The 72,089-nt window shown below is 37.4% G+C and overlaps 3 protein-coding genes across 3 annotated transcripts; 1 reads left to right on the top strand and 2 right to left on the bottom strand.

Moving 5' to 3' along the window:
* The first annotated feature begins 6,735 nt into the window (after positions 1-6,735).
* LOC140169348 (uncharacterized) lies at positions 6,736-14,604 on the top strand. Its single transcript, XM_072192603.1, has 2 exons — positions 6,736-6,827; positions 12,820-14,604. Exon 2 carries the CDS (start codon positions 12,862-12,864, stop codon positions 14,602-14,604), a length of 1,743 nt encoding a protein of 580 aa, XP_072048704.1. The 5' UTR covers positions 6,736-6,827; positions 12,820-12,861.
* An 8,854-nt stretch (positions 14,605-23,458) lies between these two features.
* LOC140169942 (uncharacterized) lies at positions 23,459-39,158 on the bottom strand. The gene is made up of 4 exons (XM_072193253.1): positions 38,962-39,158; positions 28,097-28,263; positions 25,547-25,718; positions 23,459-24,151 (listed from the first exon to the last, which is right to left on the bottom strand). Exons 2-4 carry the CDS (start codon positions 28,238-28,240, stop codon positions 23,601-23,603), a joined length of 867 nt encoding a protein of 288 aa, XP_072049354.1. The 5' UTR covers positions 28,241-28,263; positions 38,962-39,158; the 3' UTR covers positions 23,459-23,600.
* Positions 39,159-47,887: 8,729 nt separating this feature from the next.
* LOC140169944 (uncharacterized) lies at positions 47,888-63,511 on the bottom strand. Its single transcript, XM_072193254.1, has 2 exons — positions 63,323-63,511; positions 47,888-51,271 (listed from the first exon to the last, which is right to left on the bottom strand). Exon 2 carries the CDS (start codon positions 51,253-51,255, stop codon positions 47,983-47,985), a length of 3,273 nt encoding a protein of 1,090 aa, XP_072049355.1. The 5' UTR covers positions 51,256-51,271; positions 63,323-63,511; the 3' UTR covers positions 47,888-47,982.
* Between the last annotated feature and the right edge of the window lie 8,578 nt (positions 63,512-72,089).

Consider the following 72,089-nt stretch of genomic DNA (forward strand, 5'->3'; position numbering starts at 1 on the left):
TGTCATGTCAAAAGGAGACACTTTTGGGCAGGTTATCTATTTAGAGGTTTTTACATATCTTAGATATAGAGATATTTTGCTCCACAATGCCGTTTTACCCAATGTAATCGGACATTCCTAAGCAAAAATATTGAGTTTGTAAGTTAAGGTATTATAAAATTGGAAATTGAGATATCGGCCTTTAAAAATATTATTGACAATGTTGAGAGTAGGAATTACCTTGGAAAATGTCTCCAAAAGTACAAGATGCTAGTTATATTCGGGTCTGAAACTATCAGACAATATTTTTAACATTAATAACATCACAAATTCGCAACAAACCCAAATTGTGAAAAAAATCACCCGCGGGCAGATTTTTGCTATTTCTCCATTTATGATCCTGCCCAAAAGGGTCTCCTTTTGACATGACACGTCACATATATTTGGCTGTCACGAAACCGGTATGGTACCGAACAAGACGCACCACAAGAACAGCGTTAATGAGCATATCAGCAGCCTGGATTCTTTCTACAGCTCTAGCAATACCGCCTGCCATACTCATCGAAGGTCTGCACACTGATGAAGGCGCTTATGCCTGCGTACCTGACGACAGCGCATTTTTACTAATATCATCAACGCTTGTATTTTACATTCCATGCATTGTTACCATTTCATTTTACCAGAGAGTTTGGAAGGTTGTGACTGTTCAAAGCAGAAAAAGAATTGCACCGTGTTCAGACAATGAATCGGAACACTCTAGGGCAGACCAATCAAGAATAAATGCTTCAAACGCGCAAGAAGTTTCATTAAACTCGTCAACAGTTCCGAACTTTTCGGGAGGTGATGCAAGAGCCGAATCAGGCATATCAGCAGGAGCAGGGAGTTCTCATTTAGTAATTACACCGAGTGTAGACAATGAATCAGAAAACTCTGGGGTAGACCATTCAAGAATAAATGCTTCAAACGCGCAAGAAGTTTCATTAAACTCGTCAACAGTTCCGAACTTTTCGGGAGGTTGTGATGCAAGAGCTGAATCAGGCATATCAGCAGGAGCAGGGAGTTCTCATTTAGTAATTACACCGAGTGTAGACAATGAATCAGAAAACTCTAGGGTACACCATTCAAGAATAAATGCTTCAAACGCGCAAGACGTTTCATTAAACTCGTCAACAGTTCGGAACTTTTCGGGAGGTGAGGCAAGAGCCGAATCAGGCGTATCAGCAGGAGCAGGGAGTTCATCTGATTCAGCAAATGCTGCAGGGGACGAAATACCATATCCCTTGCTGGGGAAAGGAAAACTTTCACTGTCCTGCTGGTTGTGTTAGGATGTTTTATACTATGTTGGCTGCCTTTCTTCATATACCTAACGTCACAAGGTTTGTGTACATCGTGTACCATGGCCCCAGCTGCCTTCCATGCACTGCGATGGCTGGGTTTGTGCAATTCTGTATTTAATCCCGTCATTTATTCAATATTCAACTGGGATTTTAGAAATGCTTTTAGGATTTTATTATGTCGGAAATAAAAGTAACAGTTGTAGCTTCTACATTTTAATCTTCTCTCAGCCTATCTCCGAATTTTAAGTTTTAAAAAGTAAAATTTTGTTACAAATAATAAATAAATGACTCTATTAAGGGATCCAAAATGAGCGTTTATTGCGTTTCGACAGTATTTTTTGTGGGACATGAGAGCACCTCAGACCTATCGAATTGCATTCTGAATACGAAGCATGTCTTTCTGATATCAAATAATTTTCATTTTTTTAAATCACAATATAATACAAATTTTATGACAAATTATAAAATTTGATATTTTTCAAATTTTGATATATAACAGTCCTCGAAGTAAATTATATCAATCTAATGATATATTCTTAAAGTGTATGTAGCAGGAGGAAAAGCCGACGGTCAATTGAAAATTTTGACCTTTCATATTGAAGATATGGATTTTTTCCCAAAAGACCCAATTTTTTTGGTGTTTTGGGAAAAAAATCCATATCTTCAATACGAAAGGTCAAAATTTTCAATTGATCGTCGGCTTTTCATCCCACCTACATACACTTTAAGTATAAATCATCAGATTTATAAAGTTTACTTCAAGTACTGTTAAATATCAAAAATATCAATTTTAATGATTTGCCATAAAATGTGTATTAAATTGCGAATTTCAAAAATCAAAATTATTTGATATCAGAATGACATTCTTCATATTCAGAATGCAATTCGATATGTCTGATGTGCTCTAATGTCCCAAAATACACACTGTCCAAACGTTCATACCCCAGCCCTTAACATTATAACAAAACATTACTTCTTGTAAAATCAGAAGTGTTTTGTTCAGGTATTAGCAAGTCGGACAGGTGACCAGTGGCGTAACTACCGGGGGGCAGAGGGGGGCAACGTGCCCCGGGCGCTACCCTTAGGGGACGCTAAATTGACCAATTCAGCATCGATTCTGCGCCCCTCCAAGCGATGAAAGTCAAAATTTTCCCGCGCGCTTCGTGCGCATTTCAACACAAAATCAATTGAAAGAACATTTTAAGACCGATATTCAACTTCTAGTAACCAAAATTAATTAGTGGTAGGCCTTATTTGTCCACAATTTCGCGCGCAAATGTTTCAAGAATTTGCCCGCGTCCAACATATTCTGGGGGGTACGTGTAGGGGCGCAAATTTTGTTTCTTGCCCCAGGCGCTACCAAACCTAGTTACGCCACTGCAGGTGACCAATGTTTACCAGCCAAATAGGAACTTACCTCTACAGTGTCTGGAGTCTGATCTAAAACTTCACACTAGGCACTTGGGCGTGTAATTTTGCAAATACAGCGTGTCCCAAAAAAGAGGCTCCTCATTGCGCCCTCTTTTCTCCTACTTCTGAAAAGTTGATTAAATATATTTTTTTATTTGAAGAAACCTTTAATCGTTAGCTTTAATAAACCAAAACAATTATTTCAATCGGCTCACAACTTTTGAAGATATGCCGTTTTAAATAAAAGTACCCGTTTTCACTCTGTCCACGGATAGCAAACAGAGTGGTTGGGATGGCTCATGCTGCGGAGTGACCTGCACGATCACCAAACCTCACACCGCTTGATTTTTTTCCTTTGTGGCAAAATCCAAGATCTTCGCAAACGTATTACTGAATGCATTCGCAAGTATCCGGCGCACAAGGATGTTACGCAACGCAATTGATGCAATGAGGACCAGGGCTGAAACCTGTATTCGCCAATGAGGCAACCAGGTAGAAGGGCAGACATGCAGAGCAGCACAGTAAACTCACTTCAGAAGAACCAAAGACAGACCAAACAACCTTTTAGGGCTACCTTTTATCCTAAAAGATAAAAGACTTATGTTGTAAATAAAAAAAGAAAGCAAGAAACAACAAAGTAAGAAAGTAAGAAAAATAATAAAACAAAAAGGCATAAATAACCAAGAAAAAATAAGTAATTGCAAGTAAAGCAAAAGAAGTCCCATGCATTCGGCATCCATTTTACCCACATATTAATAACACTATTAACAAAATTAATTGCCCATAAATCCACCGGTAAAGCCCATTCCATAAATAAAGTTATTTTATAAAGTTATCATTGAGGAATGTTTGATATTCATGCATGGTATGTGTACTCCTTTTCAATCTTGGAAGTACCAAAACCTTCTCCATGGACAGAGTGAAAAACAGGTACATTTCTTTAAAAGAGAATATCTTCAAAAGTTGTGAGCCGATTGAAATAATTGTTTTGGTTTGTTAAGGGCTGGGGTATGAACGTTTGGACAGTATTTATTTTGGGACATCAGAGCACATCAGACATATCGAATTGCATTCTGAATACGAAGAATATCATTCTGATATCAAATAATTTTGATTTTTGAAATTCGCAATTTAATACACATTTTATGGCAAATCATTAAAATTGATATTTTTGATATTTAACAGTACTTGAAGTAAACTTTGTAAATCTGATGATTTATACTTAAAGTGTATGTAGGTGGGATGAAAAGCCGACGATCAATTGAAAATTTTGACCTTTCGTATTGAAGATATGGATTTTTTCCCAAAACACCCAAAAAAATTAGGTCTTTTTGGAAAAAAATCCATATCTTTAATACGAAAGGTCAAAATTTTCAATTGACCGTCGGCTTTTCCTCCTGCTACATACACTTTAAGAATATATCATTAGATTTATATAATTTACTTCGAGGACTGTTATATATCAAAAATTTGAAAAATATCAAATTTTTATAGTTTGTCATAAAATTTGTATTATATTGTGATTTTCAAAAAATGAAAATTATTTGATATCAGACAGACATGCTTCGTATTCAGAATGCAATTCGATAGGTCTCAGGTGCTCTCATGTCCCATAAAAAATACTGTCGAAACGCAATAAACGCTCATTCTAGATCCCTTAAAGCTAACGACTCAAGGTTTCTTTACATACCAAAATATATTTGATCAACTTTACAGAAATAGGAGAAAAGAGGGCGCAATGAGGGCCCTCTTTTTTGGGGGGGACACCCTGTATATACAAGTCCGAGATCAAAGGTTATCACTCTTCAGCTATTGAGCTATTCTCACAAAGTTGCGTCGTCAGTTTAATAACGCGGACTAGTGTACAATCTCTTAATAATCATGCAAAGTATGTTTATTACCATTTTTCTGTCCACTATCAAAGATAATATGTGACCCGGCAGAACAAATGAGCCGTAAATTTAATTGTATTCTGAGTTACGGTGTAAAATGTGTACGAAGGTCGTATTCATCGGTAACTTAAGCTGGCCCGACATCGATCTCATTTTGATAGTGAAACACTAATCAATTATCCTATTGTTGAAGTGGATAATAAGCTTCTACCTTAAATGGCTATAGAACTTTTAATAGCTCTGGTCTTTGTTTGCTTTTGCTAAATCCTGTTCAAGTGGTGGGTTACCAGGCATTGTATTTTGTATAGGTACGCATAACCAACAATTAACAATGAGAGAACTTTCTTAAACCTCGTTGACTTGGGGATGATTTGAAATGACCGCCAATTATGACTGTTTGATATTTATTGCCAGCAATGTGGAAAAAGAGACACAGGTAGAAACGAAAAAAGCTATAATTTTGTTGAAGGAGCAAAGTTTAACAAACCATAACCCCGCTTCTGGATATCGTTTGAAGTCAAATGATATACCATTTTAAGTTTATGATGTTTATTTTTAAACACGAAATAAAACAAAATTGACCGGGCGAGGAATTTACGGCTCATTCGCGTGAACGGTCACATATTCACATGTTGAATGCTTGATGTGGATATCTGGATGAACATGGAGTGTCACTTAAGTTTACAACTGGGATCTTGATCGATTGACAATGATTGAGAACAAAAGCTATACAATAAAGCACAATAATATTGGCAACGTTGTTGTTAAAGCCGCTAAATTGTACTAGTTCCTCCGTTGGCTTAAGTACCCGCTTAAGTAACATTTTCAAAACCCCAAGGACTTGGTGCTGACAAAGGGTGGCACTAAATTGACGGTTTTTGTATTATTTTGATAAGAGAATGTCCTTTGCTATGCAGTAATTTCCGATTTAGGACTTAATGTCAATAATACGAAGAAAATACATGACATGTATAAGATTATGAAATACGCCTGAGTGACCTTGCATTATAGCGCCGTATTTGTCTGTGTGTTCGCATTTATAACCTCCTCATTGTCCTGCTGTGAATGAAAATATTAATCTTCACTAACCAGATATAGGCCTAATGGTTGATAATAATGGTAAAGATATAATGGCTCCCGGCATGAATTATTGATTTTATAAGCAGGTAAGAAAATCACATAATAGTGACTGCGGTGTTAATCAGAGTAAATCACAAATGAAACAAAAAAGTTTGACAGAGGTCACACTGAGGTTGTAGTGACGTGTCTGTGATTGAAAAACAGTGGGCCAGCCTGCAGTATTTTACGATTGGCGGCTGGTATAGGAACGCACCATTGTGGGGTTAGCCGGTGGGGGGTGGGGGGGGGGAGGGGGTGGGTAGGAAGTTTTGAAGAAAAAACTTCCCCACTAACACTAAAAAAACACTACAAACAAAACTATCCCCACCTAACTGTATGTATACGTATAAATCCATGAATTTTTTTAACACTTGCCACCCCAACTTCCTACCCCCCCCCTTGAAGTATAATGGTGCGTCCCTTACTTGCAGTTAATTGTCATGTGTATACCCGATTGTTTTGCTCGTTTTAGATGCTCGTGTTTATTTTTGAATTATAGGCCTATGTCAAAATGTAATGTAAACCTTTTTTTTTCAGATTACGACATAATTTCTTGACTTTTGGCTCATTTTGTGTAATAATTCCTGCCAAATTAATGTAACCTGTGAGTTTGATTTTTTTTTTCATATTAAGAATTGAATGTTTGTGCATGTACTGAGCATGTTCTTTTAGTGATGCACAATAGAAAGTGAGAAAGTGCGACAATTAAATCTAAGAAAATGATTGAGGTATTTGTATGATGCCACGTACCGGTATATGACATGGTTCACAGTGGACAATGGTAAAAGTGCATTGCTTCCTATCTCTTTAGTTTTATTCGTCTCAGTTGCACCAAACACAGCAAACACCCTTTTTCTTAAAATCATTATATAGGCCTACTTGTATGCAGCCTAGATGTTGGCTTTCCAGTCGCCGGGTAACCTTGCAAAAATAATTGTATAAGTTATCAGTTTCGCCCAGGACTACTTTTGTGTGCCTGTGTGTTAATCGCAGCCCGTATGCAATTCCAAATTCGGCAGACACGACAGGATGCGAACTGAGACAGGGACGTGTTATTTTGTAGCATGACGAATACCTTCAACTTTTGACTGTAAGTATTCTTGTTTTTCAACCCATATCCATCCATTAATTTGTAATATAGGTACTGGGCACTACGCACGTACAGTACAGCTCGAATGTCATGACGATCATGTCCAGCAAATTCATACAATTTCAAACATCAAAGAACTGTCTGAAGGGGGCACACCACTAAATAATCGTCCCATTGAAATACACGTGAAAACACAAGAAAGTAAATTCGTTTTTCTACCCTTAGTTCCGAAAATGAGAAAATGTCGTATGAATTTTCTTAAAGTATAAAGTCTGAAATTTAATAAAAATTTATTTTTTTGTGACCAAGCCAGTCGAACTTTTGAGCTACGGGCACCTGAACAGCGCCCTCACGAATTTCAGCCGACAATTTCGCCTCCTTACCAGTTCCGGCATTGATATTATTCCGACAGCCTGTCACTAATTCACAATCGATTTCAAACATTTTTTGAACAGATTTTTAATGTTGAGGTCTTACTCTATTCTGTTCATAAAAACAAGCAAGATTCACTTAAATTTAGTACCCTCGAGAGGCTCATACATTTCGCTCAGGCGCTATTTTTAACCGGAACTATACAAGGTTACACCAAATGCGGAAGGTTTTAGTGGTGTGCCCCCTTATAAGGAGAAATATTAATTTTTTTTCTCTATTTTTTTCAATTTTTTGAAAGAATAGACAGTTTAAAGAAAAAGTATCAAATATTTTTCTTCTATGTGTCTTAGTTACGTAATGAGAGCGTTTTTTCGAAAAATGGCAAATGCCGCTTTTGCCACATTTTAGCCAAAAAAGCACGTTAATTTCGCATTAGGTTTATAACCAAAACATGTTTTGTAGGCCTACCTAGTTTTACCGCTTAAATGCTCAATTTTTCTTTAAATGAAAGAAAGTCACGTTAATAATTAATTGCAAGGGTCTAGTAGCTACAAATTGTGTAATAATTACCCCCCATAAAAACAAGTTTGGGAGAGTTTAAGGACCCGTGCAGATTTATAACTTTCAAACCAAATCAATTAAATTCGAGAAATCTTATTTTTCATATATTTCGACATTTTGTTCAACTTTGAAGCCCCCTAACGGAATTATATAAAGCACGATTTGCATCTTATTCGATTTAAAATTACACATTAACATCTGAACTATCAATTTAAATCGAAATAAACATAATTCAAACAAAATCCGACTTTAATTTTGGCTGCATTTATCAAAAAGCCGAATATAGCCCCGGTTGAAAAAAGCGCCTTGAAGGGGCACACCACTAAATAATCGTCCCATTGAAATACACGTGAAAACACAAGAAAGTAAATTCTTTTTTTTTTTTTTTTTTCCGAAAATAAGAAAATGTCGTATTGATTTTCTTAAAGTATAATGTCCGAAATTTTATAAAAGTTTATTTTTTTGTGACCAAGCCAGTCGAACTTTTGAGCTACGGGCACCTGAACAGCGCCTCACGAATTTCAGCCGACAATTTAGCCTCCTTACCAGTTCCGGCCTTGATATTATTCCGACAGCCTGTCACTAATTCACAATCGATTTCAAACATTTTTTGAACAGATTTTTAATGTTGAGGTCTTACTCTATTCTGTTCATAAAAACAAGCAAGATTCACTTAAATTTAGTACCCTCGAGAGGCTCATACATTTCGCTCAGGCGCTATTTTTAACGGAACTATACAAGGTTACACCAAATGCGGAAGGTTTTAGTGGTGTGCCCCTTATAAGGAGAAATATTAATTTTTTTTTTCTATTTTTTTCAATTTTTTGAAAGAATAGACAGTTTAAAGAAAAAGTATCAAATATTTTTCTTCTATGTGTCTTAGTTACGTAATGAGAGCGTTTTTCCGAAAAATGGCAAATGCCGCTTTTGCCACATTTTAGCCAAAAAAAAAGCACGTTAATCTCGCAGATTAGGTCTATACCCAAAACACGTGTTGTAGGCCTACCTAGTTTTACCGCTAAATGCTCAATTTTTCTTTAAATGAAAGAAAGTCACGTTAATAATTAATTGCAAGGGTCTAGTAGCTACAAATTGTGTAATAATTACCCACCCACCCCCTAACAAACAAGTTTGGGAGAGTTTAAGGACCCGTGCAGATTTATAACTTTCAAACCAAATCAATTAAATTCGCAGAAATCTTATTTTTTTTTTTATTTCGACATTTTGTTCAACTTTGAAGCCCCCTAACGGAATTATATAAAGCACGATTTGCATCTTATTCGATTTAAAATTACACATTAACATCTGAACTATCAATTTAAATCGAAATAAACATAATTCAAACAAAATCCGACTTTAATTTTGGCTGCATTTATCAAAAAGCCGAATATAGCCCGGTTGAAAAAAAGCGCCTTCAAGGGGGCACACCACTAAATAATCGTCCCATTGAAATACACGTGAAAACACAAGAAAGTAAATTCGCTTTTTCTACCCTTAGTTCGAAAATGAGAAAATGTCGTATGAATTTTCTTAAAGTATAAAGTCTGAAATTTAATAAAAATTTATTTTTTTGTGACCAAGCCAGTCGAACTTTTGAGCTACGGGCACCTGAACAGCGCCCTCACGAATTTCAGCCGACAATTTAGCCTCCTTACCAGTTCCGGCCTTGATATTATTCCGACAGCCTGTCACTAATTCACAATCGATTTCAAACATTTTTTGAACAGATTTTTAATGTTGAGGTCTTACTCTATTCTGTTCATAAAAACAAGCAAGATTCACTTAAATTTAGTACCCTCGAGAGGCTCATACATTTCGCTCAGGCGCTATTTTTAACGGAACTATACAAGGTTACACCAAATGCGGAAGGTTTTAGTGGTGTGCCCCTTATAAGGAGAAATATTAATTTTTTTTTTTTTTTTTTTTTCAATTTTTTGAAAGAATAGACAGTTTAAAGAAAAAGTATCAAATATTTTTCTTCTATGTGTCTTAGTTACGTAATGAGAGCGTTTTTCGAAAAATGGCAAATGCCGCTTTTGCCACATTTTAGCAAAAAAGCACGTTAATCTCGCATTAGGTCTATACCCAAAACACGTGTTGTAGGCCTACCTAGTTTTACCGCTAAATGCTCAATTTTTCTTTAAATGAAAGAAAGTCACGTTAATAATTAATTGCAAGGGTCTAGTAGCTACAAATTGTGTAATAATTACCCCCCCCATAAAAACAAGTTTGGGAGAGTTTAAGGACCCGTGCAGATTTATAACTTTCAAACCAAATCAATTAAATTCGCAGAAATCTTATTTTTTCATATATTTCGACATTTTGTTCAACTTTGAAGCCCCCTAACGGAATTATATAAAGCACGATTTGCATCTTATTCGATTTAAAATTACACATTAACATCTGAACTATCAATTTAAATCGAAATAAACATAATTCAAACAAAATCCGACTTTAATTTTGGCTGCATTTATCAAAAAGCGAATATAGCCCGGTTGAAAAAAGCGCCTTCAAGGGGGCACACCACTAAATAATCGTCCCATTGAAATACACGTGAAAACACAAGAAAGTAAATTCGCTTTTTCTACCCTTAGTTCGAAAATGAGAAAATGTCGTATGAATTTTCTTAAAGTATAAAGTCTGAAATTTAATAAAATTTATTTTTTTGTGACCAAGCCAGTCGAACTTTTGAGCTACGGGCACCTGAACAGCGCCTCACGAATTTCAGCCGACAATTTCGCCTCCTTACCAGTTCCGCCTTGATATTATTCCGACAGCCTGTCACTAATTCACAATCGATTTCAAACATTTTTTGTACAGATTTTTAATGTTGAGGTCTTACTCTATTCTGTTCATAAAAACAAGCAAGATTCACTTAAATTTAGTACCCTCGAGAGGCTCATACATTTCGCTCAGGCGCTATTTTTAACCGGAACTATACAAGGTTACACCAAATGCGGAAGGTTTTAGTGGTGTGCCCCCTGAAGTACTCATTTATACCACGTACCACTTAGTGCCGTACTATTACGCTGACTTTCGTATTCGGCGAGGAGGACGATTTCGACCTCCTGGGTTGTTTACAAACACATGAACAGAGAGGTAGACAAAAAACCGTTCCGCGTGTCCAAACACTCAAGTATCAGAAGGATGGTCCACAATAGCGTGATTCACGTAACCTGAATAGGGATTAAAAAGCTGTCACGTAGAACCATGTGCTTCTATTGTCCAATTTTCCATCAAGATTTCATATGGAAACAGTTCAGACCCAGTACAACATCATGTCAGAAATTAATATTTTGTTCTGGGTCTGATTATTCGGACTAGTACCACTGTCGACTGGAATAATTTACCTCCAACTATAACATCAAATCCGGACAAGAAAAAGTTTAAAGAAGCAGCTTTACAGTATTACACAAGAAAAGCAACCAACAACTAAGAACAGCAGCATGCCCTAGCACCAACTGCTTGTTTGACCCCTTTCAGGGGCGTTAGGCAGTATCCAACCAGAACCAGAAACCAGAACCAGCTCGAGATAACGACCGGTACTTGAGTACTCGCGAGCATGCAGGTATACACTATACAGGTCATGCAGGTTTACATTTGTATACTATAAACTATATCTTGCTGTATTTCAGCTATAGTAAGATGCAGCAAACCTTTGTCGAGCGCGATTACCACGATGTTGCAAATTCGGAGCTTACAACGCGTACAGCGCACAGTTCATACTTCATTCATAAATTTCCACTCAGCAACAGCAGATTGCCTCAGCAGCCAATCAGAGACAAGTGCGTCCAACGCGGTAAATACGCGATGTATACTTAAAATACGCGCTCGTCAAAGGTTTACTGCATTTGATAATAGAGCGCCATCAACCCGGGTTTTTTTTTGAACAATACAAAATACGTAATCTTTTCATGACTTCAGCCCGGGGTCACTCCCATTGTGGCCTGTACACCATCCGCGATAATCAACTTTTGAAAAGCACCCTAAACAAGGATTAAACCCTTGGCTAAAACAATACCCTAAACAGGTGTTTTCACACCCTAAACAGGGATTTTATTCCTCCTTGCATCAAATTTCAGACCCTAAATTTCATTTCTGCGTATTAGCAATTGCAGTTTTGCTACCCTTTTTTCCAATATTTCATGTTTTTGACACCCTAAACGCATTATGCGCGTATCGTGCCTACCCACGAAAAACTACCCTTTTACGCGTTTTCATTATCGCGGATGGTGTACAGGCCACAATGGGAGTGACCCCCGGACTTCAGTGGTCGCGACCTCGATGGCCATCAATCATTCCCCGACAAATGCCCGACCCATTGTCACAAGTCACTTTGCAAGTCTATTCAGAAGTTGGTCATTTTTATTATATGGCGTTTATTATAAAAGGGTCCTGAGACGTTCTAGTAGCTTTTCTGATGTAGAAAATGTATTGCAAGTTTACACAGGACTTATTCCCCCAGCAGTTTCACTGTATCGATGTCTATCCATCACTTCAACATTAATTAAAATTATTTCATTAGGATTAGGAACTTATCAACTCAAGGGTCTTTTTTTTTCGGGTTGACAATGACCTGGGAAAACCAACCAGAAATGAGAGGAATGACAATTTTTTAAAGTTTTTAGAGCTGAAATTATCAAAGGTCAGGGTCTTTCAATGCTCTGTGTTAGGGGTCTTTTGGAGATCAATTGGTCCAAAAACAGGGATCTGTCCAAGGGAAGTACTTAATTCTCTTCACACGGGTGTCGACTGCAGACGACATGTTTTAAAAAAAATCAAAATTCAAAAATTTCAGAAATGTACATTTTCATGACCATATTTGGAATCAGCATGAAAAATGCATTAAAATGAGTACAAACAAGCCTAGTATTGGTTCAGTAGTTCTTAAGATAGCTCTTGATATTTTGAGAAAAATTTCAAAACTTGAACTTTCTCTGTTGAAGCGCATGGCTAGCACGCAGAGCATTAACATTCTGATGGTCATTTCCTCCTGTATCTCTCCATCATTTGCTGTTCTTAAATTAAATGTGATCATCACAATTTTTTTCTCTTACAGGTCACCATCCAAACCCATTGACCACTTCAAGGTTGCATCAAAATGGAAGAAGCTGGGAGAGTTCAGTGGGTTGAATCACCAAATCAACTTTCAGGGGAGCAATCATCATCACAGACCATCCCTATCATTCTTCACCTGACTACAAACGAGCAAACAATCACTTCTCCTGAGAAGAAAGATGTAGAAACTCAGACAATACAGTGGGAACTTCTGTTACATGCATCAATACAAAAATACTTGGAACATCAGCTTAAATCGCGTCTGCAACACACAGCACAAAGAAGTGCATGTGTTCATAAGTGGATGACTTTTGAAGATATGTTGACAATGGTTGAAGAACGTCACAATGCTGTGTGTATCAAAAAGAAGGTGATCTCCAGCTCCAAGAAGAAGGGTCAAGTGCATGCACCAGTGCTCTCCAAGAAAACAACTCAAGTGTTACAAATGCCAGTTGATGATTATACAGCAACTGAATTTGTGGCCGAGGTCATGGTGGATTTACATGCGCAATATCAGGATAATTTGCAGCATGGTAATGGTAATGTGATCTCCCAGACTCAAGTGGTGCAAGTGCCGGCTGATGAGTATACAGTAACTGAGGCCGCTGCTGATGTCATGGCGGAAGTAATAAATGCACAACATCAAGATATTTCGCCGCATCCTGCAAATAGTGTGGTTGATGGCCAACCAATCTTAAATAATGCCACTAGAGAGAATGCTTCAAAGAGTGGAACATCCAAAACGAAGATATTATATCCAAAAAGAAAAAGAGCAAGAGAAAGACTCATCCAAAAAGGTGTGAAAATAATCGAATGTGATCCACCAGACCGTATAGAAAGAGCTAAAAAGTTATCAGAGCGTAAGAATTTCTATCGAAACAATGGAAAACATATACACATACCATCCAAAGTTTGGTTCCAATGTGCCAAATGCGGTGCAAAATTAGAGGACCTCAGCAAACTTGAGAGACACGCTGCGACACATGAGACCAACAACTTGAGACCATATGCATGCAAACGCTGTGGTAGAACTTACAAAACACAAGAAGTACTGCAAAAACATGTGGAATTTCTACATGGCAGCAAACAAAAGATATTTAAGATTTCCTGTCACCATTGTGGGAAAGGCTTTCGTGATCAGGTTTCGTGCGATAATCACGTTCGAATCCACACTGGGGAAACGCCGTATTCGTGTACGCATTGCGACCGATCATTCAGAGCAAACAAGTCGTTGACAATGCACTTGAAGAGACTGCATAAAATAGGCAAGATCGAGCAGTGCCCACTATGCAATTGCACATACCCTTCTATGCATCCCTTACATAATCATCTAGCTTCGATTCATAAAGCTCAGGTACCGCAAATACGAAAAGGGATCTGTGTTCACAAGTGCTTGATTTGTGAGAAAGAAGTCGCGGATGAACAGAGTCTGTTACAGCACATATTGGAACACGGTAATCCAGATTGCAGCAGATGTGAAAAGAGGAAACAAACACAGGAGAGACTACAGATTGCAAAGCATAAGGAAAGATTAAAGAACGAGAGAAAACTTGAGGAAGCTGAAAAGGCTCTTGAAAGAGATCGTAGGAAATCAGCTACATGTCTCAGTGAAGCACTTCCTCATCTATCAAAGTTTTCCGAGAGAGAGAATGCAAAGCATAGCGAAAGATTGAAGAATAAGAGAAAGGTTGAGGATGCTGAAAAGGCTATTGAAAGTGAGAAATTAGTTCCATCTGGAGGAGAGCTCAGCACAAGACTTATTCCTCACCAATTTTCTGTCCAATAGCACAAAGCCTTATCTGAACTCTGAACTCCCATCTTTTTCAAAGTTATAATAATCCAGTATAACAACCTTGGCCTAATCATGCGGTTTTAATAGTAGATGTATGACCAAATCTTCAATCGTCTTTTTCTGCGGTTTTGTATCAAATTTGACCTGCACAAAAAATTACTCAACAAGCTTGGAAAAAAATGCATTTTTCTTGCAAATGGAAGTTTGAAGACACCTAAACAAGGGACATGCATTCTGCATTCTTTCATAAAATTCATAAAAAACCTTTCACTTGTCACCCGTTTGTTTCAATATCTAGGGTTGAGAGCCAGAAAGCCTCAATTTCCCTCAAATCACAATCACAGTCCCACAAAATGAGCATAAAGTCACCAGGGCACTATAGTAGATACAATCCATTAATCATGACAAAATTCAACAGAAAACAAAAGACATTGTGGAGGAAATATTGATATTTCAAGACCAAAGCAAGGAGCCAACTTTATGCTCATTTTGTGAGGGCTGGTCATAGTGAGATACGGCTTTCTGGTTCTGAACCCTTAGGCCAAAAAAAAAAGAGTTGTTTGCTTGCCCTCGTCCGACCGACCGTCTCGGCAGTCCCGACCGTAGAACTTTTTTTGCGATTTTCCCAAAAATGGCATGTATTTTTCAAAAAAAAAACCGATGATTTAAAAGAAACGTTGTAAAATACCATATCCTTCATGTTTACGTGTCCGGCTGTACCTGACTGTCGGGTTCCATAATTTCAGTATACCACCTCAGCGCCTAAGCTCTAATACAATTTGCTATCCACCTGCACATTTCGGACGGCGCATCTAGGGATGAGTTTATTTACAGGCAAAATATAACCGTGCAAGAATGGATACAATATAGCAGATGTTAAAATATGGTAAAAGTAGATCAAATTTGAAAACAGTTGTACCAGATATTCATTCCTTGTTTATAAATATTTAGATTCATGATATTTGTTCGTATCGACTAGGAAGTAACATTGCACTATTTTTTTCAACATGTTTGTTGAGGCTACTTTTTATTAAGAGCACAAATCGCTCGGTATAAATATGATTTCACTTTAAACATGGCGGACACAACACGAGTAGCGCGCTAGCTGTACAGGTGAAGCAAGGGACCGAACACGCTGATTAATATGATAGTTTTGAAAAGCAGAAAACACTACATGTGGGAGAATTGTACACTTCATTAAGCGTAGGCCTACTTGTAGAAGAGCTACAATTGTTTAAGGTGCAAGTGGCGAGCACAGATGCTGGACCATGGCGTGATGTTGCTGCTACGGAAATGCTTGAACCATTAATTACATTCGCCGATTCGGTATTCGCCATGTCTGTTTCTGGGAAACGGGGAAAAAAAAAAAAAAACTTTTCACGACCGACCGACCCAATTTTTAAAATCCATTCGAGGGCAAGCAAACAATTTTTTTTTTTGGCCTGATGGGGGCAAACTCATATTGTTGGTTTCCTTAATGAAAATAAAACGATGGTTGAAACATGTGCCTATATTGATGCCTTAGTCGCATATAACTTCTCAGTGCGATTTCTTGGCACAAAGCAAAGTGTCACACTTTAATGGTTCATTTTGCCATTCTAAAAGGTGTGGGGTAACGTTTTGATGCAACAAAATGCCGATTCACTGGCCATCTCCCTGTGGTCCATTTGGCTTTCTTGAGACCGTAGCACATGTGTGTGATATATGGGTGATCAAAGGCGGTGCATCTGTAGTTTGCGCCTACATGTATGTGTGTCAAAAGGATGCACTCGTTGGCTATTTTACATAATAGGTAGGAAATACTAGACTCAGAAGTGGTGATGACTTCAAATCAACCCTGTGACATGTTTTTTTAGGAATGATTTCTGTATTCCTATACACCATGCATGTGAGGATGAGTTGAGTCAGTCCGGTATTTATTTCTAGCAATTATGTAAAAAGAGACAATGAACATTTTGTAGCAGCCAGCCAGTAAGTGCATCATTTTGATATGTATGTACACATAAGACACTGTCGCGCACAGTCGCGCCTGCATCACATGTGGGTGGTGCTAACATATTAACATTTACCAAATTCAAAACCCAAAATATAACCTGTTTAAAACATTTTGAAAACATTTTGTTTGCTGGGTAATTGAAAAGTTGACCTTGCTGGAATGCTGTCTTCAATTGGCAAATTGTTCAATATTTTGACATGTCACATAATCTTGACTGCTATACATGTAAAATTTATATGAGAAGCATGGTTAAAATTATACGCCCACCATGCTTTGACTGAATCGTTTCATAGCATGGTTTTGAGATCATCAAGATCAAGGGCCTATAATGTAAACCGTGCCTTGAATATAAGCAGTCAATACTATGTAGACATAGATTCTGTCACCTGACAGCAGTGGAACCCTAGGAAATCAACTTCTAATCGAGGTCTGTAGATCCGAAAAAAATGTTTAAAAAACAATAAGCTATGTTAAAAAAATCAAAAAGTGTCCCTAGGGGTCAAATTTATACAACAGGGTTGAAATTTCAAAATTGCTCAGATTTTATCAAAAACCATGTCAAGGTATTTCTCTGGTCATAATGATTCGGGAAAAGTATAGTTTGATCTATGTGCGACATACCGTTCTTGAGATGCAGAAAGGTCACAATTGGGGGGTGGTCAGCTTTTTTGCACCGCAGGGGTCAAAAACTAGAAGTGCTCTGATTTCAAATAAAATTGCTCAAATTGTTTGTCATGGAAAAGGAACTCAGATAAGGAATAATTCTCACCTTCTATGATGCAATATGGTTGTTGACCTTTATTTCTGGATTTGGCAATAAAAAAGCATTCTAGACAGTGCATATAATTTTCTACACATTTTCCTGGGCTGTTTCACAATCAGGGTACACAAGGGTTTCACGAGGGTGCAAAATCAGAGTATCTTAATGTGATTGTTTTAAATGTTAAAGTGGTGTAAATATATCAAATTTTCAAGTTCTAACAATTATTTAGCCACTTAACCACTATTTTTTATCAAATATTATTTTTTACTTGGCTATGAAGGAAAATGGCCAAATACCAAAGTTTACAAACAGCATTACAATGATTTGATACTGCCTTTTTTCAACTCCAAAGTTGTCTAATATTATTGCTGACAAATATAGCTTTCAAATGATATACAGATTGTATATTATGTAAACATCAATTTTTTGCAGAATCATGTTAACTGGTGGAAATGGTTCAAATATTGAATTTGACTAAGAGAAGTTACTTGCAAGTTTACCAAAACAAGTAAAATCTACACAAATATGCATTTTCATGAAGCAGTGGGTTAGTATCTTGTCTCATGTCAAGTTTGGCGGTCATACTACTTAGCGTTTTTGAGATATGAAGGAAAATGTGTCAAAAAATGTCCCCTCTACATAGTTTTGTTGACTATTTGGAGCATAAAATCAAAATAATAACATCGACCAAGTGGATTTTGCTATTGTTATGTCTGTCTGTATCCAACCCATCTTCCTAGGTTCACTTTTCTTTAGTTCAAACAAAGACAATCCTATTATTTGAATAAAATGCAAAAACCATTGATTGTAAAGGAGGGGACACATTTTTTTTGACAGGTTGAAATCTTAAAATTGGAATTGCAAATTATTTCTCCAAAAATCACACTTAATTATCATCAGCAGTCCCTATTATGAAATTTAACTACTTTTCACCACTCTATCGGTGTGGGAATATATAAAATTAGACAAAGTCATGATTTTGTATTATCAAGCGTAAAGGAGGGACATTTTTTTTTGTGGCAAAAGAAAAAAATCTATAGTGAATTTCAAAAATTGGTTCTTATCCCTACAATGGTTGCACCTTGAGCTATTAAAATGTAATTTAAAAACATGGTACCTAACTGCAAAAATATTGCAGAGAGAATAATGCTGTAAAGGAGGGACATGTTTTTTTGACATCACTTGGTAACACTCGTCCCCACTCCGCCACTTGATGTACAATCATGATTTTTGGTACTTTGAATTACAGGATACACATGAAACTTTTCACCCATTCTGCACAATTCTTTAAATTGATTTATAGTGCTTCATAAAATCAAATGTAAAGGAGGGGACATTATTTTGGAGATTTTTGACAAATCTTAATTTGGGTCGCATTTTTTCTGTAAATCAAATATGCAAATGATTTTTATTTCAAAACTTAGGTGCATATAACTACATTTAGAAATGTCACCCAGTAGTAAATTTAGAATTCCTTTACTATATAAATTATAGCTTTCAAAATGTGTTTTTGAAGATGAAACATCAAAATGTCAAAAAAGTGAACTTTTCACCATATAATGAAAAAACTAAGGCATTTGTGTGATTTCTTTTATGTGTGATTTTAAGGGGAGTAGACATACTTCATTTTTAAATTAAAAGAAATCCTTCAGCTTCTTTCATTAAGCAGCAGGATGCTAAGAAACATGGATTTTGAAATATGTACCCTGATTGTGAAACAGCCCTTCTACAGTTGATTTGAAGTTGATTTCCATGGGTGCAGCATAGCTCCTTCCAACTCAATTAATGGGGTGGGTCATGGGCATTGCTTGAATTATTAGCCCCCTGGGCAACGGGCATCAAGCGAGTTTATCCAGCCCTGGAGTAATGGGCATATTATTCAAAACTATGCCCACAGTTTTGGCCAAATAAGATTACATAACTCTATAATTATCACAACAGAATTATCATAAATCAAAGCACACTGTAAGTTTGTATGACGTTAAAACTTTTTATGAATAAAAGAAAAGATAGTCACAACAAGACCACAAATCAAAGCTTTTGCAAGTTTTTATTTTCTTTGTAAATAGAGCCTTTGATGTTAATAATCACAAATTTAAACAGGTATTGATTGGTGCACAGCACTAAACAGGTATTGATTGGTGCACAGCACATGATATTAATTATTTTTCAATGCATGCAGTGCTTGTTGGCGATTCATGAACAACATTTAAACTTCCGGAGAAATGGTGCCTGGGATCAATTTCTCGATTTATTCATGGCATGTGTTAGGGACTCCATACCTTCTCGCACTCAAAGAAAACGTCCCAAGCCCTGGATTACACCAGAAATGCACAGACCCATCACTCGTAAACATGCCCTTTCTCGCAAGGCGAAGTCTTCTCAATCACAAACTGATTGGGCTGCATTTAAAAAAACTCGTAACAGGGTATCCAATGGTATAAAAGCTGCTTACAGTAACTACCTTCATTCTGTCCTCACTGCTGACGACAGTAAAAACGCTTTTGGTCTTTTTTTTGTTCGTGGTCGCATAAAAAAAAAAGAACCCGATGTTAAATCATTTGTTGTCAACGGCAAACTGTGCTCTGCCCCGGCCGTTATTGCTGACAAGTTTAACCAAACTTTTGCTAGCTCCTTTACTCCCCCCACCTCTCCAGCCTTTGATATTACATCTCCCTTAGTACCTGTGACCCCCTTATGCTCCCTCCAAATAACCATAGACCAAGTTATACAATCGCATCAAAAAACTTAAAACTGATGGTGCTGTTGATCCCGATGGTTTGTCAGCGAGGATGCTTAAGCTCTGCATGTACCAGGTTGCTCCAATTCTCACCAAATTATTTAATCTTTCTCTTAGTTCTGGTCACCTTCCTAGCGGCTGGAAACAAGCCAATATTGTCCCTGTTTATAAAAAGGGGACCGCTCAAATGTTGCCAATTACAGGCCCATCGCTTCTGACTAGTATTGTCTGTAAAATGCTTGAAAGCATCGTGGCTGACAACCTTCGTGTCCATCTAGGTAACAACAATCTCTTATCATTAAGTCAACATGGCTTTAAGCCTGGTTTAGCATGCTGTACACTATTACTTGATAAAACAAATGAACTCTTGGAATTAATGGACAGTAAATCTACTCAAGTTGACCTCATTTCTCTATGTTTTGTTGTGGGGAGAGGGGGGCATTATCTCATTATGTCGTGGTGTGTTTTTTTTCCTGCTTGGCTAAGTGCAATATATTGTGTCTCTTGTATCTTGGGGCTTCATGCTTCTAGTTTTAACATAGTGCTGTTTTTAGAAAATGTTTGTACTTTTAATGTGTATTTATAGTGCAATACTTTGTTTATTTTCATGACCAGCTTGCAAGGGTGGGGTCCACTCATCTTTTAGATGTCAGTGCTTTATTTGCCACTTTTGTTGGGCCCTGGCAGCCCTTGCTTGCTGGTCTAATTTTGCTGTATATTTTTGTAGTGCTGTAATCGATTGTCGTAAGTATCGATAGTCGGAAAATACATAGACTTCCGACATGTCGAAACACTCAATGTCAGTATCGATACACAAACGACATGGCACACATGCTTAGATTATCTCAAATCAGGTCTCAAATTACCGTCAAATACTCAAATTACCGTCTCCCAATTTAGTTTTAGCTGTTAGGCTTCAATACACTTGTTGTTAACTTGTTTCTGGAACTTACTGATAATAAAATTGGTAAACTCAAATCCGTGTTTCAAACTGCGTGAGTATCGATAATAGTATCGACATGTCGGATGTTTGCCTCCCGACATAATTTATCGATACCCAGAAAGCTTATCGATTACAGCACTATATTTTTGTTGAAATGCCTAATGAATAATAAATAATAAATAAATAAATAAATAAAAACATTTAAACTTCCGGAGAAAAAGTTAAAATTGTGTGATTTTGTGGATACAATCAATTCCATTTCATTGTACATTGGTCAAAGTGTCTGGGGATGTGCCAGTTTTGGTGTACCCTTTCAGCGATGAGGATTTTCAGTGACGTCCAATGTGCCCATTTGGGTGCTTTTTATGGAAAATTGGTATACTATGGGTTGCAAAAACAGCAAAAAGTAGGTGTAGGGAAAGTCAGCATCCGAAAGTCTGTATGGCACATCCCCGTACAAATTTTTTCTGCAAAACCTGATCAGATTCCTGCTAAACCTGGCCAGATTGCTGCAACACCTAATCAGATGTCTGCGAGGTCTGATCAGGTGTCTGCAAAACCTGACCAGATTCCTCCGAAACCTGGACAGTGTCCTGCAAAGCTTGGTCAGATTTCTGCAAAACCATTTTGGATTTCTTAAAAATTTGATCAGATATGTGCAGAACTTGCTCAGGTTCCTTTGAACTCTGGGAACCTTCTTGCAAAGAAGGTTTTCCTCCTTGTTGTTCATTCCTTGATCCTCCTCTTCTTTTTCTTTCATCTTTCCTCTGTCTAACTATTTTTCTCTTTTTTTGGCCCAAAGTTACCTCCGGGTTCTGTAACCCCTGAATATCTTCCCTTGAATTCAAGTTGAGATCAAGCTTGGCATGTGTCTTTGCTCCAGCCTGTATTACTAATGGTCTTTGTCTTTTAACCTTCCCAACTTTATGACCTGCAAGCTGGGCTGTCTTTTGTGGTCGTCCTCTATTACTCTTTTTCCCTACCTCAACTCCAGGGTCCTGCATCTCCCAAACCACATCCTTTGGATCCCCAACTGTTATTGAAGGCTTATTTTTATCTGATATCTCTATTGTCAAATCCCCCTTTGTCATCATTTTCTTAATTGTGTCCATATCAGCAGGTAAACAGGATATAACTACAGAATTTACACCAGCATCAGTGCTTGCAGATGAAGACGCAGACAATGTGTGTGGTTCTTCCCCAGATGGCTCTCCTATCTTGTCTGTAATTACAGAATGAAATACATCTCCAATTTTAGCTGCAATATCCGACGTCGATAACGTTGCCAACTTTGTTCCAAGAACCGGTCGCAAAGACATATTTAACTTACCCATGCGATGAAGCCTGCCAACCTTTTGAGCTGCAGTATCTGTTCGTGTGTAAACAGTCAAAGTTTTTTCAGATGTCCAAGAAACGTGGTCGGTTTTCTCCAAAGTCTGGCTTGATTTCTGCAAACCCTGGTAAGTTTTCTGTGATTCAACCTGTTGATCAGATGTATGTACAGTTGACGCAGACTGTGCATCTGTTTCATTATCAAAGTCCAAGTTTTCAACTTGAGTTTGAAGTTCAGATGTAGACTTTCCTGTTGACAGATGTAACCCTTCATTTGATCCATCGTTAGGCGATGATCTCATCCTTATATTTTTTCGAACATTTGATCCAGCTTCTTGTTCTGCAGTTTCCGGCTGATCTTTAACTGAAGAGTCTGTTACTTGAATGCTATAAATCCTTGGCTCATCAACATTTCTGGTCTTTTCTTTTGGCAATTCCGCCGTGGATGAAGAAAGACCTGTAGATGAGCTGGCACCTGCTGCTTTGATCAAAGTCACTGATTTATCTTCATTGACGTCAACTCTCATTTGGCCTTTACGAATCAAATTTGCTACTTGATCACACGAATTTGTGTAAATGGTGAACACTTTCCTCGAACCATGTACATCACTGTCAACACCCCTTGCTTGTTTTTTTAATCCTCGTTTATTGGCAGCTAATGGGCGTCGATGGTCCTGTGTGTGCCTCTGCAAGGATTTTTTTGTTTGAAACAGTAACCCACATTTGTCGCATTCAGGTAACACGCGTGGTGGTGGATGCTGCTTTTTGTTATGATTCTTCAAGGAATTTTCCGTTTTACACACCGTTTCACATTTATCACATTTATAAGTAATACGTGGCTCTGGATGCTCTTTTCTTTTATGAGCCTGCAACGAATCTCTGTTTGCATAAAACTTATCACACTTATCACATTTAAGTTTGTCAGTTGGATCCATATGAATCTTAATACCGTGCCATTCTAGGGATGTATTAGTTCTGAACAGGGTGCCACACTTTCCGCATTCAAAGTCAAATTTATGATTTTCTTTTAAGTGCTCCAGCAGCAGCTTAAACTCGATAAGTTCCAAGTCACAAGTAAGACACTTGTTGCTCTTTTGACCGGTAATGGAATTATGTTCGTTTCTAATGTGCTTCCGAAGAAATATGGGCCTTACTTTTTGAAAGCATATGTCGCACTTGATCCAGCGATCTAGCTCGTGAATAGACATATGATCGTTTAATCCTCGTAAATTAGCCAAAACTTTATTACAGTATTTGCATTTGAATTGCTCGCCATCACTAATACCGTGCAAAAGTTGTGAGAGTCGCTCTTCCTCATTCCTTTGCCGCATATCTTACAACAGAACTGACGCTTATTCAAATGAACCCTGCGAAAATGCCTCGTAAGTGCACGCTTGGCTTTGAACGTCATGTCGCACTTCTCACACTTGAAGGGACGCTCGACAGTGTGAACTACTTGATGGCGTTTTAGTTCCTTGGATGAAGAGAATATTTTGCTGCATGTCTGGCATTCGTTAACAGCTTCTGGGGATTGTTTCTTTGATCTTTTAATAAGCCCACTGGTTTCAACTTGATTTTCTGCGATGACATGCTGCACTTGTTGCTTAGGTCGAGGTGCTTGTCTGGCTGGTGTCTGCATTGTAGGTACATTGTGTTGAGTTGGTGTGACACTACTACTATTCAATGCAGCAGTAAGTTCGTCCATCATATGGGAGACTCTTTGGACCTCCCAGCTGCTATCATCATCATGATCTTGCAGAGAGATACCTGTATAGAGAAAAACATATCATTCAATCAAATAAATTTTCTGGGGGCAGAGCCTCCAACGTGGGGGGGGCATTTTCACTAATTTTGGCTAAAAAGTGGCTTTTCAACCCTCTTTTGAATTTTTCTGGGAGGGGGCCGAGCTGGGGCTAATGATTTTAGGTAACACAAGTTTCACAAAGCATGAGCATGATCACTCCCATCATGCATCATTTCATTGTAAGGAGTAATGCTATATGTCTGGGTCCAAGTTGGTAGGATTATGATTTAATCTCCAAAATTTGCGAGATGATTTTATCCAGTCAGATCAAATCATGTGCCAGGCCATTATCTTCAAGCATGAGACTGCACTTTCCTAAAAAAAACTGAAAAAACTGAAAATGCGCGTGAAATTGGGCAAAAAGTACCAAAAACAGGCTGAAATTAAATAAAGTTGCGGAAATTTTGACTATAAAAAAAAACAATTCAGTTTTTAAACTGAAAATTCTCATGCCTGTATCTTAGTGCTGAATCTTTCTAATCAATACAAATAACTGCTGTGTTGTTGATATTGAGCGAGAGTGGATGAATGGGTTATCAAAATGCATAAATAAACCATTTTCTTTCTATGTCGAAATTTTTTTGAATATATTAAATTTTACTTCTAGGAGTGTTAAATGTCAAAAATATCAATTTTTAATAATTTGCCAATTTGCCATACAATTTGTAATATTACAAATAAAAAAAAAATTATATGATATCAGAAGGACATTATTCCTCGTATTCAAAATGAAATTTGATGTGTCTGATGTGCTCTCATGTCACACAAAAAAATAATGTGCAAACACTGCTATCCACTCCTTTAATTAGTTCTAAAGCTACAGGCATATTTATAAAGTCTGCACAAAAAGTAACTCAGCTGTTATAAATACGCCTATAGATTCAGAACTAATAACTGTTTTCACAATATTTCAACATAAAAAGGATGATTTATTTACGGGCATTTTGATACCCCATTTGTCCAATGTTGTTCAATATTGACAATACAGCAGTGTTTTGAAAGAAAAATACCCCAATTTAAAAGTTGCAGTTATTTGTATTGATTTGAAGTAAGCGCGAAGATAATGGCGGGCTTTACGTGTTTACAGTGCTGGCATATAACCATTGATCGCTGTAAACTGCAACTTTTAAATTCTGGTATTTTTCTGTAAAAGCACTACTGTGTTGTTAATATTGAACGACATTTGACGAATGGGGTACGTATCAAAATGTGTGTAAATAAATCATCCTTCTCGCTATGTTGAAATATTGTGAAAACAGTTATTAGTTCTGAATCTATAGGCGTATTTATAACAGCTGAGTTACTTTTTGTGCAGACTTTATAATGGCTGCAATACCTTCTGTGATGTCTATACTTACCAACTGTGTCACCTGCCTCTTGCAGTTGTTTTGATGACTGAGCACACATAACACTATGGCTGTCAACAATTCCACTGATGATAGTATCCAGCTGCAGGCCTTTTGTGTGACAACAAGCTGATGGAGGAAGTCCTTTGCTCTTTAGACGGTCTAATACCATTGTGACAAGCACCTGGAGAAAGAGAGAAGAAGAGAACAATTTGTATCAAAAAAAATTAAGAAACAGAACTTGTCTTGTAAGTAGCAGTGACAGCTCAAGAGAAGGCATGGGGAAAATGCCCCACACTCACTCAGAACTCTTTTCCCCAGATGCCGTCAGTAAAAACTCTAAATTGCACAAAATTTGTCCATTTCACAATGTTAAAGACTGTGAAGGATAATGAACATAAGGAAAGTCTCATTATTATGATCCTTTTTGGGCCCCATATGTGGGGCTTATGTTATCGCCCAGATGGTTGTTTGTTTGTTTGAAAGTAATGTCATGATATATGGATGCCTCGTTAATATTTGTTTTTTGGCAACTATAATAATAGGGAAGCACTGAAAGATAATAATTTTAAGCAGAATGTTAACATTGGTTTTTAGTCAAAATCAAAAGCATGAGTGTATAAAAGTAGGCAGAGGAATCGGTGCCCATTAAATTTCCAATCGCATCACCCGTGACCAGATCAGATGTTAGTCTTTGTACCAGCTTTCTTATTCTCCTTCGTGACAAATGAGCACAATTCAGCTTGGAACTGAGACTAGCAATATTTAACGCCGTTTTGAACACCATATAAATGCACGGTCCACACATCACAACTTTAGAACCAAGTATACTAGACCTTCGGTGTTTTCAGTAAATGATAACCTATTGTATTTGTAATGTACTAATTACAGTAACTCAATTTTCCCCCATGGACCAGATCGTGTCACATATATATAACATCGTATTAGCTATAACCAAACTTTGAGGACAAGGTTTGTGATTACAAACTTGGAGCTGAAAGTCTGTTCATATGAAGCGTTTTTATTTTCAGCCAATTCTACAAGTTGACCTCAAATGTGATTGGACACCACGAATCAGCCGTAAAGTCGGCCCACGGTCAATTTTGTTTTATTTCGTGTTTAGAAAATATATAAAACATTTGATATATCATTTGACTTCAAAGGATATCCAGAAGCGTGTTTATGGTTTGTTGAACTCTGTTCCTTTAACAAATGTGTGCCGTTTGTCGGTTCTATGTGTGTCTCTTTTTCCAAATTTCTGGTAATAAATATCAAACAGTCATAATTGGCGGTCATTTCAAATCATCCCCAAGTCAACAAGGTTCAGGAATGTCCTCTCATTGTTAACTGTTGATTATACATACAAAATACAATGCTTTGTTATCCACCACTTGAACAGGATTTAGCAAAAGCAAACAAAGACAAGAACTATTCTATAGAAATAGGTAGACCCTTATTATCCTCTTCAGCAATAGGATTATTGATTGAATTAAACAGTGTTTGATTCATGAGATACTTGTCGCATCGAATTGAGATAGCTATGAATACAACCTTCATGCACATTTTACACTGTAACTCAGAATACAATTTGCTGAGTTTACGGCTCATTCGTAGTGTCCACTCACAAATGACCTTTGACCTCTATGTGAGAAACTAATCAAAATCTGATCACAGTTTAACCTTAAGCAACACACTACAGCCATGATGCAAATTTTATAGGACTGGTCAGTGCCTCCTTGAACAATCAGGAGACACCTTCCAGGGATGCAAGTCCACATTTGGCCAATTCCACCGTTACGGACGTTACAGATACATGCAACTTGCAACTTTTAAGTGAATAGCACACATGTTTGCTGTTAGGATAACACTTTATTTCTTAGTATGCTACTGGTACACACTCTAATGTTCAATATAATGAAGCAATTTTGTTTTGGCTTTCTTAGTTAATTAGCTACAGAAATTAGAAACAAGCATTACGGACGTTACGCGAAAGTGCCTGCCTTTTTGACAGATGGTACATATCCTTTTATCTCCACTCAGTTCTGTGTTTTATTTTTTCTGTTAACTATATTGAGTAAGCCCTGACTCCATTCTATGTAAACATGAAAAGTAAGTTTGAAATTAATACTCCTGTATCGTCCTACACTGTTGATTTAGTGTTACGGACGTTACATTTTATGTCAAATGTAACGTCCGTAATATTTTTTCATAATGAAAAAAAAACTGTCAAGGTACTTAATCAGATTTTTTTCTTTATTATCTTGCAGTAGGTCTGACATCAATCTATGGAGGCATGATTAGCTAGTTTGAAATAAATGCTCCTGTTTTGAGCAATAATGTTCCAAAATTTTGTTTAAAATTTCCAAAAGGCACTTTTGGCATGGAATTGGCCTTTTGACAAAAAGCCTGAAAAACAGTGAGAAAATGACCAGAATGGGCTGAAACGGGCTGAAAGTGAAAATAAAAGAAATTGCGTAAATCTGGACTGCAGAAAAGCATGAATTCAGGCAAAAGCCTGAAAACTTGCATCCCTGACCTTCATACATTAGTATGGACACATACCTCCCTGACAAGTTCATGAAGTGATAAGGTCTGTGCCTCGTCATCTCTGACCCAAGATGCTGCAGGTGCCCAACTGACAGTACTGTATGGTACCCTCACATTTACTGGAGGCTGGTCTTGCCAGTTTCCATCACCTTCATCCATGACTGATCTTCAAGAGTATGTGCCTGATTTGAGGAAAAACATTAAATTATGAAAATGTACTCGCCAGAACTAGATAAGGCCGTATAAAAAATGTTTTGGTTCTCGTCCCCTCCCTCCTCAGTTTCTGGGATTTGTCAGATTTTTTTTTTATTAAGATTTTTTAATTATTTTAGACTTTGGAATGATTTATGAATTTTTCATATATGGTCATTTTCACGGTAAAGGGTGTAACTTTTGATTTTTAGGGTCAAAATTTCAAACCACTTAAATATGTTTCTGTTTACTGAAATCATGCATAGAAGCAACTTAATTTCAAGTAAAATAATGTTTCAAGGCTTAAACCTTTTGATTTCTAATAAAAAATTTGACATTTGCATAACATTTTGGTTAAAATCTAAGAAAAAATGTATTTTACATAACCTCAGAAAATTTTGACATGAAAGCTAGAATACATGTGAAATTCCATTCCAAAGTAAGTCAACAGATATAAGTTAAATTTTATACCATGTTTTGCTATGTTTGTAATTGCAGTTTTGAAAATTGTTAACATCAAGTGTCATTTACAATGGAAATTTCCAAACCTTAAACATATTTTTTAAGTTTTAATTGGGTTCCTAAAATAATTTGAATGTCTAACTTCATGTACAAATACTACTTGATGAAAGGAACCTCCCAGCCAAGTTTCACAGAAATTGGAGTTATTTTTTAGAATTGGCAATTCAAGCGATTTGTGTTTCGGAGGCTTCAGTTAACAACACAGGTGATCATAAAAGTAAAATATTTAGCTAACTACTACAAGTTGACATAAAAAATAGGTAAAAATATCACAATTACCAATTTTCATGCTTTGCTTCTAAGTATTGAATTTCAGTTGTGACAAAATTAAATTATCACAGCAAGTCATTTTTTTTTTTTTTTTGTCTTCATGTTAACAATTGTTAAACATTGCAGAAGTAGCTTTTTTGAAAACAACAGTGTTGGGATCATCTAAGCTGTTATTTTCTTGTGTGTATTGAATCAATGATTCTATGCGGCAGATATTGTAGATTTATCACACATTAATTTTTTCACCCATTTGTTAAGTATGGTGTTTTTTGCATGTGAAGCCTCCGAAACAGGCTTTTTAAGGTATCAGTATATTTTTCAAACATTAACCATAATGTCAATTTTTTTTTAATTTATGACATTCTGCACATATCAAGTAATAATTACAATGCAGATATCAGTATGAAACACACCAATTTAGATATGCATAGATGATAATTAAGTTTTCTGTTGTTTGGAGGCTTCATTTGTTTCGGAGGCTTCAATTGTTAACGGAAAGTTTGTATTGGGTCCCATTTTCAAACGGTGATATATATCTCCACGATTTAAAAACATGTGACTTGAGGATCTAGTTTGCTACATTTTAATAAATAGATTGGATGAGCTCTTTTATTTATATTTGCACAAGCTTGCTGAACAGTTTGTTTCGGAGAAAAAAAAAAAGTTAACGGAAAAACGGCTATTTGAAGTCAAGATTTTATAAAAATTTTAAAAGCTTGCAAATCGGCTAATTTTTGTTACCCATTTCAAGTTAAGATAACAACTGTTATGAATCAAGAAGAAGTGAAGAAATAACCAAGAATTATGAACCAAAGCTACACCCACAAAGTTTGTTAACAATTGTTAACGGAAAATGAAGCCTCCAAACGATAAATATCAAGTCCGGTTCTCAAAAATACAGGGCCGTTCACAATTAAATCTAATGTGGCAGTGTTTACTGAACATATGACTGTACTTTCAGGATAAGAAAAATTATCCATGAACTAACTGAAGAAAACACAGGGTTTTACAAAAATGTTACTGTTTTTTATAGTTTTTCAAAATGGCAATATTAAGTACATTTAAGCCTGTTAAAACTGAACGCAGTAACTCCCAAAGCTGATTATGCTACCCAAGGTAGCTGCTAACTAGATGACTTATGTGGCCAAAAATTATGGAATTCTGTGGCTTTATTAGAACACTACGGATTAAAATGTTAAAAATCCAAAGTTACACCCTTTACCGTGAAAATGACCATATATAAATAAGTTTATTAGAGAACAAGGATCACTTCCAAGTCTTTTGTGGTACTCTAGGGGTTTATCCTCAGAATCTCACATTTGAAAAAAAAAAAAAAAAAGTGCCTCATCGTTTCCTAGAGCACTGTTGGAAAAGACCGAAAACTACTGACAGAGCTGATTTTACATTGAAAAAAAAAAAAAAAAAAACACCTCCCTCCCTCATCAATTCATGAAAATCCTCTGGACGAGAACCAAAATATTAATTTTATATGGCCTAATGAGAGAATGGGAAAAACTGAACTGATTTAGAAGAGGAGAAAATGAAAGGATAAGGGAGTTAAGGGGTCTGGAATGAGCGTTTTGACAATATGTGAGTACACCACGAATGAGCCGTAAATGTCCTCAATTGTATTCTGAGTTACAGTGTAAAATGGGCATGAAGGTCGTATTCATAGGTACCTCAATTTGGTGCTACGTGTACCTCATTTAATGAGATACACGTAGCACCAAATTGAAATACCTATGAATATGACCTTCATGCCCATTTTACACTGTAACTCAGAATACAATTGAGGACATTTACGGCTCATTCGTGGTGTACGGTCACATATTTTTGGGATATGAGAGCACATCAGACATTTTGAATTGCATTCTGAATACTGAAGAATGTCTTTCTGATATCAAATAATTTTGATTGATTGAAATTCACGATATAATAATACAAATTTTATGACAAATTATAAAAAAAAATAATATTTTTCACATTTTTGATATAACAGTCTCGAAGTAAATTTTATAAATCTAATGACATATTCTTAAAGTGTATGTAGCTGGGAGGAAAAGCCGACGATCAATTGAAAATTTTGACCTTTCATATCGAAGATATGGTCTTTTTTCCCAAAAAGACCTAATTTTTTTGGGTGTTTTGGGAAAAAAATCCATATCTTCAACACGAAAGGTCAAAATTTTCAATTGATCGTCGGCTTTTCATCCCACCTACATACACTATAATTATAAATCATTAGATTTATAAAGTTTACTTCGAGTACTGTTAAATATCTAAAATATCAATTTTTAATCATTTGCCATAAAATTAAAGCCATGATTTCTCTGTGTTACAAATTGGACGATTTCCGTGATTTTCCGTTTTCCACAATAAAGCACCGAAAAGGTTAAAGCAAACATGTTTTGTCTTACCTTTTATTGTACATGTTGTAGTATGGCCAGAGTATTGCATCGAAGGCCTAGAATTAATGCTAGAATGGATTGTTTTATAATGGTTGGTTACTGCTAAATGATCACTTTTCTTTGTTTTATTTTGCAAATCAACACAAAAGGTAGACAATTTACACAGTTTTCAATATTTTGTGGTATTTTCAAATTTCCGTGAGCAAACCCCGAATTCTGTGAATTTGTCCGTTTTTCATGGCTTTACATAAAATGTGTATTACATTGCGAATTTCAAAAAATCAAAATTATTTGATATCATCAGGACATTCTTCGTATTCAGAATGCGATTCGATATGTCTGATGTGCTCTAATGTCACACAATAAATACTGTCCAAACGTTCATACCCCACCCCTTAAAGCCACATAATGTGCAGTAACATTTCCTGAGGAGGATGCCCTCAATATTTTTTTTTTTAATTCTTGTTTTTTACATGATTGTAATGTACTTTAATTTATTAAACTGACATACCCTACTTAAGCTACCGGTAAGTACCGGTACCGTACTGTGTTTTTTTGCCAAAAAAAGGTGTTTTTTAAAAATAATGAATTTGAAACTGGAAATTATTAAATTTTGTGCCATCTATTCAAAACATGCATGAAATTGGCCATAACATCACCATAATTTATCCTATTGAGTTGAGGTCATTTAAAGACTGAAATGCTCCATTTATGAGCTCTTTCATAAGGTATGATTCTACAAAACAGGAAAAACTTCAAATTTTCAATCATCCTCATCCCTAATAATTATAGGGTCATTTAATCCTACTATCATGCATGGATTCATGACTATCTGGTATACTGTAAATAGTGAGATATTTATAAAAAGGTTGTGGAAAATTTGTTGTTGGAAAACCTCCATGCATGATATGATAAGAGTGAGAGTGTGTACATGACATGCATGAGCATGGAACGCAGGGCTGTCAACTTTTTGGAATTGCTTGGCGTGAGACAGAAGCGTAGCGGGATTTGCCGACTCCAATGTTCATTTTGACCGATGATTATTTGAACCACGGCGCCGAGACTGTGAAAAGCGGGGGGTTTAGGAAGTTAGGAACAACAAATTATTCATGACGATGCGTGAGACTTTTACTCATTTTTCAGCTTTTTGCGTGAGATTTATTACCTGGGCGTGAGATTTTACTACCTTGGCGTGAGACCGTGAGAAAGTGACCCAATGCGTGAGACTCACGGCCAATACGTGAGAGTTGACAGCCCTGTGGAACGGATAGTTGTGGTACAAGTCAAGTACCGTAGTCCGAATAATCAGACCCAGAACAAAATATTAATTTCTGACATGATCCTGTTCTGGGTCTGAACTGTTTCAATTCGAAATCTTGATGGCAAAGTGGACAAAAGAAGCACATGGTCCTACATGTACTTCACAGTTTTTTAATCCCCTATTCATGTTGCATGAATCACTCTATTGTGGACCATCCTTTTGATACTTGAGTATTTGGACAAGCGGAACAGTTTTGACAGACCCTTTACCTCTCTGTTTGTAAACAAACAAGCATGGAAAAAATGGAAAAATATGGAAAAAATGAGTGCATTTGCTCAGCGATTGTCATGCACACCGCTTAACCACAGGAAATCATGAGTGAATTCCCTCTCTGCTGTTCTATCTACCCGCATGCTGCTCATGTCATGTGTTGATCAAATTTACACGAACACGCCCGGAATTTAAGCATGTTAAATAAAAGTATATTTTAATATCAATAAAAACCTCACTTCAAAAATTTCTCATGATAAGAACAGGGTGTCTTTTTAACTTTAAAACTTATTATTTTGCTCAAAATTCTGTGCCGTCAATGGAAAATGTGCTAATTTTTCACTGTTTTCGGGGGCTACTCGCGTTAAATGTAACAGCCAATTAAAATGACAGGACTTTTTCTAAGAACACGGCTGGTTTATTGACCTACTTGAGCTAAGGATTCTTGTGATATAAAACTTGTTTTGATTGGATAAGGGGAACATATATGATAATTTAAAGCAAAATCTAAGCTATCTAAAGCTGTTTCTGTAAGCTGAATATGTTACTTATAACTCAAACGCTGATCGTTGGAAGAAAAAATTGCTCATTATGGCCTATCTCTCACTACACAAATTTTGTGCATTCAGCCTTGCAGAATGACTTGATGCTTATGTGGACACAAGAAATTCATATGTTTTCTGCACGAAAGAAAGTGGGCCGGAATACTGGACACTTCATCCCCTGGACACTTCATCCCCTGGACACTTCATCCCCTGGACACTTCATCCCCTGGACACTTCATCCCCTGGACATTTCATCCCCTCGTGTTAAAACGCTATTGTAGCGTTCTTTGAGCGTGACAGTAAATCAAGAATGCCTACACTGATAATAATGGTTTAGAATCTTGAACTTAGAAGGAAGTAATATAAGGAAATTAATAATCTTATTTATCCAATGTATGCACCGTGTTCTGTATGAGCTAATCACCAGCTGATCACACGTATAATAATCGATCAATGTTGAATGGCAGCAGGGCCTATAATAGACTAATAGTTAATAATAGTTTATACATTCAGTGAATTTACCTAAATTGAACAGTGCATACAAGCATATCTTTTGTTATTACTGTGAGTATTGTTATCATTATATTATTACTATTATTGTTAATATTATTAGGCATATTATTATTATTATTATTATTTACTGTGGGTTTTTGTTGTTGATAGCTCAGACTATTTATTATTGTTATGTTAAGTGTATTCTCTTTTTTCCTGTTATTTATGTATTTATTATGTATTGTTTATTAATTAATTAATTAATTATTTCTTTATTTCTTTATTTATTTATTTATTTATTTATTTATTTATTCCTATTTATTTATTCCTATTTATTTATTAATTTATTTATAAATAATGAATTTTTATTTATTTATTTATTTTATTATTATTTACTTAAAGTTGTTCATCTAACAAAATTAGTACATTTTTAATACTATTTATCTGTTTATTGTAGGCCTATATTGATAAATATGTCTGCATATGGAAGGATCATGTCCACTTGATGAGGTGATTAGCGCAATGTCATGTTATACAATAGGAACAATCCCGGGAACAATAGCCGAATGGTTACAGGAAGTTGAATTCTTTCAATCATTGACTGGTGTGTTATTAATCAATGGAATCTATAACTATATAATCATTCGGGAATCTGTAATATAACCAGAGTCTTATCACTGATAAGGTGCGATTTAAAGGTTCTAAAAGTAGTAAAGTACAAGGATAGTTAGAACTTGTACTTGTAAATTAATACTAAACGGTAAAGATTAAGGAGTACTATACGCAAAATACTGGAATTCCATCAGTTCAACTGATAATAAATATCTGCATTATATTTTTTCTTTTTCTCCTGTTTTTTGCCCATTTATTTTTTTCTTGCTTTCCTCCAAAGATCCCCTTCACCACCTCCAAAGATCAAATTTTTTCTTGTTTTCACCCAAAAAGCCATGTTTTGCTCCCAAGACCATTTTGTGGGGACACTCTATACTGTTATAAGATCGGCAACCAAGTTTTAGAATATGGCTCAAAAAACTGCAGAAAGAACTGATTTTGGGGTTTTTCCGCACATGCATGTCATTTTACTATTACTTAGAGTGCCCCTCCCTGGAATCTTTAAAGTTTGACCTACGTGATTCCCGACAGAGTTTACACTCTGCATCCGGATTACAATCCATGGCCCCTAAAGACCGGGTTATAAAAAATCGCACTACCGCAAATATTTAAATTTGATTTCTCTAAATTAAATTTTCTAGATTAATTTTTTTAACTTTATTTTTTAGGAACTATTGCATAAATTTGTTTGTTTGTTTGTTTATTTATTTATTTTAGGAACTGTTGCATTAATCCAACAATTCAAACAACATATATGTGTATTTACTTCCAAATCTGGGTGTTTGATATACCTAGATTTGGAAGATGTGCGTGCACTCTATTCATTATTTTATTTTTGCATGTCGTGTGTAGAGGCCCTGTACGGGTGTTACTGATAATGATAATAGTCATTATCAAATTTACATTCGTAAGTTATTATGTATAGTCTAATGTGAAATTCGTGAAAATCCTATCATTCAACAAGGAATTTATCGGGGAAAAGCTCTTTGACCGTTTCCAATCCTTTTAGCAAAGGATCACCGTCGTTGATCCATCGGCATGATCAAATACTATCAATCATTTGCAAATCAAATAGTCAGATTGCACCCTTTTTCATATATGATTAATATTATAATACTTTATATAGGCATGGTGTTTGCTAAAAATCAGTAAATAAATATAATGTGCATGATCATGATGTGTATAGGCAAAAAGGTATAGGCCGTAGGCTAAACATCATAAATGAAAGAAAGAACCACTAAATCAAATTAAAAGACTAGACCAAAAGATGCACGATCAAGAAGGGTTCAAAACTTTTTGGCCCCCCTCCCTTTTTACCAGCCCCCCCCCCACCACCAAAGTATTTCTGAACACTCCCCTAGGAATTACCTTGAAAAGTGTCTGAAAAATACAAGATGTCAGTTATAGTCCAGTCTGAAATTATCAGACAATATTTTAAAAACATTATTAACATCAGCAATTTGCAACAAACCCAAATTATGAAAAAATCATCACAGGGTAGTTTTATATTTCTCCATTTACGATCCTGCCCAAAAGTGTCTCCTTTTGATATACCACGTCACAACTACATGTATTTGAATGGGGCTCAACTTTGTCATTACTGTGGTTTCCTCATTTTTGACAAATGTTTCATTTCGAAAATACCTAAAGGATTTGATCCGATTTGTGCATGATGATGGATGCATCATAATATTTCGGGTCGTGCCGTACTGGAAGTCAAATTGTCATTAACCGATTTTTTTAAAATTTCATGATAAATTTATGTGAGACCTTGAGACGAATATACTTTCTTGCTGATAAAACGTTAAATCAAAAATAGTATAGGCCTACCATTCCTTTTTATACAATTTTTTATAACCATGAGTTTTAAGTTCAGTCAACTTTCAATCAGTTGATTTTCAAAAAAATAAAATAAAATAACGACTGGTAATGTAGACTAACCTATTTTCAGCCACTGCCCCACTCCCCAGAGCCATGGAACGACATGTAGTTATGTTATTTTTAATAAACCCAAGTGAACCTACATGAAAAGAGAAACTTGGCCCCCCCGCTTGGCACTTTTGTCGTATTAAACCACTTGTGAGAATTGATATGGGAATATTCTAAGGATAATCATGGGGATTAAGCCCTTATATCAGTTATCTCCCTGCGCGTGTATCGACTTTAATTTGTTTCCAATTGTCATACTTGGATGCACACTGACCACAGAATATTTTCTTTTTATTTGAATTAGTTGTTTGGAGGTTTTGTTTTGAAGGACCATTGACTATGACAGAATATCCAATTTCACAATTTTGAAGTCGGCTTTTCAAAAATCGCTCAAGATTCAATGGATTTCGTGGGTGAGATTTTCAAAGTAGCCAAAATGTCGCGAAATCGTGGGAGCACTTTGTTTGTCGCGGGACGGAAGTCAAAAGTCACCCAATTGGGCGACTAAAACTGGCAATATAGTTATATGTATATAGATTCCACTGATTGAAAGAGTTCAACTTCCTGTAACCATTCGGCTGACAGCTATTGTTCCTATTGTATAACATGACATTGCACTAAATCTAATCACCTCATCAAGTGGACAATACAAAAATATTGCCATGATCCTTCCCTAGGGCCTATTATGCAGACATATTTGATGCTATTATCTTTTATCACTATCTTATTAATAATAAAACATACTATCCACATAACAGATACATGGTTCCCATAAAAATGTACTAATTTTGTTAGATGAACAACTAAGTAAATAATAATAAATAAATAAACAAATAAAATAAATACTAAATACATAAATTATAATAATTATAAATAAAAACAGCCTATAGATACATAAACAGTACACAATCATACACATGTCACTTGTATGACCCACCCTATGACCCCCGGGAGTGGTGAGTCACTTTACATAGGTGCGTCGGATTTAACTATACCATGACCCACATGTGCGTCTAAACAATGACTGACATTTGCCGACAATGACTGAGCCCCTGGTCAAAATTGTGACGCACATGTTAAGGATTATGACTGTCCTCATGACCCAAATTTGACTCACCATTTTAGGCATTTAGGTATTTTGACTGACACTGATGCGCCTAACCATTGACGCACCTAGGTAAAGTGACTGACACTGGACGCACCCTCGGGGGTATGTTGTGACGCATATATTGAGTAAATGACCGTACCCTGCGTCACTAATTGGTTGGTAAATGACCCAACCATGACGCACATCCCCCGGGGGTCCTAGGGTGGGTCATACAAGTAGGTATCCTAGGTGAATTCAAATGTGCCATCAAACTGCATCATTTTATATATCAAATTAAAGCCCTTGAGTAAACAAAGCCAAAACTGAAAACCATTTTTTCATAGCACTTTCCGTAGCAAAGTTACATCTTGTCAAAGATTGACTTTTATCAGAAAGTTTCAGCTAGCAAAATTCCCCAAAACGGCATTTCGGGGGTGTTTCTAGATCTTAGTCTCATTATGATAGCAGCTTTTTTTAATGGAACTGCTATCCAAATCCCTCTAAAATTCCATGTGCGGGTGACTTATCACCATAAAAAATCATATATTTGGGTCAAGTGAAGTATAGAAAACATATTTATGTAGGTTTCCTTCTTCTAACAGTTGTTTTAAATTTCTATGTAAATTTGCATTGACATTGTCGGCGAATTTGACTGACTAGCAAATGTGTTAACTAAGGTTTGCCTGGGTTACCTAATACAAGTGACATGTGTATGAATACATAAATAACAGGAAGAAAGAGAACAAAATACTTTAGCTTAAATAGTCCAGGCTAATATCAACAACAACAAAAAACAAAGTATAATAATATAAATAATAATAATAAAAATATTAATAATAATATAATGATAACGATAGGCCTCCCCCGATAAAATAGCAAAATAATAATACTTTTAATAATAATACTAGACGTAATACTGAATTAGAATCATCCGTATAGGGGACCTACTACACGCACTGTTCAATAGGTAAATTCATTGCACTATTGCCATTCAACATCGATCGATTTTTATACGTGTGATCAGCTGGTGATAGCTCATACAGAACACGGTGCATACATTGGATAAATAAGACTAATTTTAAATAAAGATTAATTTCCTTATATTATTTCCTTCTAAAGATCCTAAACAATTATTATATTCATATGCAATCTTTTTACTGTCACGCTCAAAGAACGCTACAATAGCGTTTTAACATGAGGGGATGAAATGTCCAGGGGATGAAAATGCGAGGGGATGAAATGTCCAGTTACCGTGGGCCTTATAAACTTTTCCAGATGTTTTTTAAGCTTACCTAAAAACATGAAAATAGGCTAGCTGAGTTAGCTCTCTTTATACTCTCTAGTCATGCCAGAGCACCAATAACGTGACGATATAGCTTTGGGCATTCACTGGATTCTTGAATAATCTGCAGATGACTGGCGATCTTCACCTAATAAGGATAAAATTGATCTTCGTCTTCGAGCCAAACATTTTTTTTTCTATCGCCTATCAACAGCTCGACACCCATTAGTAATTATGTAGTCATGGGCGATATGTCAATGTTCATCTGAATTTAATAGGCCTAGAAAAAAAATTGTTTGATTGGCGTATAACATCCCCCCCCGACTCAACACAAAAGTTGGCAACCATGAGAGTTACCAAATCTTTCAAAGACCCCCTTTGCAATGATTTTTCATCAAATTTACCCCTCTTTTTCATGCAAAATCAAGGACAAAATTTGGCCAAAAACAACCCCTTTTTTTGTGGTTTTCAATGACTAGAATTTCAAACACGCCTTTTCAATGACTAGAATTTCAAACACTAGAATTTTCAATGACACTAAATAGGGTACCTGCAGGGAATATGGGACCATTAAGGACGTTTAGCTTATTTGCATAAAAACTAAAGATATGCCCACAAGAGATTGTTATGATGAACAACCTGTCCTTTAAGATTAATAAAACAGGCAATGTTACCTTGTTTTTATGTTTGTTTGGACGCTATGACGTCAAAATGACGTCATCGTCAAGTATCCCATATTACCTGCATGTGCAGGTAATATGGGACACTGTGTTATCTCTATGGTGAAAATCAAAAGTTCAGAAAATCACTCTTTTGTTCTAAAAACATTTTTGTTACATGATTTTGAATGTTAAATGCAAATTTCTACAAGAAAATTCAATTTTCTAAATAGTTTTGCTTTTCGCATTGACAATGCACACAATTTCCTATGTGTCCCATATTACCTGCACCCATTCAGTTGAAAATCAGAGAAAATAATCATTTATAAAGAAAGTGCCACTTGTCAGTGGAATTTTACCTGCTGATAAGCTTAACCCATCACCTAAAGATCATAAAAATGACAAATGCCCCTCAGTACCAGAGTTTTTGGATACACAATCATAAAATGTGACGTCATTGATTTTATATCAGGCCAAAAAAAACGACATAATTTTTTGGGAAATTTCACTCTTTTTGGCATTGATTTCCAAGAGTTTGATACACAGACTCCAAAACTGCATTTCTAGAAGCACAATTGATGTCTCTAAACACTTAACAAATCAACTTAAAGTGTTTACCTTCTCTAAGCTACTTTTTGTTAAAATGAAAACAGGTGTCCCATATTACCTGCTGTCCCATATTACCTGCAGCTACCCTAGGCCTATTGACATAAAATTATTTTCTCAAGTACCCCTATTATCCAAATTTCGCGGACAGTGCAAATTAAATACCCCTTATTTTGCTGATTTCACGGTCAAATTTCACGAACAGTCCAACTTAAATACCCCCTATTTTGCCAATTTCGCGGTCCTTGCTGCAGGTAAAAAAATTACCCCTTTTCCGCGCTATTCGGTAACTCTCATGGTTGCCAAATTTGGGTTGAGTTGGGGGGGGGGCGGGCATTTTTTGGCATGCATTCCTTTTTGGCATGCCTAAAGGTGGAGGGGGAAATGCATATATTTATTTGGGCACCCTTCGATAATTACGCCTTAAAAACATGTTAGATTTTTTCATATAGGGTATAGGCTAATCTTCTTCCACGGTAAACCAAACAGCTTCCGTGGTAAACCTTATAGCGCCATCACTTGATGAAAGTACGTTAGTTAAAAGCTATCGGGGCTAGAACTATTGCGACTGTAGGGGTGAGCTTGCCTACAGGTAAAAAAATACTCGTGGCGGTTATATTACACGTCTAGTTTAGGGCAATGGGGGTGGAAAGGAGGGTAGGCCTACTACGGGGATGTGCGACAGATTCGGGGTGCATTTTGGTTTGCCCTCAATTTCATGAAAATTTGGTTTAAGAAAGATTGTTTTTATTTTTATTTTTTTTAATTAATTTTGTTTCCCAAATTTTTTATCGGAAAGTGTGCCATTTTTTTTTATTGTTACCATGGCGTGCGATATTAAATAAATAGGCCTATTAATTTAATTTTTAAATGCTATTTTATTATTTTGTTATTAATTGAAAATCTAAAATAGTATAAAATCGTAGGCCTATATGATGCCTTAAATTAAAGTTTAAAACGTTCTTCCAATATTAATAACTATTATTAAATAATTCCTAACATCTCAGACAACACGCCCCCTCCCCCAACACACACACCCCACACCCCTACACCAACAACCACACGCCAAGTCTTGGCAAAAGTCTACCTTGCACATCGTGCACGGGCGCGTGCGCCATCCAGCATTGTCCCGCTAAAATACACTACCCTATTACGAGCAATGGAATAGCCCGTCAATCATGCACAGTGGTTGCTCCTGGAAGGAAGATTATACCCGATGTGACGCGGTTGCTCATAGAAGACAAGAAGGATTATACCCCTTTTCGATTTTTTGGCATGTCAAAAACATGGGAGTATTTTGTAGCATGTCAACTTGGGGTGCAAAGATTTTTTGGCATGGGGGAAAAGTTTTTGGCATGCAGACCACCCCCATGAAGAATCAAACGATGTCTAGCCTGGGATTGTTATTTTTTGCAAACATCATCTGAACTGATTTCCAGTCCTTTTCCCAACTTTGTTTAGCGGATGGGGGATAGCCCACTTGTCTAACTTTGGCAGGGACAAAGTTGTGTGCTCTTGAATTTACTGTAGGCCCTATACTGCATCTTTGCCCCGGATCATGGCGAGGTTCGTCCCAGGGTTTGTTGGTGTGTATAAAATTGTGCCCTCTTATTAATTAAAATTTGGCCAAACATTTACCAGACATCGGCTCCAAACCAGTGGCGTACCGTGGCCGCCCCAACCCCGGGGGCTGAAGAAGAAACAATTTTGCCGCCCTTCTTTAACAGCCCGAAAAGGTTGACCCAATTTTTTCACGGTCGTTTGAAAAAGTGAAGAGAAAAAAAAAAAAAAAAAAAACCTTTTTTCAAATTTTTTTATGCTTTTTCAATTTTGTGCGCCCTTTATTATTTGCTAATTCATTTTGCCGCCCCATTCGTTTTTGCCGCCCCTGTTTTTGCCACCCATTCTTCTTCGGCCGCCCCCTGCTTTTACCCCGGGGGGCTGGCGCCCCCAAAGCCCCCCCCCCCCAAAAAATACGCGCATGCAAACTGTGGTTCAAATGTTTTGATTTGACTACATGAATTCGACTTCATTTCAAGTTCAGTATTTATGTCCAAAATGGCAAGTGTGGTTGGTATTCCAATGAGTAGGACCTGTTTTTTCTTAGCCACAAACCAGTCCAGGAGGAGGGGTGGGGGCTTTGGATGCTGATTCCCCCAAAATGTACAATATCAGTCAAAAACAATTTCCTTCAATTATATCAAACATTATTTATTTCATTATGTTACAAAATCTACATAATCAACAAAGAAATATAGTAGGGGAGAGCGGGGAGTGTTCGCCCTATTTTTTTCTGACCAGCCTAGCGTTGTCAATTTTAAGGTTAGGGATGACCTGATTAGCTCAAGTGAAAGCCCTATGTCTTAGCTATATACGACCACAATCCCAGAACTATAGGCCTTACAATAGCAACAGGATAGAGCAAACAAAAAAGTTTTGTAAAGTGGCGAACTTGCCCCATATTGGGGCAGGTTCGCCCATATGGTGGGGTAAGTTCACCCTAATCACAAAAAAGGTTTTAGACATTGATTAACAATAACATATTCAATGCAAACATTTAGCAAGAGCATACAGGGCATGCATTCTCTTCTGGGGAATCACTAAATTTGTTGCAGGGGTCGGGTCAAAGTAAAATGTAGGGGTCCAAAGTGAGCTTAAACGTATCATGTTTACAACTTCAGGGGGATTATGGATCAGGACATACACGGTGGTATGAGTAATACTGATACCACATAACTTTTAAAAACATACTTTTCAATAGTTTTACCTTGTTTAATGGTATAATTATCAATATTTTGCATAATACGCTGATGGGGCAGGTCCGCCCTGCAGTTCTGGTTTGGGGGTAAGTCCGCCTGGGAAGATATAGGGCTAACATGCCCCATCCTCAAAGGGCTTAACGTGCCCTTGTGCACATTTTTGTATTTTCTTCAGGGTATGCAAAATACAAATCGAATACGGAGTTTATAACTGCATTTAATCTTTAACAAATCCCATATGTTCCCAATACAGATTTCCATTAAAACCATCTGTATTTATGTATCAATGATAATACAACATTATTAATGCAAGAAATAATTACGTTTTGGTGTAATTTTTTCGTTTTGGCTGCAGTTCGATGAACACGTTCAGTATATATCGTGTAGCTAATATGAGAAGTTTATAATGACCTATGTCACCTAATTTTGCCATCACCAAATCCCCCGATAGCCGTAGTGCTGAGAAACAAGGGGTGGGCGAACCTGCCCCTAGGGCGAACACTCCCCGCTCTCCCCTATCATACGTAATATGCACCTGCACAAGATGTACTTATATTATTTCAATACAAAATTGACAAAACTTTGAACTTTATGCTTAATTATAAGCTGACTTCACATATGTGAAATAAAGGCAGGGGAGAGGGGGTGCTAAACGTTTTGGTAAGGGCGTGCAGCAGTAAGGCCTAAAAAAATGGTTTGATTGGCGTAACCCGACCTACCCTAAAATTAGGCTCGACCTAACTTTTTTTTTTTTGCAAAAAAAATAACAAAATTTCAAAAAATTTCAAAAAATAAATAAATTAAAAAAAAAAAAGTTCCAAAGCCTTTATCAAAAGAAATTTACAACTTAAAAAGTAAAAAAAAAAAAAAAAAAAAAAAGAATCCCGACCTACCTACCCTAAAATGTTACGCTAATCAAACATTTTTTTTTTAGGCCTAACTTTCAAAGTAAGGCATTATATTCAGTGGCGCAGTGGCACGCCCAATATGGTCGCAACTGTCAGGTCAGTAAAATATAAATGCTACATTGCTAGTAAATAAGTCGGATCCTTTACTTTTTTTGAGTAGTGTATTTGTAATTGGCTCTAAAAACCATTGACAGTGTTAGAAATAAGGCCGGCTGCATACTTTTTAGTGGCTGTAGAATATTACTGACACAGTGACGTACTAAAGGACTCAATGCTGCATGCTATTAAACAATCGTTTAGTCATGAAAATATATGAATGAAACCCTAATTTATTGATAAATATCAATTTGAAAAAAGTGTCACATTTTGTGGACCATTGTAACATTAAAATCTTGAATTGATGTAGTGTGGTAACTTTTACGAGTTCGGCACGTAAAATGGACACGAGGGCCTGAACGATTTATAGTAAATAAGTTTGCCCAAATGAGAAAAACATGCAAAAAAACCCTTTTAGCGCTATCCCTGACAAATGACCTTTTTTTCTAAATTATGCAGACCTTTACAAGATAAATCTTCATTCTGGCCAAAAGCAGACTATTCACAGAAAGTTTATGATTTGGAGTATATTTATATAAAATTGTGACATGTAATTTCACATAAAATTAAGAGTTAGAGTTAAGATTAGCTTACATGAAATAATTACATGAAGGATCGCCCAGAATTTCAGATTTGCTGAGGAAGACGCCCTCAGTGAATTTTTACAATTCCTTTTTTTACACGATTAAATTGTACTTTAAAAACCAATATACCCTGCAAAATTCAAGACTCTAGGTGCTGTAGTTTTGTCAAAATCCGAGATTTTGAATAAAATGCCGGAACCAGCGCTTTATTATTACAATGGAATTATTAGTCAATGTTCATAACACATAGTACGTACACGGCATGCGGGACGGTGATGGTTGTACCACAAAATGACCGAAGGAATTGGCGACATGTGCGCTGGTAGTAAATTCCAATTTTCTTTGCTTTGCCGTAGTTGTTCGGCTCAAAAACAAAAGGGGATATATCTGAGTGACAGTAAAAGGTAACATTTTATGTCAAAGAAATGCTCATCTATTTTGTTTGAAAATGTTATAATATGGCTTTAAGGCATGTCTTCTATAAAGGGTGTATGGATTTCAACTGGAATAGCCCAATATGCTCAAGACTTCTGGTGCTTTTTTTAATACAAAAGCTGCATTACAGTGTAACTCTTAAATCATGGTCATAAATGAATTCTTCACAAAGAATACTTAAACATATTACACATACAGGGGTGTGATTCTTTAGGATTTTTCCCGATTTCTTCGATTTTTTTGGCCAAAATTCAATTCATGCAATTTTATTGATTTTTAGCCCTTTTCTGCTACTTTCAGGTTATTTCACCAGTTGAATCACACCCCTGCACATAGACATAATGCATCACAAGGATTCTGAGCATTTTAAATTTTAAATAATACATTTCACCTTTTCTTGTTAGGTATATAATTATTTTGTAAATGTTCCACATTTTTTTCAAATCCGAATTGTGATGTAAAACCATACAATGTATTAATTCGTCGGGTGTATTACTAAGTGACAAAATGTCTTACCCTAACCAGGGTGATTTATAAAATTATATTGAGACGGATGTCGATAGAAGATTTATCAAGAAATGCAGACATCAGGAAAACGTTCAGTAGGTGAATTGTATTGGACACAGAGTACAAACTTGTCATTAATACTCAACAATTTATGTATTTATTTTAAAATGTAGACCCTCAAAGGTTATTTTCAAAATGGTTATAAAATCGGGTATCACATTTGACAAAGGTATCCATCACTATGTGATAACCATTTTTTGTAAAATCTCAACATCCATCACTATGCATTTTGCCCTATTGCTACACCCGATAAATAATTTTGGTAAAATATATATGTACAAAACAGAACTGTGGTGTCTCTACAACAGGGGTAGCGCTAGAACTAAATACTCCAGTGTCCGCAGGGACCCCCGAACTTGCAGGAAATTAAAAAGTAGGGGGTCCGGAGTAGAGTTTGGTGAGTCCGAGTTGCACAAATGCAGCATAAACAGTATGTCTGAAATAGCGTTAGATTGAAAAACTTGGGGTCTGCAGGGACCCCTGAACTTGCAGAAAATTTAAAAACAGGGGGTCCGAACTCTATTTTGGTGGGTCCGGGACCCCAAAAAGCAACCTAGCGCTACCCCTGTTCTACAATGCTGGGCATACAATGAAGCAGCTGAAAATAATTATGTTATGTACAGCTACAATATGCTGCTGGTATCACATACGTGTAGAGCTATGATTTATAAACGACTTACAATTTTGCCCGTGTATCAATAGATAAATTTGGGTATAGCACTTTATAAGTGCTCAGTGTGTTATTTCTGGAAAATTAAAATGTTGATACTTTAACCAAATTTAAATGTTTCGCTTCTCTTGACAAAACAAAATTGATAATAACCATGTTAAACAGTTTTACACCCTATGCCATTGAATTCTACTGGTTAATTTGCAGCACAAATTTTCCTGAAATGGTCCATAGAGTACCCAAGTGTGACGTCATGAAATTTTTTTTTTCTGCATTTCAGCATTTTCATGACCATGTTTCAGTAGAACATGATGCCTCAAAAACATTGGCCTGGTTCAAAACTGGTTGGAACCAGGCCAATTAGCACATGATTTCAATATAGCCCCATTAGGTATTCATGTGTATATCTGGCCCTCATGATCCGATTCCCACCAAATTTGGACTGTGGATGTTTTTCATCATGTTCTACTGAAATATGGTCATGAAAATGCTGAAATGCAAAAAAAGTTTTTTGTGACGTCATCACTTCGGTACTCTATATACTGTAAAAGTAGAAATTTTCGCGAGGTTTTTATTTTTGCGAATTTCGCGAGTGGACATAAAATCGCGAAAATAAAAACTTGCGAAAATAACCTTTTGCATTAGGTTTCTATTGTATCAATATCAAAACCGCGAAATTTAATTCTCGCGCAATTGACAAAATCTTCAAAATCGCGAAAATATTGGCCATTTTTTTTCTGAGAAATTATTAAAAATTAGCCATTTTGTAGGATAAATTCAAGATAAAGTCCACTTTTTTCAGAAAAAATATTGAAATCAGTATTCGCCAATCGATCCAGAATTTTACAGGTTGGGATCAAAAGTGGATATTTTGTGAATTTTCCTCAAAAAAAGGGCTGATTTCAATATTTTTTCTGAAAAAGTAGACTTTAGGAGCGATTGCCGAATAGGGTGCAACTCTACTAGTCTTATTACAAGACTGCCCTACCCCAACCCTAAACCCTAAACTCCGTAAACAAGGACCTGACTCAAGTCTAGCAAGTTGCACCCTATTCGGTAATTGTACCTTATTTCTGGCTTCAAGCATTTTAAATAGATTCAAGTAAATTTTTTAATTCTTCCATGGTCTGTATATGTGCCGGTGACCATCGATAGTGAAGAGGGGGCAAGTTCTTCACCCCTTCTATGCCCCAAAAACCAATGCTTCAACTGTCTTGCTGTCACAACCAGGCCCGTGGCCAGGATTTATTTTGGGGGGTGCTGATTTTGAAAAAGTGGCCTTTTCTTTCAAAATTTGTACCTTTTTGGACTGGGGAGGTGGATTTAGAAATTTCTGGAGCCAAAAGGCATAAAAATCCTCTATTTTTTCACTCGCTACGCTCGCAAATGGGACTTTTTGGGCCTTTGGCATTTTTTGGTGAGGTGCGTTGTACCCCCTGCACCCCCTGGTTACGGGCCTGGTCACAACCGTTGATCAGCCAATCAGCATGATTGTTTATCACTTTTAAACTGCGTTCACACTCGATGCACAGCATACCAAAGAAAATAAAAAAAATACTTCAGTAAGCTGTAGAAAGCTCTCCTTGTATATTATGCAAAACAATTTTTATAAACTAAAAAAAAACTACAAAAATGTTTTTTAAAGGGCCAACCCTGATTTTGGCAGACCGAGTAAACTGGGTTTTTTTTCTGCCTAAGTGTGCGACTCAGTAACGTCAGTGCAATGTGAATGTCTACATGCGGATTATTATTGATGGGTGCCATGCATTGGCATTTCATGGCTGGTACCCGTTTGACTGATGGATGCTAGCATTCGCATTGCAGGGCTGATACCTGTTGACAGTACAGGGCTAGTTGGCGCTTCTGAGCTGGTACCCGTTGTCAGTTCACGACTGGTACCCGATGACAATTCAGAGCTGGTGCTAGTAGTCAGTTCAAACCTGGTGCCCGTAGTCGGCTCAGAGCTAGTAACCACTGGTGGTTCAGAGCTAGTACCTATTGGCGATTCAGGGCTGGCACCCATTGACATTTCAGAGCTAGTACCAGTCTGCAGTTCAGGGCAAGCAATGGGCTGCTCTTGCACAGAACTTGCTTCACCGGAACTTGTTTCTTCATTCACATTTATCTCAATGCATTCTAACTTTACAAATGGCAATGTTTTCTCTTCAATGAAATCTGTCTCCAACGTTTTCTGCATTTCTGCGCTATCTTGATCAACATCTGCCACCTGAGCATCATTTCGCTTCCCACTTTCAACTACAGGTGTAGGGTTAGTTTCTAGCTTTTCTTCCAACTTTGATTTCAATTGCAGTGACACAGGCTCCTTTTTAGCCATTGAAGGGCCTGTCATACATTTTGTAACTGTTTTTTCTTTAATAGCAGGTACCTTCACTTTCATGATAACTTTTTTTTGGTTTTTTGTGCCTTTGTTCCTGGGACGGTACTGCTTAGGAGTTTTAGGAGGAGCAGTTTTTTCACCTGTTACTGTAGATTTTAATTTTGGTTTTTCACTTGGTGATGGCGGCGGTGACACACTATCCTGTGTCTCAGAAGTGATGTTTAGGCTTGGCTTCAGCAGTATTGGCACAATTTTCATATCAAGTGTTCCCGCTAGAAGTTTCACTTTGACCTCCTCCGGATTATTACTATTTACAAACATCTTGCGACTGAACTCAGAATCATACTGTGTCGGTTTGCTGTGCATGTGTGTGGCAAATATCTTTGCAGAATTGCTGCGAACAAAAACGTATGTGATTGTCCCTCGTTTAATCATGTTCAGAGTCGTCTGTGGCGATTGCGAGTACACAATGCACATGTTTGGATCTGCACCTGGGCTGGGAGATTGCGCTATGCTGAGATTTTTCGGAAGCACAGACGATGTACCTAATGCTTTTACCGTGATTTTCTCCTCCTCTTTCACGCTCTTGATGCTCCTTTCTGGAGATTTCACATAACGCCCTCTCTTTTGGCGAGGTTTAGGAGATTCGGAAAGGGATTCTGATAGAGTAGCGGTCTCACGTTTTGTCCCCACAAGTGCAATATATGGGCTGACATCTCCGACTGCTTCCTTGCAAGTAGGTAAACCGATTATCTTCTTTGCGAACGATTTCTGATTGTTTCCTTTCTTACTACGAGCCTCCAACTCCGCTTTAACAATTGCCATTTCCTGATTGTCAACCTCTTGACCAAGGACATCCTTAGTCTCTAATTCCTCCACTATATCCAAAGCAATTTCCATTGCATTCTTATTAATTGTACTCTTCAACTGTTCTATCTCTGCTCTCAATTTCACAGTTTCTTCGGAAATTTCCTTCTTAAACGTCTTTTCATCTTCATATGCGATACCATCAGATTCGGTTTCTTTCTTCATCCTCTTCTCTGTCGCTTCTGCTTGCTCCTTCTTTTTCGCCATAAACGATCTCGCTTTTCTTGCCAACTCTTCATCTGCTTCTTTTCTTAATCGGAATTCTTCTTGCCGCTTTTCTTTCAACTTCTGTGTGTACCATCGCCTTGCTTTTTTTATATCTTTGGCTGCTTCCGGATCCATTCCCATATCAATTACCTTTTCAATGAAGTTCTTATTGACCACAGCAAGCTGTGCTGTTTCCTCATCATGTTCCTTTTTCCGTTCTTCTTTAAACAAACTCTCTAGTTCGTCGAGCGTTTTCCCCACCAATTCCTCAGGTTTCATGCCGCGCCTCTTTGCTTCTTCCGTAAGAAACACTTCTCGTTTTTCCAGTCGTTTACACATTACGCAGTCTGTACCATGCAACTGGGTGATATGTTGAAATAACATCTCCTCTGTTTGAAATTCAATATTACAAACTAAGCACTTGATCAACTGAATCTTTCTGACGGGGCGTGGCAACTGCGCTTTATGAATGATCTTCAGATGCTGGACTAGCTGGAATCGGGACCCATGAACGCAATGACACAAAGGGCACTTGATGGCCTTGGATCGGTCGTGCTTTGTAATGAAATGCATGTTTTGAGCCTTCTGTGATCTAAATGTCTTCTCGCAAATTTCGCACTTGTAACGCACCTCTCCAGTGTGGCTGGCGACGTGATCATCCCTTCGTACCTTTGAAGGGAAACCTTTGCCACAGTACGGACAGAACATTTTGAATGCCCGCCTAATTTTATCATGCACCCCCCTAATATGCTTTGCCAGATTGTCTCGTGTCTTGAACTTTTTTTGACATTTAGTGCAGCTATGAAGTCTTATATCACTATGCACAGCGGAATGTCGGCACAGTTTAGTGATGTCCTCATATTTTAAACCGCACTGGGCGCACATGTACCACTGTTTTGCAGTAATATGTCTCCTCTTGTTGGAGCTTGGATTTTTCCGCAGGCTCTGCTCTTGCTGTATGATATGCTCAGGTGGGTCGCAGCGTATGATTTTCACGCCTTTTCGCATCAGCTCATCCTTGGTGCTTTCAAGCGGACGTTTCCGATTTGCCTTTTTGGGTGCAGTTCCGGAGTTGGTACTCCACGAATCATTGTCATTAGCTTCCATTGTACCAGGTTGGTTTGACATATTCAAGTTACCTTGCTGTAAAATATCATCATGCTGTGTATGCAGTAAGTCTACCATCGCAGCGGCAGCTGCCTCCGTCTCCGTGAATTGTTCCAGTGAGATCGGCACCAACTTGGACTGCTTTTTAGCGACCACCTCCTTATCCACACAGAGCGCATTGTGGCGTTCCACGACAATGGCCAAGATCTCTTCTAACGTCAACCCCTTCAGATGGACACAGTTGTATCCTCTTACGTGCGTATCTAGCAGTGGTTGCAGCCTGCTCGCTATATACTTTTGAATTGTCAAACGCAGCAGGTCGGACCAAAGGGGTACCGTCTGGGTCTCCATTTCCCTCATTTCCAGGGTGGCGATTTCGATTGGCGGAGGGTCAGTGGTGTGATCACCCAGCTGGAGAATAAAGGGTAGATTTTGCTGCGGCTGTCCTCCATGATGCATATGATGAACGGGCGGTATCCAATGATTGCCAGAAGGATCCATTTTGTACAAGTTGGTTCTGCAAGACAAAAAAGTTGAAAATTAATTAAAATGTTGACAGAAGTTGACCAGGGATATTCATGAGACAAAGTATTGACTGTGGTTTTCAGTTTTTTTAAGTAGCACACATTACCAAGCAATTATTATTATCTAGGCCAACTTTTCCAAAACATTATAGGCTAGCTTTGCCAGAGTAACAATCTAAAAATGAACAAAGGAAGTTTGTATACAAAGGTCAAATGCCCTGTTCTTATGGACAGTGGCCAATGCTGTTACCATAGCAACAGTTCACATTCCACTCTCACTGAGTAATTTGCATAGGTGTAGATCCCGGGTGATAGGGGTGGGATAAATCCCCCCAATATTTTGCCAGGGGGGATGGTCCATACAATCATCACCCTCCCCCCATGTTGAATCCTTCGTGTGGGTTTCTGACCAAATTAAGGTCTCATTATTTGGCCATTTTAGCCACCAAAGCCCATTTTTTCGCGCTTCGTTCGAATTTATTCCACTTTTGCACAATATTTCATCAGTTTAGCTTCAAAATGGCACCGTTTTTTGCATTTGTACCAGAAACTGATTCTGTCGCCAAAAGGTGCCTGATTCTCTATATTTCAAGAATTTTTTCCAACCCAATCCCTCCCAATGTCAAAAAGAAATCTACGCCACTGGCAATTTTTGGTATAATATAAACCATGTGCAGTTCTGACAAAAGAGCTTGGGGAAATGATATATCCAGTAATCTCATCAGTCGCAGATCCAGGATTTTTGAAAAGGGGGGCACAAACTTAGAATCATCTGCGCTTGGAGCAGCACACGTCGCACTTGTGGGACGAGGGGGGCTGTCTGAGGGGATGTGCCAACCTCAGAAGTGAGAAACTTGAAGACCTAATTGAAGCTATTTGGTAGACCATTTTGGCACTATTATTGTGTAAAATGTTAATTTGAAAAAGCCGAAAATTTGCCCAATGACAGTCCAATTGAAGTCATTTGTCGACAAGCTTGCACTATTATTGTGTACATTATTCCTTTAAACATAAAGGGTCAGGTGTCCAAAACAAAAGCGAAAGGGTTAACTAGCTTCTTTATGCATACGCAGGGGTGTCTGAGGGGGATGTGCCCCCCTGAGAAGTGAGAGACTTTTGCAAAATGAAGACATAATTGAAGCGATTTGGTGGACCATTTTGGCACTATTATTGTTTTAATTTGAAAAAGCCGAAAATTTGTGAAATGACGGCCCAAAAAGCTGAAGTCATTCATCGACAATTTTTCTCTATTAATGTGTAAATTATTGCTTTTTTGCAAAATGAAGGCCTAATTGAAAGCATTTGGTGGAAAATTTTAATACTATTATTTGAATCAGTGGGTTTTTAGCGGGTTCGCCGTCGGACAAGTTTAGAACTGTCAAGCTTTCGTCAGGAGTAGCTCTGACTTCTTCAGGACAAAGTACCTAAGAATGAAACATGTAGACCGCCCCTAGTCTACTGATGACTCTGAAAAGAGTCGTTCACTGAAGACTGCCCCTTGTCAACAGAGAACAAGCAGATCTCGCCTATCTGCTAATATAAAGGTTTTGGTGGCTCTGAAAAGAGCCGTTTGCTGAAGACTGCCCTTGTCTACAGAAACAAGCAGATCTCGCCTATCTGCTGAATTTGTAAGTTTTGGTGGCTCTGAAAAGAGCCGTTTGCTGAAGACTGCCCCTTGTCAGCAGAAACAAGCAGATCTCGCCTATCTGCTGATTTTGTAAGTTTTGGTGGCTCTGAAAAGAGCCGTTCACTGAAGACTGCCCCTTGTCAACAGAAAACAAGCAGACCTCGCCTATCTGCTAAATTAAAGGTTTGTTCGCTCTGAGGAAGAGCTGTTCAATGAAGACTGCCCCTTGTCAACAGAGAACATGTAGACTGCATATACTGTAATAGAAGTATACGGCTTACCAGGAACCGTTTGGCCACTTATGGACCGATTGATTGATTGTATGCACAATGAGCGTTTATATCACTTAATTGCGGACGTGGTACAGATTAGCGGCTCTGTGATTGGTTGTTTGAAAATAGAGCGCGCCGCATACGATGTGATAAGATTAGCGACTCTGTGATTGGTTGTTTGAAAATAGAGAGCGCCACATACCCGGGGCCACATACGACTGATGTCTTTGCCGTCATTTCTATTGATAGTAGAAGTTTCATTAACTCTGATTTCCAACGCTTCACGGGTCAACCTCATCCCCAAGTTAGAAACTTGTGCCAGTTTTGTTGTTTCGTCCCACAGAGGTTCATGGCCTTCTTTGCAAGCATGTTCAGCTAATGCCGAGCCTTCTTCTTTCTTTTGTCTTGTGGCTCTTCGGTGTTCAGATATTCTGACCTTTAGTGGTCGTTTGGTTTGGCCTATGTATTGCTCACCACAACTGCAAGGTATAGAGTACACATGGTGCACGATCCTTGGGCAGAGGATCTTTTGGGTGGCTTAGGATGTCTCTTAATTTGGCCGACCTAGAGTAGAATGTTTTGACCCCTGATCGGTTTAGAAACCGACAGATTTTGTCTGATACACCTTTGATATATGGCATGAAGGTAACGCCTTTGTGTTCATCGTCCACCAATTCTTCTGATCGTTCTCCTGTCTGTTCAGTGTTCGATTTACCTGGATTAGCGTAGCAAAATGCTACTCACAATTTTGTAATTGCTACTCAAATCTGAAAATGAGTAGCATTTTTTGCTACACATAAAAATATACGAAAATCGATCACTGGCCACTGACTTGAACTGAAAATGGAACATTCAGGATTAGCATGTTGCAAAATGCTACTCACAATTTTGGAATTGCTACTCAAATCTGAAAGTGAGTAGCATTCTTTGCTACACAAAAAAATATACGAAAATCGATCACTGTGTCTGTTTCTTGATTGCCTTGTGAATGAGGTTTGAGGGATAGCCATTCTTGTTCAACGCTTTTTCAATGTGTTTGAGTTCGTCTTTTCGATGTTCTTCATCACACAGAGTCAGTGCTCTGTGAACCAGTGTATTGACAACACTGTTCTTGGCAGACATATGGTGACTAGAGTTAAAATGAAGATATTGATCAGTATGAGTGGGTTTTAGGTATATGGCGAAACTCAAGCTAGTGTCTGATCTCTGCACTTTGACATCAAGGAAAGGTATGCCTATTATTTGAAGTCATTCTTCAACAAATTTTCACTATTGTGTCAAATTGCTTGAAACATAAAGGGCCTGGTGTCCAAAGCAGAAGTGAAAATGGCAACTTCTTTATGTATACGCAGGAGGGTGTCTGAGGAGGGATGCAAAAATGGCTTGTTATTTTTCAAAGAAGTAACAAAATCAGTGATAGATGAAAATTTAAGGGTCTTTGGGTGACAGATCGAAAGGAAATATGGCCGGGTCTTTGGGTGACAGAGCATGTGTGCTCATAAAAAAATATGGGGTCTTTGGGTGACAGTGATGTTGAAAAAGGGGGTCTTAAAGGAGGATTTTGTGATCCTAGCATCCTCTTTTTATGACATTTTTCAGTAGATATCCACGAAAAAGCTTATTTCCAAAATTTCAGTTGATTCTGATTTTGTGTTTGCGAGTTATGCATGATTATGTGTATTACACTGCTCCATAGACAATGTGTTGTAATTTCGTTCTGGTGCAAATTCAAATTTGGCGATATTTTTGCTAAACGAATTAATCTGCAAGAAATATTTGGTACATAAACATTATGTAGCCAGAGGTATCCAGTGGTGTAAAAATCTCAACTTTTTTTGGGAAAAGTGGGGGGATGAGGCTGTGGATCACGAAATGCCCCTTTAACAAGTAGGTTAGTTACAAATACAATATAAAACAGAGAAACTTTGACTTTAGTGAGTACTTAGCCTGAATTGAGATATATGTGTGAATGTATACATGGTGTATGTGCACCCCCCCCCCCCCCATTGACTAAATATATGTGCAAAATATCATACAATATGTTTTTATGTCTGCCAAACAATTGTGACCATCCACCACGAAGTGGTAGTAAAGTCGGCCCAATGTCATTTTCTTTTTATTACAGATTTTGAAAGAGTGCACTTTCAGCTTTAAAATGACACCTCAACCAGCTTCATCGGACATATGGAAGCAGTTGTGTAGCCAGTGGGGGGGGAGGGGGGTGCTCATGATGGCCGTCGGTTCATGTAAGGCCATCGGTAGACGAAAGGCTTTGGTGAAAAACAAATTGGGTGAACAAATTGACTATTTTTGATTTAGTAGTTTTGTAAACCAATCAGGTTAGACATACTTTACTGGCGGGTCACATGGGGTCATATTAATTAAGGCCGTCGCGTTCATTGATTGGCTTACGATTGCAATTAATAGTTTTTGCAACCAATCACAAAACGGGTTATATGGAGCCCGGCCATCGTAAAATTTTACACACGTCCATGATGAGGCGAAAGCGAGCGAGTGGGATAAAGTCAGTTTCACACCTGTGATTTAATGAAGCGCATCATAAAATCTCTGAGCACATCCACAGCGCATTTGACAGATAAAAATGAGATTTGCAATTCTGAGCAACGGGATTCCATGAAATTGAAGATTATGTAAGTTATTCTACAGGATCATGAGGATCGGTAATAATTAACAGCTGGTCTGCTGTATTTGAAGTGCATATTGAAGTTTGTAAGTTTGTGACTTCGTATGTTATGTGCAATAGATATTACAGGAAGCTTAAATTGGCACGCTTTCCTGCAATTTGTCTGTCGCTTGCGAAAGTTATTTGAGTTCAGGGCACGTCACACTGAGTGTGACATGACCTCGCTGGGCATACAGGTTACCCACCTTTAATATTGCATAACATTTTGGAGAGAAAAATCACACATTTTGGTATAAAATGTGCATTTTTGCGCATTTTAAACTGGTGTGCGCATTTTACTCTAAAAATAGCGCATTTTGGATTGATCATTCATGGATAAACATATTGGTGATGTCAGCAGCTTAACTTTGGTGGACAATAGAAATACTGTATACGTACCATTGATTGACAAGGTTACCCCTGCGTCCCCTAGCCTAGCTCCCCTCTTGACTGTGTAATATATTCCTCAATCATTCCCTGTACGGTAATGGTCTTATTAGCCCGAGGTACTCACACCTCCATCACTACGATTTCCACTGACCTTCTCCGTACGAAGGTCTGAGGGTCCTGAGCCTATCTGGTCCAGGGTACACAGTATTGAATTTTATTAACAAAATATCAGTTCTTACACTTACAGTTCCTTACGTGAAGATAAGACTTAAGGTTATACAATGGAGTTTTCAAGGCTTGATTCCATACGGGCCGTAAGTTTTAAATAATAGGAACAGCCATGCAGAAAAAAAATGAACTCAAGGGTACTTGGTGCACATCGTCATCATCCCTATATCTTTGTGTCAAAAATTGCCGTGATAGTACAGCGACTCCTCTCGTTTTTCAACAGATCTACACAACGCGATTTTGTTCGAGATAGGCCGAGCGACTCAGGCTAAGCATGCCATGACTATCATATGAGATACACACAGAGTTTCTATATTCTACACATTATTACGATTTGTGCATGCTCTAGTACCCCATATGATGTTTCTATTACAAGAAAATCTATTTGTTTTCAGGTAAAACCAGGGTTTTGTTTCCAGTACACTCACTCGAAAAGCAGTACAATAATTAGCGGGGCCTTGCAGCTTGCTGTGGATATCTTTTACTGCATTTTAGAAGTAATATTTTGATATCCAATGTAAAAATTATGATATATTTAATTTTGAGAATTACAATTCTACTTTATAGGTGCATTGTATAAAGGAACACTTTTAGCCCATTGAGTTAAGTTCCAGATGCAAGCCCTGCCCCTATAACACAATGCATGTAAACTTTCTTTATCTGTGTCAATAATAGAATATTGGTTTCAACGGAGTATTGAGCTGTATGGAAAAAATATTTATAATACAGGGTGTTGACACTGTGTGGTGTATCAATCTACATGCACAATGACCACGAACCTATGAAACCGTGGCACGTGAGTCATCATATGGTGCAGGGATAGGGAGGGGCAACCATGATTTTTTAATGTCGACATGTCGATATAATTCGCATACACCGACAGTGTGTCGACATAAAAAAAATTCTAAAAAAAAAAAATTTCCTTTTTTTTTTAATTTTCAAAAAATATTTTTGGCCCGTGTGCCCCGCTTTTTGCAATAGGTGACCCCGGAATGACGTCACAAGCCGTTGACCTCCGTTAACAACAAATCTGATTCAAAAGTCAAAATACTACCATTTCTATAACATCTAGACATGGAGCTTCCAGCCAACAACAAAAATAAAGACTCTCCTCTACATGTTCATGTGTTCAGCTTCACATAAAATGCAATTTAAGTATTTAACCTTTACCAAAATCGGCCCAGAAATTTGCTCGATTCGAGGTCAAAACAGAATGTAAACAAACTGAATCAGCTCTGCTACATACAAGTGACAGTCTTCAACTAGTCGCTCTGCTCCACGATCTATTGTGGGTTGAAAAGCGTACAAAAATGTAAGTGTAGCCGCTGTACCCGGGGGGGGGGCACTCACATGTTAAGGTGGTACGGGTATGTGCGGCGGTCAAGGTTCCCTTTTTCAGGCTCTCCGGCAGTTCCTTAACCCTAACCCGCCTGAATACTACAAAATACTACTTGATATATGCGCTGTTCGTGCATGCATCCCACGTGGTGTGATGACGCAATCGCCCTAAGTGATATATAGGCATGGTTTCGCTGGCCAGCGAAGCCCAAGACCCGTGGCAAAGTGTCGCCAACCGAGTGCTTGGCATGCGAGGGGTCTCGGGTTTGAATCCCACCCAGAGCAAACAACTTCTTTCCTTCTTTTCTCTCTTTATTCTTTCCTTCTTTCCCTTCCCGTCGCCGAAAAGCCCTTAGGGGGTTAGGGTTAAGGTGGTTATGGAGGCATTATAAAAGTGCTCTAAACATGTTTTAAACAGATTAATTGAGTAGAGCAAAGTACACTGATCAATATACCTTTTGTTTGGAGTCAATCGGAGATACGGTTTTCAAAATATATCAATTTATATTTTCTTTGTATCTTATTGTTTTTATCAATAATCAATCAAGTTAATGAGCTAAAATGACTGGAGAAGCTCATTTACTTTTATTTATTTTTATTTCAGACATATTTAAAGAGGGTAGCCAAGATCAGTGATCCAGCACTGCTTTACACAAGGCCCTTTACATATAATTTTTGCCAATATTTTGCTAAAAATCCATGCATAAATGTTCAGGGTACTTTTATTTTGCATAATTTTGCCCTGAAACTTGGTCAAAGTGTTTCTAATATGTTTTTTAGTGAAGCCCCCAATTTGCATATTTGCATAATTAATTAGCATTTATGCAAATTAGCTCATTAATTATGCAAATATGCAAATTAGAGGGCGGCTTCACTATATAATACATTAGAACATATTAGAAACACTTTGACCAAGTTTCAGGGCAAAAGTATGCAAAATAAAAGTACCCTGAACATTTATGCATTGATTTTTAGCAAAATATTGGCAAAAATTACATATTAATGAGCCTTTCCAGTCCTTTTAGCTCATTAACTATATTGATTATTGACAAAAACAATAGGATACAAAGAAAATATAAATTGATGTATTTTGGAAACCGTATGTCCGATTTGCTCCAAACAAAAGGCATATTGATCAGTGTACTTTACCCTACTCAATTAATCTGTTTAAAACAAGCTCAAAGCATTTTCTAATTTCTAGAAAATGCATCCAATACCACCTTAAGCCCCACATTTGGATCTGCTCCAGTTCTTTGAGCCTCAAATTCTGACAATTGGAGCTCTTTAAGCTCAAATTTGGAAATAATTTAGAAATTTTTTAGCTCAACAGCCTATAATTTGGCCCTAATTTCAGTTCTTCAAGCCCCTATTTTGCCCGAAAATCAGTTCTCAGGTCCCAAAGTTTGGCGCTCCGCGCCGCACACCCCTACCAAAATTTAAGTTGAGTGCCCCCCCCCCCCCGGACCGCTGTAGTGTCATGTAAAATAAGCAGGCCTGCCAGCAAGACTTCAGTCTTTATCATCTAGGAATGACGAGTTAGGGCCTACAGTTACTGGAACTAGTAAAATAAGTACCCGGATGGCCAGGGAGGGTCACAGGTATACCGTACTCTACGGAAGTCACGGCCCCATGCCATGGTGAGGAAGGAACCAATACTATAGGTACTTATGATCATCAAATTTTCAAGTATGATATTTCACATCGAAATTGTTTTATTTGAAAAGGTGATTATTTAACTTAAAAAATGAGGGGTCAACCACGTCTGTAGGACAAAAAATAGCAAAGTTATGGGCAAATGTCTTTTCCCAAATTCTGTGACCATCATTGACTGTGTACCTTTACAATGAATTACTGTACAAAAAAGCAAGCAAAATGCAGCATTTTTCAGCATGGCGATCCATTTTACACAAAAGCGATTTTATTTGAAAAATCACTACATGTATCACTGTATGATAACTTATGTATCAAGGACACCAATTGACAGTTTTGGACTTTCTAATGTACGTAAAGTTTCTGGTACGGTATCCAAATTTCATATTTTTGTACCTTCCTATGGGGATTACACAGTTAACCAAGTTGGGTGTTGAAGGAGCCCTGATGATAGGCAATGTGGGCATACCTACATGTACTATAGAGCTTTTTCTGATGACGTCACCTATAAGGCCAAGTAAAAAATAAAACATGTTTCACGTCCGGGTTTTCGAAAAAAAGGAGGAGGAGGGGCTTTTTATTTTCTATTTTTATCGCAAAATTGGTGTAAATACCCCATTACCCATACTTACAGCTGTTTTAGCGTAGGCCTATATACAATAATGCCTGGAAAAAGGAGGAGGCCCTTTTTTATTTGTTGTTCTGAGAGTTACACCCCCTCCAATGATAACAAAACCTTCCTAAAATGTTTCTTGTATCTTAACAAGGCTATAGAAAGCATTCCAACTTCCCAGACATATTTTTTGAAAAGTTAAAACTGAATTTCAAAAAATAAAAATATATTTGAGGAAACCTCAAAAAAGGAAGCGGGAGGGGACGCGAAACATGTTTATATTTTTATTTTGCCTAATATTGGGGTCTCAGATGTAAACAAACAACATGTGCGTTTCCCACATGCACACAGTGTGAAAACACCAAATACTGCGTATTTTCTCCTCTGTTCTGTCATCTTTCACTTTAGCTTCCATAAAATAATTTTTTAAACGGAATTTTGAGTTTCCTGTCACATGTCTGAAAACAAGTGAGGTAACTTTTTCATTATTCATTATTCATTATTTTTCTGCCTTTCATTTATATGACCAACACGCATGTAAAATGTGTTGTTACTTGCCGCTCACTCACTTGAAGATGGATGTTTAGCCCAAATGAGAAAAGTATATATTAAAAAGAATCTGCAAGGTTGACAGCAAAATGCATGTTTTGATTTTTCCACAAAAAATAAAGGGATTCATAATTTTTTTTGCAAATATAATCAGTTTTTATCGGTATTTTTTGGAAAATCACAATAATGAATTCAAGTGAGGGTCAGAAAATGAAGTGCATGAGTGAGGGCGGGTGACGGGAAACTCAAAATCGACTTTCCTTGGCCTTTAATACCTTTGTTTCAGATTATTTTGATACCACAAAATACAAAAGATACGGAAACCTGTCATGCTATTTGAAAATTATTCTTTGTCTTGTTTCACATTATTGTAGGTATGCTAGATGAATTCAAATTTGCCATCAAACTGCATCATTTTATATATCAAATTAAAGCCCTTGAGTAAACAAAGCTAAAACTCTGATACCTCTGGTATCGGGCAATTTGCTGATGATACATTTCTTTATCATGCAATTTACAATGCTAATGATGTAAGGGATTTACAAATGGATCTTGACAAGCTTTCGGTTTGGTCGTCTCGTAATTCACTTCACTTGAATCCTACTAAATGTAAATTTATATCTATCACTCGTAAACGTACTTCATATCCATCAGTGTACAGTATTAACAACATCAATCTTGATCAGGTAAATACCCCGGGGGTAAATAATCTTCCCCTCTTGGGTGTCACCATCTCAGATAAGCTTAATTGGGATGCTCATGTTAAGGATGTTATAGCAAGAAGCAACAAACTTCTTGGTTTTATTCGCCATGTGGCCGGGGAATCTCCCCCAGAGGTTCTCCTCCAATTATATCAGACCATGGTCTTGCCCATCCTCGATTACTGCTCCCCTGTGTGGATGCCCCACACAAAGCGTCTCAAAATGCTCTTGAACGCTGCGTTCAAAGGACAGCCACCAGAGCTATTCTCCATCAGAAGCGTCGCGAGGAGGAGTACAATGTTCGTTTGGAGCGTCTTGACCTCAGTTATTTGTCCCAAAGACGTGAATACATGTCCATTTCACTTGTTTCCAAATGCCTCCTCAATGTTGACTGCTGCAATGCTATGCCTGCTTTAAATAAAATCCGTCCAAATAGTAGGCATCCCGATCACCTTATTTTTCACCATCTCAAAGCCAAAACTGATGCTTTTCTTTATCATTCCATCCAACGCTTCCCCAAAATATGGTCTGACCTCCCCCGCCACATCACTGATATTTATTTGTGCAATAGCTTTAACTGCTTCAAATCCCACTTGAGAGACCACTTTCAGTCCATTCAAGAAATTTAATCCTTGGTGACATCTATGTTTTGTTGCGGTGAATTTGTGATAGGGTGGGAGGGGGGGGCATTATCTCATTATGTTGTGGTGTGTTTTATCCTGCTTGGCTAAGTGCAATATATTGTGTCTTTTTATTGTATCTTGGGGCTTCATGCCTTTAACTTAGTGCTGTTTTTAAAAAATGTTTGTACTTTTAATGTGTTAATAATCTTTGTAATTTTTATGTGTATTTATAGTGCAATACTTTATTTATTTTCATGACCAGCTTGCAAGGGTGGGGTCCACTCATCTTTTAGATGTCAGTGCTTTATCTGCCACTTTTGTTGGGCCCTGGCAGCCCTTGCTTGCTGGTCTAATTTTGCTGTATATTTTTGTTGAAATGCCTAATGAATAATAAATAAATAAATAAATAAACCTGAAAACCTTTTTTTTCATAGCACTTTCCGTAGCAAAGTTACATCTTGTCAAAGATTGACTTTCATCAAAAAGATTCAGCTAGCAAAATTCCCCAAAACGGCATTTCGGGGGTGTTTCTAGATCTTAGTCTCATTATGATAACAGCTTTTTTTAATGGAACTGCTATCAAAATCCCTCTAAAATTCCATGTGCGATTGTCTTATCACCATAAAAAATCATATATTTGGGTCAAGTGAAGTATAGAAAACATATTTATGTAGGTTTCCTTCTTCGGACAGTTGTTTTAAATTTCTATGTAAATATGCATTGACATTTTCGGCGAATTTGGCTGACTAGCAAATGTGTTAACTAAGGTTTGCCTGGGATACCTAATTATTGTTTACTTTTACACCGTGCCGAACGAAACACGTACTGCGAGCTGGCAATTCCGTGCAGGACGCCTAGCGTGGCGCAAAGTAAGTTGATCGCGTTTGGATGACTCGAATGCTAGACCCCAATATCGATTGATTGGTAACGTCTGAGAAAAAGGTCTATAGCAGGGCTGTCAACTCTCACGCATTGGGTCACTTTCTCACGGTCTCAGGCCAAGGACGGTAGTAAAATCTCATGCCCAGGTAATAAATCTCACGCAAAAAGCTGCAAAATGAGGAAAATCTCACGCATCGTCATGAATAATTTGTTGTTCCTACCCCCCCCCCCTTTTCACAGTCTAGAGCCCCGTGGCTCAAACAATCATCGGTCAAAATGAACATTGGGAGTCGGAAAATCACGGTACGCTTCCGTCTCACGCCAAGCAATTCCAAAAAGTTGACAGCCCTGGTCTATAGGGCTCCGGTCTTTTATGTCCTTCTACTAGCTTTACACAATCTTCACAACGTTATTTTTTTTCTACCAGCACAGAGATAGGACATGTCCGATTCACAGATTTAACTTTGAAGCATTTAATTTAAGCTTACCTAAAAAATTAATAGGCCAGAGCTCTCTAGTCATGCCAGGGCACCAATAATGTGACGATATAGCTCCGGGGCATACGGTAAAATCCTTGAATAATCTACAGATCACGGAATCTTCACCTAAAAAAGACAAAAATTGATTTTCGAGACGAACTGAATTGACCAAATTACATTTTTTCGGGTTTTTTTCTATCGCCTATCAACAGCTCGACACCCATTCAAGCTAGCCGTGGGCGATATCAGATACCAGTGGCGTCCAGCGTTGAATTTCGTTCAAATTAGGGAGCGATCGTTATTTATGACAGAGGGGGAATGGGAAAATTTAGGGGAACACAAACTTTTTGGGGTCTTTAGGGGGAACCTGAAATTTTAGTTGAACCAGGAGGGGGGATTGTTAAATTTTAAATGGAGAAAATTGGGAAAACAAGGGGGAACGCGAAAATGTTGAGCGGACGCGAGGGGTGAACACGACCCCGGGGGGAACACGAAATTTTTTGTCGGATATTTTTTCCAAAACGTCCATTCCCCCCCCTGCCGTAAATAACGATCAGTCCCTTAGTGGCCTATGGAGCATAATTTTCAGTATAGGCCCTACACATAATGAACGCAAAATCGAAATCAACTGACATTTCAAGTTGGGAATACGTTTTTTCGTGGATACAGAAATGCCCTTCAGCTGTGTCTTCATTGTCCACAGCACTTATAGTCGGCCTACCTCCTGGCCTACATGCATCAGTACTATGGCCGGATTGCATAGTTCTGAGTGGGGTCTGTTTCCGGTGTTCCACTTTGCCCAGTGGTGTAAATTTCTTTTCGGACATGGGGGGGGGGTGCGGGTTGGAAAAAAATCTTGATGTAGGGGCTTTTATAGTGAATCCAGTACCTGGAACACATGCACACGAAGCGCATGAAAAATTTTGCCATATCAAAGCTCTAAACTGGTGAAATCTGGTGTAGAAGTGGAATAAATTGGCGTGAAGTGCGCAGAAATTGGCACCTTTGGGGCTAAAATGTCCAAAAATGAGGTTAATTTGGTAAGAAACGCACATACAGGCGTCAGCATTGGGGGATGATTGTATGGACCATCCCCCTGGCAAAATATGTGGGGATTTATCCCCCTCCCATCCCCGCTGGATGTACGCCTATGACGTTGCCCCATCCACTTTTTGTCCACTTTGCCCCATTCCACTTTGCCTCGCCCACATGAGATTTCTCCCGACATGCATTACTGTCATGTAGGACGCTAATCAGGGTCTTAGCTAGAAATTGTGGGATGCCCATCATTTGAATAAAATTGCCTGTCCTAATTTAACCTTTAAAACATTTACCAGACATCTATAGCCCATATGGGGGTTCAAAGAGTTCAAATATGTGCTGATAAAAAGGGTCTACTAAAAAGGTTAATTAGCTTCTCAAAACATACAATTCATATTAATAGAGCATCTGTCAAAAGGCATTAATTTTGCCCGTCCCAGGAGCAAACTGGCCGTCTAAAATGACGGCCAGACGGGTGGCTAGCTAAGACCCTGACGCTAAATGTACATGTATGTTAGCCCTGTTACCATGCATAGAGTAGGCACAAGCCCACCTGTCATTAATATTTAAGGCTATCGAAGTAATTCAGCAAAAGCACAGTGCTTTGGCAGATAATTATATTTCTATAAATTTTCGGATTAAACATGAAAAACATACATTTTCTGTAAACTCACACAAACGCCCCCATCACAAACAATGCTGGATCCATGTTGTGTTCTAAATACATGAGCTTGGAGATTGAGGGCAGCATAATATACATAAGTTAATGGCGGGTTTCGTTTTGCCCTTGATCCACTTAATTTTGCCCCAGTCTCCCCTACACTACATGCATGCCAGATTTGAGGGAACAAAATAGAGCAATGCGAGCCAAATTTTCTATGCCTTCTCAGGGGTGTTGCCGGTGTGAATCGAAGTGAAATATCCTGAAAGTAGTAGAAAATCATGAAAAACAGCATGAAATTGGGCTATGAATAGGCCTACGGGCTAAAAATCACAATTTAGTCCATTTTAGAATCACGCCCCTACCCAGCAAACACAAAATGTTTTCGACATCATTCGCAAACGGTTAGAAAAGGTTGCCAGAAAACGTTTCAATGTTGGGTTATATAAATGATATATTAAGGGTATAAAACGTTTTCATAACATTCAAAAACATTTGTTGATAACCTACTGCAAATGTTCTAACATAATGTTATTTAAGTGTTGACAAAATATTTGACAAAAATGTTTGCAAAAAATATTGTACAATAACATGTTGAAAACATTTTGAAAATATTGTTGTAGTGTGTTTTCATACAAAACGTTTTAAAGCGTTTCCATGGCCTTTATATAACCCGACATTTAATGTTAATATTAAAACGTTTTTTCTAAACCAAAACCCCAAATATAACATGTTTAAAATGTGTTAAAAACATCTTTGTGTTTGCTGGGTAATATCGTCACGGTGACCCACTCCCGAAACTGCTGCAGCCCTTTTTAAGATTTCATTCATTGTACCCCCTAACGGTTGCTAAACCGACCTTTCTCCAATTCACCTCCAATTCTCTCTTATACCAAATGTTTTGGTACATGGTGGCAGAGACATAAAAAACTTGTAAACTTGTAACCCGGGGGGGGGGTCACTCTCACACAGAAGTGCTACCCACCTGCGTCCGACTACCTCGGGGACTACCTCTGAAATGCACCCTTAATGGTGAATTTTCACATAACCAAATTGCACCCCTTAACGCGGCTGTGTACTCTAGCCATTGTTTCTTTCTCAAAATTGAGGTTTTATGATATGTTTGTACCTTGTTATGTTTTTTATAAATACAAGGAATGAAAATCCAGATTTGTAAACTCCAACTGCAATATTTTAAGGATTTTATTTCACTATTCCACTCGTGTTTGAAATTGAAAAGGAAAGAAAATCTTTGTTGTACCAGCAAGGTACACGCGCGCAACAACTCATCGCGTTGCGTATCGCGCAATTTGTTAACGCACAAATACGCTACGCATACGCAACGCTTATCTACATGCGCGGCGCATCTGATGGAAACATCACGGAAGCACTGATTTCACAAAACCTAGTGGTCAAATGGCTCCGTTTTAGCTGATAAAATGTGGGTTTTTCAAGTTCTTTCCCCGATTTAAATATCAAGTTATGAATGGATTTCGCTCAAACTTCTCAAGGGGCTGTGGATTTACCCGATGTTCACGTAATATAAGTTTCAAAAACGAAAACTGTCGCATTCTCCTGTGAGATTCGATGAAAGTGCAAATGTGACCACTTTAAACTTCAACGGCCATTATTTCAATGTTCATTTTCTCGGTAAAATGACGATTTAGGTACACGATAACTCAATAAATACAGCATCTATAGGTAAGCAAATATGATCATCGTAAAAAGCATGATCGACTCAAGAAACGGTTTTCTCATTTTTTTATATTTTGGTCTATTTCCGATTTTGGGCATCATTTTGTGCAAATAGGCGTTTTTGAATTTTAAAAGTTCATTTTGATGCCTTATATGGTCAATATCTCAAAAAATAAGGCCAATATCAAAAAAATAAAAAACCGTTTTTGGAATGGAGCCTCAAGATTGAGCTAAAAACAAAATAAAATATTTTGGAAAGAGTGTTTTTTGTTATGATGTACCTAACAAATATTGCCAAAAACTCACTTTTTGTGATTTTCTTCAAAATTGTTGTTTTTACCCCAAATCTGTATTTGTATTAAGATTTATTGATGTCTTGCCTTCATAAAAATGTATACTTTTATATGTTTTGCGCGAATAATTACAAAGTTATTGCACTTTTACTACATGCATGTCTGAGAGTACACAGCCACCTTAATGGCGAAACACATGCAAAAACCATACCCTGAATGAGGTCAACTGAGAAATATCTAATTTATACCCAAGTGGCGCAAACAGGGAAATGAGCTAATTTGATGCCCAAGGTGTCTTTTTGATTTTGCAGACCTATAGATACTAAAGAAAACATGCAAAGGTAACAAGATTCAATTAAAAAGTGGTGATTTTTATCTAATTAGTGCAAACTCACTCAAAGAATAATATTACTAACCCTATAAACATCTAAGGATTTGGCTGAAAAAGGACCCCTAAATGGCGATGCCTTCTGAAAAAGTACCCCTTTTTCAAAAAGATGTCAACGACGCTGTGTGGTGAAAAACATACCCTTTTCAACATTTTTATTGGATGCGGGTGCATAGCAAGTCAAGTAGTGAGTGACTCCTCCGGGCTTGTAACCCCATTGGCTCTGGATATAGGCCTAGATAATAATTCCACCCAGGCGGCGAGTGGCATGATAGAGCCGGCAACTTGTGAAACCGCCCGGCCGTATAGCATTTTCCCATATACTCGGTTAGTTTTGTGGGGTTCATTATCGAACCCCAACGGTTATAGCTTGTATTTATATTATTTATTAACATAGGCCTATTTGTTTGTGATATTTCAAGCGTTTTAAAATTTCAAAATACTCCCATTTAACTACACGTTTCACGATGGAAATTTACTGCATTTAGAGAATGCACGTCTTTCACCACCTGAATTCCACCACTTCATCAGTGCAGTGGTGTAGATCTCTGTTTGCGCTGGGGGGGGGGAAAAGAAACCCGGATGGAGTTGGAAAAAAGTGAAGGTGAGTGTAGACCTATAAATCCAGCACCTTGAGGCGACGGAGAAGTTTATGGTAGAAATGCGCGCAAAGAGGCCACATGTCACAGAGTAGATTGCCCAAACTTGACCAAATTGTCCAAAAACGTATGACATTTTGCAACATGTTACGTAAACAAGAAAAAGTGGCCCAAAGCTGCATAATAATTGCCTGACCAAACATCAAAAGATTTTTGGCAACTATAGCACAATCCGGGCAGTTGCGCGCAGGGTGGAGCAATTTTGAAAACTTTTGAGCATGGTTTTAGCAACTTCAGGCAATTTTGAAAAAAATGTTGTGTCCTTGGGACTGCGGTGAGTGGATAGCGAATACACTGCTGTAGTTTTAACAATGACATTTTTCAAAATGTACAATTTTCAGTATCATAATAAAATAAGTAAAACAACTTCCTTCAATTATTGCAAACATACATTATACATATATTGATTTCATTATGTTACAAAATCTACAGAATCAACAAAGAAATATAGTAACGTAATATCGTAAAAACTCGATAGTTAGCATATGTGCTTACTATCGAGCGTTTTTGAAAACATGAAATTGTACCAAACTCCGGCGCTTTAATACCAACTGAGCTAATGGGGGTTGAGACACACATTTGTAGGTTTACTTCCTCGTATATAACTATGTGAATCAATGATTTGCTCAAAACCCTTTACACTTTTGTGGATGGGGCTCTTCATGTTTGTATGTTTTAAAAGCACTCGATAGTAAGCACGCATATGTATGCTAACTATCAAGTTTTTACGGTATTCACCTGCACAAGATGTACTGACTTTTATAGTTCAATACAAAATTAACAAAAATTAGAACTTTATGCTTGATTTAGAAGTTGACTTCAAATACGTCAATAACCGATGTCACTTTTACTCAATAATTACATCTACAGGGATGCCAGTTTTCAGGCAATTTCCTGATTTCCTACTTTTTATTACTCCAATTTTCTGCACTGGAACTACTTCTAACCCGGGCCCCCAAACTTTTGAAAACCTATTATTATTTATTATGTACTATGTATGAATCACTGCACTTGGTCTAGCAAGTGCCCCTGTTGACTTAAAATCCCAATAGCAACAAAGTGTCACACATATGTGAACCATTGTAACATTCAAATCTTGAAACTGATAGGCCAGTCCTATAAATCTTTTGGCCCAAATGAACCTTGAGAATGTTGGCTTAACACTTGACCAATGACAAGGGTATTACATGGGTTTAACATACAACATAATAAGATTCGCTGCCAGGTCCATAGTCAGGAATTTTTCTTGGGGTTGAGCTAGAATGCAGACCTTACCTTCCTTTTCCAAGAGTAATCTTCATTCTGGCCAAAAGCAGACCTTTAACCCGGGCCTTTAACTCCCCCTCCCCCTTATTCTACAATTGATTTTTGGAGCCCCTGTGCCCCTGTTGACTTTCCCAAGTCACAATTTAAGAGTCCCCTTTCAATGCATGGTGGCCATGGAAAATGTATATTGCAGCCACACTACCCCCAAAAAAAAAGCAAGCATATGCTGTATTGGTCAAAAAAAAGGTCTAAATTTTGGGATGGTCCACTTTTCACATTATTTTGTTTTGATGGATCCAAGTAAGTGAAAACATTGGATCCAAAACATAATAATGATAAAATAGGTTGCTTTACGTTACGAGTATTTGATTCAACTACGTCTTGTCCAATATTTTAAATTTATAGCTCGACCAATAAATAAGGGCTCAATCGGTCCAATTTTATATTGAAATTGTCCCCCTCCCCCCACCTCAAAAAAAAAATGTCTACTTTTTTCCAAATCTGCACCCCTAAAATATAAATCCTGCGTACAGGCTTGGTATTTTGCTGCGATTCACCTTGCTTGTACTCCCTTTTCATGCTAAAATATAAATTTGTTACTGGTTTTGCAAGACTTTATACGATACTCTTGCAAAATTGTTTTGTGATTTTCACAATATTGTATGTGCATGTTAGAATAAAACAACCAAAGAGGTTAAAGAACAATGTTAAATCCATTACAAATAATTGCCAAATTAAATTTACAGGTAAATTTAAATCAATTAATTAAATTAAAGAAATTTAAAACAAAATATTGTATGTGGCGATAAATAAACCTGGTTTTACAAACAAGAGTATCCTATGTGTATATGTACAATGTTCTTGTACTCACACAAATTTGACCTCCAGTTTAAATTCACATGAACCTGAATTTAGATATGAATTCCATCTATTTTTCGTAATTTAAGAAGTAATTTTAAAGTTATGTACTTCAAAATTAGCTTATCTCAATCTGTAAAAAATACATTTTTGCCATATTTGTCACATAATATACGTCCTTTCACTCACAGTGCATATACATATAATATGAAAAACCACTCTAAATTCATACTCCATATATGTGACACGATCTGGTCCATGAGGGCCAAAGGAGGCATTTTTGAAAATTGAGTTACTATAATCATTACCTTCTACAAACATTAGGCTATCATATACTGAAGACACCAAAAGTCTAGCATACTTGGTTCTAAAGTTACGAAGTTTTGTGACGTCTATTTTCTTATATTTTATTGTTTTTTACCTCCATATTTTTGCCTTTATCTCAATTTCAAATTTGCCCGCTTTAGACCAGATTGTGTCACATATGTGGACAACACTTTTTTAATACAAAAGATGCATCAACTCTTAAACCATGGTTGTAAAATAATTCCCAACAATTCTTTAACATGGATGGACCCTTTATATTAATCAGTGGCGTAGCCAGGATTTTGGAACCGAGAGGGCACAACTTGTAAATGTACCGACGAAATATTTTTTGCCAACGTAAGTTGTGATTTGTTGACCCAAAATTTTTTGCATGGTTTGAAAAAGTGAAGAGCAAAAAAAAAAAAAGGGATAATAAGCGGTACCGACATAAAACAACAATTTTTTCATGTATAATTCAATTTAATTCACAATTTTTCAGCATTTTTTTTTTATTTTCCCCTTTTAACTTTCACCCTGGGTAAAAAAATAGTCTATTGTTAACCCAATTTTTTTCACCAACGCCTTCCTTCTATCTACCGACGGCCTTACATGAACCGACGGCCATGCCCCCCCCCCCCACTGGCTACGCCACTGATATTAATGTGTTACAAAGATTTTTGCAAGAAAAATAATATATTACACCTGTTCTCATTATGTAATTTGTAAAATTGTCGCATTTTTTCCACTCCCAAGTGCTGTGTTGTAACTTGATTGTTTTGCCCCCCCCCCCCTCTAGTGGGTCAAAAAAGAACCTTTTTGATCAGGTTCTTCAAAGAACCCTTATCACAAAGGTTCTTTCAATTGAAGAACCATAGGATCCATATATGGGACAAAATTGAAGAACTGTTCAATAAAGAACCTTTGTGATATGGTTCCTTTAAAGTACCCTGTCACAAGGTTCTTCTGAGACCCTTTAGGCTCCTTGAACCCCAATGTAAAGGTTCCCTGGAAGAACCCTTGAGGGTTCCATATACTGGGACAAGGTCAAGAACCCTTAGGGGTTCCAACTTGCACCCTTTTTTCTAAGAGTGTAATATGCTCGATGTATGGCACAGTATACTATGGAAGAACTAAACAATTTACTTCAGTAAGCTGTAGAAATCTCTCCTTGTGTGTGAGGAGATAATGGTCAGCAGTTTACTGCAGTAGTGTTATTTCAATGCATTGGAATAGGAATTGAATTGAATTTGATTTTGGCCATTTTTCATTTCAATTCAGTGAATTGAATCGAAATGTTTGTTTCTTTTCATTTCAATTCAATGCATTGAATCGAAATGCTTTTATTCTTTCATTTCAATTCAATGCATTGAAATGAAATGTGTTTTTTGTTCATTTCAATTCAATTCATTGAATCGAAAATGCATACATGTATTTTGATTCTGCCATAAAAAATAAACTTTCTCCCTGAACTGCTTTTCGCCAAATACCCGATTACACTTTTGTGGATGGGGCTCTTCATGTTTGTATGTTTTAAAAGCACTCGATAGTAAGCACGTACATGTATGCTAACTATCAAGTTTTTACGGTATTCACCTGCACAAGATGTACT

The sequence above is a fragment of the Amphiura filiformis genome, chromosome 14, assembly GCF_039555335.1.
Source record: "Amphiura filiformis chromosome 14, Afil_fr2py, whole genome shotgun sequence".
Classification (NCBI taxonomy): Eukaryota; Metazoa; Echinodermata; class Ophiuroidea; order Amphilepidida; family Amphiuridae; genus Amphiura; species Amphiura filiformis.

Coding starts and splice junctions, on each gene's coding strand:
- LOC140169942 (XM_072193253.1), bottom strand. CDS start 28,240: ATGGATGAAGGTGATGGAAACTGGCAAGACCAGCCTCCAGTAAATGTG. Junction 25,719..28,096: donor TTCATGAACTTGTCAGGGAG/GTATGTGTCCAT, acceptor CTCTTTCTCCAG/GTGCTTGTCACAATGGTATT. Junction 24,152..25,546: donor AGAGGCAGGTGACACAGTTG/GTAAGTATAGAC, acceptor TTCTCTATACAG/GTATCTCTCTGCAAGATCAT.
- LOC140169944 (XM_072193254.1), bottom strand. CDS start 51,255: ATGGATCCTTCTGGCAATCATTGGATACCGCCCGTTCATCATATGCAT.
- LOC140169348 (XM_072192603.1), top strand. CDS start 12,862: ATGGAAGAAGCTGGGAGAGTTCAGTGGGTTGAATCACCAAATCAACTT.